This window comes from Anopheles arabiensis, chromosome X (genome assembly GCF_016920715.1).
Source record: "Anopheles arabiensis isolate DONGOLA chromosome X, AaraD3, whole genome shotgun sequence".
In the NCBI taxonomy this organism is placed as follows: Eukaryota; Metazoa; Arthropoda; class Insecta; order Diptera; family Culicidae; genus Anopheles; species Anopheles arabiensis.
Genome location: NC_053519.1, coordinates 25,454,974 through 25,527,062, shown reverse-complemented (window position 1 = coordinate 25,527,062; position 72,089 = coordinate 25,454,974). Strand labels below are relative to the sequence as shown.

Below are 72,089 nucleotides of genomic sequence, written 5' to 3'. Positions count from 1 at the left end.
GGTCTTAGATGTTTATGCAAGACAACGATTCTAAGCATACTTCTGGGACTGTCCAAACTTGGCTTGCTGACAACAATGTCAAAACAATGAAGTGGCCTGCCCTTAGCCCGGATCTCAATCCCATTGAGAACCTGTGGGCAATATTCAAGAAGAGGCTGGGTAAAACAAACCGGAAGATCTGGATCACCTCTTCGATCACATGCAAAGGTGTGGAGAAAAATTCCACCAAAACCGGTCCAGAAACTGGTGATGTCGATGCGTCAACGCATGATTAATGTCATTGTTGGCGACGGCAATAAGATCAAGAACTGAGATTATTGCATTTTTGAATAGGGATCACTGCTCGCAAGGGCGGTGGTCCTGCTAATACAACAAAAAACTAACCCAAAACACAAATAAACTAACAAATCTATCGAAACGACATACGACAAACACACACACGCAACACACACACACACACACACACACACACACACACACACACACACACACACACACACACACACACACACACACACACACACATTCCATTTAACACAGCAAAACGATTTGATAGAAATGATTGTAGCCATTCAAGAAAGAAAGGAGAGAAAGCCAAGTTTCTTGAATTTAGCAATGAGCAGAGAATGGGGATTTTATCTAACGCAGCTTTGAAATCGGTATACACAGCATCAACCTGCATGCCAGAGTCCAGATTTAAGAGTGCTGAGGAAACAAATTCCATAAGATTAGTAGTGGTGGAGTGGCCAGCCATAAAGCCATGTTGATTTGGAATGATCCACGATTTCACCATTTCCATTATAGGTAAACGAATAACAGATTCAAAGACTTTGCTGAACGCTGATAAAATAGATATGCCACGATAATTAGAGACGCAACCACGATCACCCTTTTTAAAAACTGGTCTTATCCATGCTTATTACCAAATATTCAGAAAAGTAGCCGTGGACAAAGAAAGATTAAAAAGGAAAGAAACAGGAAGGGCTAGTGCTTCACGACAATGAAAGAGTAAAGCAGCAGGAATACCATCGGGACCCGGCACTGAGGATGGTTTAAGGTTACCTAACGCACGTAAAACAGAAGCAGTGCTTACAGAAACAAATTCAGCATTCAGGACATTGAGAGGGTGAATGAAAGACTGGCCTCAAAGCTTACAGAGTTATCTAAACCATTTTCATAGACACTCGAGAAATGATCAGCAAAAAGCGAACGAATGTCATTCGGGCACGTAGCAAGCACATCACCAAGTGACATACTAGTAGGGAGGCCATTATTGTTTCTCATAGAGTTTATGTAATTCCAAAACGCTTGAGGGTTTGAACTGAAGCGAGATTGAAGACGCAAAACATATAATTTATGGCGATATCTGCTATATGATCTGTAAGCGGATGCTGCATATTTAAATAACCTACGCGTGTACGGTGAACGCCAAATCCGGTAGCACGTGTAGCCCGATTTCGATCCTAAGCAGAGAGCGCAGATGGCGGTCGGACCATGGAGGGAGGAGGTGGTCTGAAGAGAACAGGAGTTTAAGGAAGTGTTGAGTGTCGTGATTTAAGGTTCTTTTGACATCTTTTTATTTAAAATAAGTTCTTTCTAATAAAAGTGTTCTTTAAATTATATTTATCTTGTTCTTGCTTTACGTCTGTCTTCGACTTCTCTAAACACAAGACTGACTCGTTTCCTTCTTTTGACGTTTTCTCCTTTTCCTTGCCTGACGTTTCCTACGTTTTGGTTTTATTTCGCCCTGATATTGCTATCTCTCTCTGCTTCTCCATTTCCATCTCCTTCTGATTCGCCGGCTATATGAAATCTCTGTTACGTCGCAAAGCCGACTACGTTCTTTATGTGAAATTAATTACTTTCTTGAAGTGTTTAGTACAAGTTTTACGTTCTCTCTTCTTTTGCTCCTCCTATGCTATTTCCATTCTCTACAATAAGGATAGCATTGAACTGTGTTACAGCCTCATTGATGGACGTACATTCAAACAAAAATGACCAATCAATAGAGGACAAAATTACGCAGCCTAGCAAAGTCAGCCTTCTTATAATGATAAATAGGACTAAGATTAACACTTTGCACATAAACAGGTAAGTTGGCAGTGGATAGATATTCAATTTCAAAAACAAACGGAGGATGGTGGTCATCAATTTTAAAAGAGGAAGATCTGCCTCATAAACGGAACACGGCGTGAAGTTAAGAAAACAATAGTATAAGGTCAAGCACGACCATTATGGTTTGGAATATTGTTTAGTTAAGAAAATTCCATAACGTTGAATAAATCGACAAAGGTGCATGACATAGCAAAGCTTTATGAGGTGTATAGTGCTGGAAAGGTGTCGTTCAATTAACAGAATTTATCCACTGCAGAGAAGTTTGATTAAAATCACCAAGAAGAATAAATTGATCCTTGTTACGCAAGCGGGCTTTGACATCGTGAACGCATTCTAAAAGTTTTTCAAACGTACGCATATCAGCTGCTAAGTAGGGTGGGACATAGATAACACCTGTTGCGTACGACCTTATTATGAAGTAAAAGCATATATGCGGATGTAGCGAAGTAAAACAGTTCAGTTAAAACAAAGTTCAAGCAAAACACGCCTCAAGCAATAGCGTGCGCTTCAGAAACGCAACAAACATAAACAGGTAGTCAACCGTTCTCACGGTTCAAACGAGGAAGCAGCCAGGATTCAGTTGAAACAATTACATTAAAATCAGCAGCATCGGCCGCTAGCTTCAAATCAGTACATTTTGATCGTAACCCACGAGTGTTCTGATAGTAAATACTTAGCTATTCATTTGGTTCATTTGACAACGACGGTTGTCTGGCGTGATCACCACGGGTACGCTTAACAGGGGCAGGCAGGTTGTCTGAGGCGACCGATCCGAAGGTTTACGAGAGGATCCAGTCGTACTCGCAGGAATGAACACCGATGAAGACGATGACGGAATCGACGAGGTTGATTGAAGAGCAGGAAGCACGGAAGTAGGCTCGGAACAGGTGTCACTCAGTGGATGAGAGAGCCGAAGGCAGAGAAGCACTCTGAAAGCATGCTGGCCAAGCATGGTGCTCAGAGAGCCGAAGTTAGATGGATCGTTTACGGGAGCATCCAATCGGGCGACGATAGATTTAACGGTGTTAGTGTTGCTTGCACTATCGATATTTTGGCCGACTCATCTGTAAGCGTGTCGTTCACTGACACTACAGGAGATGACGATTTTGGTAATCGATGAACTCTCGGAACACGAGAGACGGAGGCCAGAGAGCTTCTTCGCGCTTGCTGGAAGGTACACCGACCTTAAACGATACAAATGACATCGTTTCGACGTTGGCGCCAAGTTTTACGAGACGACGCACAACGTCCGATGGAGCAAGCGCAAGTCGATTTGTAACCATGGTAATGACATGCTTATCTGCTACAGATGTGTCGAAGCGCGACATAAAATCCACGACAATGACTGTGGCCTTGGAGCCACAAATACTGGTTCATATGTACTCCCCCGATCCCGTTCCTTGTTGCATTGCAGGCGCAGGGCACTGCCGGCCATGGAGCCGGAGGAGGTGACGAGATGGTTGATCGAGGGGTAGTGATGTTCGGAGAGGGCATCGTGCGTCTCTCTTACCATATGCAGAATCAAACGAGGCACTCTCACTAAATAGATCCTGCTTAAGACGGTGAAGCAGATCCGCTCTTATCGAGTTAATGGCGTTTTCTAGAGACGAGAAAATGCCATCCATTGAATTGACCAAGGCGGCCTCAATCTCCGGAAATAATACAGGCTTTTACGATATACGCAAGGCATCACATTGTTTGCATAGCCAGCACAGACCACAATCTGCCAACAATTCACTTAACGTGGATTCAGAGACACCGGCACAGTGAGCATGGAACAAACGGCCACACTCCGAACACGACAAGTGTAATGGATCACCATTTGGATTAATTGCCGTAGAGCAAATTGCACAGATAGTCATTATGATAACACTGTTACACTGGAAAGCAAGCACACAACGAGATATCAGCAAATGTGCGTGTCACAAGCGATAAAATTTTGCCAGCCACAGGGCGATTAATCAAGCCGCGTTAAAACACTGGAATAAGCAGGAGCGATCAAAACCACGTCTGTGCGTCACCAAGCGGAGAGAGTGAGTGCCGGAGACATGATGAGTGTCAATCTGCGCAAAGTTGATAAAACCAACTCACCTCTTCGTTTCTGGGTTTCTCCACGCCGCCAAGTTGGTTGTTCCAACTTATTGACCAAGCGTTGAAGTCCCCCGATAACGTATTTTTGGATACCGGTTAGGGCCATTACCGTGTTATCCAACATGTTCTGACACTCTTCCATACTATATCTAGGTGGCGCGCGCTGATCACTGATAACCTTAAACTCGCGATTCGAGTTTCAAAGGGAGCAAAAATCAGCACGATACCAAATACACCTGAGCGCTGACAAGTGTCAAGTAAGAGCTACCCGCCAAGGACTCTGTACAAGATTTGCCAGCTGGGTGATTTGAAGATGTAGAACAATAGATTCTGACTCCGCAATCTGTGCTGCTAACTGAATTCTGCATATATTTCTTCGGGTACTTATTACAAAGTGCTGTGTTCCGTTAGCGATGTTTACTTTTGGGGTTTGTACGCTGGCTTAATTTCCCTCTTTCCGTTGACATACAAATGTTTTATAATTGTTAGTCAATACACCACCCTTTGACCCCTGGATTTACATAATTAACTATGTAGATGGCGCTACTGTGAAGTGTGGAATAGTTGTGTCATTGCCTCGAGATGGCGCTGCTATTGGTTTTACGGCTTACTTCGCGTATACAACAAATTGCCTACATTTTGGCGCATTTAAATCCTAAACATCACCTATGTCCACTATCATTAAACCCTTCAGAGCCTTACTGCCTACCTTAACTGGTAAGTCCGCGTTAACCACTACTGCTGCTGTGTTATCGTCATTGCGTAACACTTTGACGTTGGTTGTTGCCAGATACGGATCTGCAATCAACACTATATCAGCAGATTCCTCCTAATCGTTTGCCACATTAACTGAAATGCGGCATAACTATGATTCTGGTTATGTTGGCAACCTAACCATTATGATCTAATCGTTCGCCTTCTCAGACACATGTAACTGCCCGTTGCGTGAGGGTTCTGTGACCTCGTACCGCAATTCAAACACTTAACCGTGTTGGTACAGGCTTGTTTCTTGTGTCCACTCAAACGCATTTCCAGCACAGATTACTTCTGTCTGGTTCCCTACAATGATAGCTCGTATGGCCTATCTTCCAACACTTATAACATTTCTGTTCCTCCATAACTTCTCGGATATGGCATATCGACCTGCCATCTTTCAGCTTTCCCAAATTAAGGAAGCTTTGAAAGTCTGGCAGCGATACGTTGATCCGTGCCCACTGCGTACCGGCCGCGCGGCCTTTCTTCATTTTGATTCGATCTATTTCTATCTCAATGTTGAGCTGTGCTTCGACAGACTCCGCAACCTCCTCTGGGGTGGTAATCTCATCGAGATGCATGATCTCAATCATTTTAGAAGGAGCTAGCGTTCTCAATGACGCCTTGCCCTTCACCGCATCCTTAATCTTTGGAGCAATTGCACTAACAGAACTACCTTGCTTAAGTTCTAGTAACATGCCTCCATTTCGGGCCTGTCGTACCTTAGAGATTGTCTCTCAACCGATTTAAGAGCATCGGACTGCTTCATTTCCTTGAGCAGTTTCGCCAGCTCCTCGGAAGTGCAGTCCGATATCAGCAGAGCCTCAGGGCGCTTCCTGGGCTTATTCTGCTTCTTATTGCTCTTCTTCCTCTTCCCCTTATTCTTTCTCCTCTCATTAATATTCGGTACAACTCTCGGACTTAGAATATTTCCTATCAGTTCCCTCGAGGGGTAACTCTCAATGGTTGTTGTTGTTGTTGTTGCAACCTTTGCAACCCCCTTGGACCAGGCTGTTGCTCATCAGCCACTGGTCTTCTGCCGTTTCGCGTTTGCGGCCCAAATCCATCGTTATCGTCAGGCGACGTTTGCGTTTGACGATCGAGGACCTGCTGCATGCGATTAACGGCTCTAAATCTACGAAATTCGGACATTACCTCATCGAGGAAGTCCATCATAACCGTAACTAACGTAAAATGGGAAGACTCATCATCGAGTTTGCTTACCCCAAAACGCATCGCCTCCATTCGATCTTGTAGATCCATGAACGCTTGGTCCGGATCTTTTCTTATCCACCCCTTGGTCTTTTTGACCTTCTTAGTTTTAGTATTACTCATTCACTTAATTGGGCTCAAACTCAGGCCGGCTATCCGCGTCTGATTATGCAGTTTCTATTTGGTTCCGTGGGTGGCTATGAAACAAGGAGGCTCCACGCGAGGTTGGCCCGCGCCCTTATGGACGACGGGCTCAGTGCCAAACCGGAGCAAAGTGGGGCTGAACCCACCCACACCTGCATTTGCCATAGAGCGTATCGTATGGCGACAGTCTTGGAGCGCTACCTAAGACTTGCTAAGTTTTAATAGAGCGGTGACGGAATCCCTTTAGCCCTCCCCGTTTCAGGCATGTTTCACCCTGCTTTACTAAGGGTTCATCCGCCAGCCCATCATAGTTATTCCATATACCGTTACTTAGTCTAATCCGCGCAGAGGTAGTTTCCTCTCGAGTTCAGGATTATCACTTGACAGAATGTAGGGTGTGGCGACTTAACACCACACCCTCCTGCGACGTTGTCGGACATCAACGCCGTCTTCACCGCCACCGTAAGCTCGGGGCCTCGTCAACTTAATGATGGGCCCCTACCCGCCCGGCACCGCGTGGAGGTGGTGGTCGGACTTTGCCGGGCGCATTTGGCTAACAATTTTCTTTTTTTTTTTTTTTTGTTAACGATGAGTGAGCATATTCCATCCCCTCTCCGACTCACCCAACCCGGCCGGTACGCTGTGGTGCGTATTACTTTATGCGGAGTCGGTAGTCACCACTCAAGCACGTAAGGCAGTTCTCCTGAAACAAATTTTGATAGAGGAAACAAGAAAGAAGAAAAAAAGAGATAGAAGAAAGCTGAAATTAGAAGAGAAGAAAAAAGAAACTGGAAAGAAACGAAAGGAAAGAGATAATAGATTAGTAAGTTTCCAGCTTACGGTAGCCCTTGCGGTGCGGGTTGTTGCCGTGCCGCAGGGCCTGAGGACCACCATTTGCGTCCCTCGCTCGCCGTCTGGCCCGCCTGCGTCGCCTTGCCGTTGGTGGACGCTCAACATCCCATCTCGCTTGGAGTGGAAAGATTGTCCTGGCGGCGGCACGGACCTCCTCTACGACACGTAGGAGGAGGTCCGTACCGGACAATCTTCTCAACTGAATGATGTTCCACCTTATACGATGCGCACATTTCTGAAGACAATGTTTTCCATTGTTACTCGGGAATGGCACCGCTGCTGCATCTCATTCCGGATCCGATCGAACCGTGGACAGTGGAACAGGACGTGCGCAACGTCTTCCACGGCGTTCCACAATCAGGGCAGTTGGGCGAGTCTTCCAGGATGCCTTTCTCGACGAAATAGGAGCGCAAACTCGTCCCCGTGAGGAGCTGGGTGAGGAAAAAGTCGACTTCCCCATGCTTGCGGCTGACACAGAGATTAATGTCTGGAATCAGCCTCCTCGTCTTCAATCCTGGTGCTCCTGGTTGCCCTGCACCCGTTGTCCACTGGTCCTGCCAGCGCCTCATAGTCTCCTCCCGTTGCCGCTTCCGTATGTCCGATTGAACACCACCACTCGCTACCTTTTCATCGTGGCAGCGGATATCCTCCTGCATGAGGAGGACTAACGGGGTGGTATTGGCGACAACGCAAGCGGCATCATAAGACACGGTCTGGAAGGCGCTGGCGACTCGGAGAGCCCCTGGTCGATGCGCCCTTTGGACCGATTTGCGATGGGTCTCCTTATCGAGCACCAATCGTTGGTGGCAGGATATGATACTGTTGCCAACGTTCACGAGATGTCTCCTACTGCGGCTCTTAGGACCACGCTTGTTCGGCATCAGGCAGGTCAAGGCATTCGTAATCCGTGAAGCCTTATTGACCACTCTTTCCAGATGCCGGCTGTGGTGCTGTTTGCGATAGAGGTCCACTCCCAGGTTCTTCAGCGTTTCCGTGGATTGGATCGAGTGACCGCTCGCTTGTAGCTCTGCGAACTGCGGGACATGATGAAAGAAAATCATGAACCCGGTCTTTTGGTGAGCAAGTTCCAAACCGACTCCTTGCAGCCACCGATCCTCTCCAGGTTAGCCGTTGCTAATGCGCTGACCTGTTCCGTGGTCCTTCCCAAAAAATGTGAAGGCCACGTCGTCAGCAAACCCGATGATGTCCGCTCGTAGTCCTTCGAGCGGCAAGCGGAAATAGGTCGTCGTACATGACGTTCCATAGTGTTGGTCCTAGAACCAAACCCTGAGGAACGCCAGCAGATACAGTCCTCGACACTACTCCTTCATTCGTGTCAAAGTGGAGCGTTCGGCCAATGAAATAGTTCCGCAGCAACGCCTGCAAATAAGGCGGATGTTTTTACGCTGCAGAGCTTGTCGATCGCTGTCCAGTTTGCCGAGTTGAAGGCATTCCGGACGTCCACCGTTACCACCGCACAGAGACGATCTCCCTTTCGCTTCTTGTCTAGAGCCACTTTCCCGTTGTTCATCACCCGAGTGATGGTACAACGGTTGAACGCCCTTAAAGTCCCCGGTCGACTCCAGATGGGTTGTCAGCCTCCGCTGAATCAACCGCTCCAAAATTTTCCCCAGCACACTCAGCAGACAAATTGGCCAGTATGACGAGGGCTCCCCAGGTGGTTTCCCCGACTTGGTAAGCAGCACCAGTTGTTGCCGCTTCCATGCATCGGGAAAAGTGCCTGCCTCCAGTAACTGCTTGTAGCTTTTGGCAAACTTCCGGAAAAGCCAGAATTGCCGCAGCGGCATGTTCGGAATGTTGTCGTCCCCGGAGCTTTCTTGGGGTTGAGTGAGCGGGCAATCTCCTTCAACTCTTCCACCAACTCCTCTTCAGAGACCGGATCCTGTGGATCCCCACCTACTTCCGTCTTGGGCCACTCCATCGGGGACGCTCGGGAAGAGCTCATTCACGATGAACTGGAGCTTATTGGCATCCCGTTCCATCGGAACCCTCCTTCCCACTGCTGCTTGCGGATTTGGTACGCAGGGCCAAAGCCGTGCGGTTCAATTGTTCCGGTAGATCCTGATTGTGTTGGTCCTTGCTGAGCTTGATGGCCCGTTCCATGGCAGCGTGCGTCCGACTTCATTTGACGCCTTTCCTCGCGCTGCTCCTCGGTCCGGGTTGAACCGCCGTTTCATTCCGTGAAAAAGGCGCAACCGTTCAATCTCAGACGTCCACCAATAAACTGGACCACGCAAACAATGAGACCCCAAATTTTGAGTGATTCAGGGCGAGGGGTGAAAGCGAGAAGCAAGGAGAAACGCGCTGCGATGAGAGTTCGCATTCTGTTTTACACGCTTCACTAACACCAATACAAATACCGTGCTTTGACGAGCCGTCTGTGAATGTGTGTGTTTCTTTCAGCGAGCTCAACAACTTGGAACTGCTCGTCACATCGTGTTGTCGCGCTTAAACTACAGCATCGAACCATCGCTCCGTATGTCCCCTCCCCTCTACGCTGCAAAACCACCAGTACAGCGCGACGCTTTGCCGGAGATGGTTGTGCGTGTTTTAAGTCCCGCGCGCAGTGTTTGTGCGTTGGTGCGCATTTCGTCAAAGTCTCGTGCGCCGGTGTGTTTTGGTGAAGTGTGCAGTGAATACACAGTGTGCACAGACGCACATGCAGTGCGTGGATCGACAGGTAAAATTTGATGAACAGAGTCAACGTAGATTGTCAACAAGTTTCCCGCAGGCTGGCTCAACCCGGTATGACGTCATTCGTGAGTATGAAGGATTCTAAATGTGTTTTAGTGTGTACTTTATGTTTCAATAAAGTGTTTAATGTACTAAAAATGACCGTGTTTGTGTTTAGTTTTAGAATATAAGTGCATGAAAGAAAGCGAAAAACAACAAGCTTTTGATGTGTTGGTAGCATGGCTCGAAAGAACACAAACACACCGTGCTGCAGAGCGCACCGTGCGTTGCGGTGGGGTGGGGAGGCTCGGAACCCTGCCAACCACAAACTTAATAGTATTGTGGTCACTTGGGGTTCCGTCACAAACGTGCCAATTATTATCGCCTACCAAGAGGGGCTGCAAAGGATACGTCCACTATGGAGTTGCGGCCATTCGCCCCAATCCAAGTGCTCTGGTTGCCCTGGTTCAGGAGCAATCCCAGAGCAACCGCCGCATCCATCACAACTCCCCTAGGTACCCTTTCTCCATCGTTGGTCCTCCGCTCCATCCCCATGCACCTGAGCAGGCGTTTACATCACCCCCGATCACGGTGTCCCGATTCCGTGGGGTAGAGACACAATTTCGGTCCATTTGCGTTTGTACTCCTCGACAGTCAAATCGGAACCCACGGGTGGTAGGTAGACGGGCAAAACAATTCCCCGCATCTCGACCACAACGAAGTCCTCGCGTTGGTTGTCAATGATGCGCTGAAAGGATAATCCCCAACTGATACCACTGCTACTTGACCAGTGGTATCGGTAACAATTGCTGTTATTATTCGGCAAGGGGTGAGATAATCAGAATATCACAACCCTCGGCGAGCACTTTGCAAAAGCAAGTCTTGTGCCGTTTGGTCATGATTGAGGTTCTGTTGGAACACTCTAATCATGACTGGGCTGTGGGTTACCTTTCAAAAGTAGCGGCAATTGCGCTGGCCCAGCGAATGCCCGATTGCATCCGGGCATCCCAAGCACTTCCGCTCCCTAGTGCACGGTCCCTCGTGCTGGAGGATGAGTGACTGTTGACAAGTGCAGTTCGTGACTGTTTAGCTCTGTGTTGTGACGTGAAATAAGTTGTGTAAAATAGAGCAAAGTGCTCAAATTTTTAGATACGTGTGTAGATAAAGGTTCGTGGATTCTCTCGGTATCAGTGTGTTTTGCAAATGCAAAAGTGACATTTGTAAAAAACAAAACATTAGTGCGGTCAACAGCGTTTCGCCGTTGGTGGCAGTAACCGATCCTTGTTGTGTAGATAAGTGTTTATACCGTTTTTATCCATGTATGTGTGACACCGGCAGATACGTAGAGTAGCATATTAGTATAGTAGTGTTTGTGTCGCTTTTGGCCGGCGTTTGAAACTAGGTAAGCGAAAAAATAACTTTATAAGACTTCGCCCGTATTTGTTTTTACACGGCATGGAGTGTTTAAAATGCTCCGCCGTGGTGGGAACCAGCGATGACCCGATAATTTGTTCAGGGAGTTGTGGGATTATGTTTCACCGTCGGTGTATTACACCCACACTCAACAAGCCTGCGGTCAAACTAATTAATGAGAACCGCAATGTCGTATATATGTGTGACATTTGTTAAGATCAAAGCGCGGGCTTGGTTCATTTGGATACTGATGCAACTAAATCAAATGATTTGCTTGCACAAACACTGAAGGATTTGGAAGCCAATGTGAGCATGTGGATTTCTAGCGCTTTAGAGAGGAATCGAGACTCTCAAAACTGAGCTTTGCGCGCAAGTGGAGCGTTAGTTGGAATCAACTGTAAAAACAGTGCAGGATGTAAATTAAGAAACATGGGCTACAGTAACGAAAAAAAAAGAAAAAGGACAAAAAGTGGAGACAGCAATGTTCAAACTATTATGAATAGATTTGACGAGGAAACAACAAAGTTACTCCCAAAATTAAGAAAACTAACGATGTGAAGGAGCCCATGGGAAAAAAAACTCTGGTTACTGTTCCTAAGGTGGGGCAGTCTTGCGATAAGACAAGAGCTGACCTTCGCGGAATTGAATCCGAAGCAGCAATTGTCGGAATTCCGCAACGGCAGAGACGGTCAATTATATGCACAATGTCCTGCTCTGGCGAATTTAGATAGCAATAGAAAAGAAGTAGAAGATATTTTAGGAGACGATTATTCGACATCTTACCTATGGCACGTGTTAAAATAATTGGAATGAGTGAAAAATATTCTTCTTCTGACTTAGTAGATCTTTTGAAATCTCAAAATGAGGGAATTCCTGGAAACAGGTGAATGTAATTGGAATGTTTGAGAGAAAGATCTACAAGTACCAGAAACATAATGTGGTTTTGGAAATTGACCATGAAACTGATAAGTGTCTGACAAAACTTGATAAAATCAATATTGGATTTGATCGGTGTAAAATTTCTAGATCCATTCACGTTATGCGCTGCTTTAAATGTAGTCAATTTAGCCATAAAAGCACTGACTGCCAAAATAAGGAAGCGTGTTCAAAGTGCAGTGGCGAGCACCGAACGTCGGATTGTACTTCGTCCATCCTCTAATGTGTAATTTTGTTTTAACACATCCAGGTGTAGCGCCTGATAGTTAGGCAATTAGTATAATACTAGGAATAATCAATTATAGTAAGCAATTATGGTAGCGATCGTTTATGGTATGATAGGAAGGATAGGAAGGATAGGAATAATTTTAGCAAGTTAATTACATAAAATGCATTAGCTATATAAGGACCGAATATAGGGCATATGATAGAAAAGGATAGGGAGATAAGCTAATAGCCACATAAGATATGTTTAAGATAAATACTTTTAGCCAATAGAAAAACGTAGGGTAAATTTTTGGCGCGAAAAGTAGTGAAAATAAGAGTTAGGAATAGGAAAAAGGTGATTAAGGAAACTGTATACTAAGAGGAAAGCCGGTCTCGTAGTACAGTCGTCAACTCGTACGACTTAACAACATGCCCGTCATGGGTTCAATCCCCAAATAGACCGCGCCGCCACAAGTAGGACTGACTATCCTGCTATGGGGGAATCAATTAGTCACTGAAAGCCAAGCCCACAAGTGGGTACAGGCAGGCCTTGACCGACATCGGTTGTTGAGCCAAAGAAGAAGATACTAAGAGGAAACGCTGCCCGAAAAATATAGAAGTAAAAAGTATTCCTAAATCGGTTTAGTTATTTCAAGTCAGATGGAAAGACCTTCGAAACCTTTGTCCACCACATGGCGACCGTGTCAGTGCGTATAAAGTGATAATTTAGTAACGCACGATTTTAATAACGTGAAACGATTTTAATAACGCGAGGTTACTGAACCTACGTAAGTGTGTAGAATGTGTCGCGTAAGTGCGTAAGTGTGCGATATCGGGAACTGCATAGAATCTACGACATTTATAGTGACGTTACGCTAGACTATATATGTTGGAAACTGTCTTAAAGTGAATGGCATGTGAAGTACAGTTTCCGTAAAATCCGATAAGCTATACCGTAAATTAAAATAGTTAACGGTATCGTGCGTAGCCGGATTAATGCAGTGACCTATCGATAAACTATCGACGTGTGAACACGAAAAAAAGAGAAAGAAAGTACGAGTGAGAGAATGGAAGTAAAAGTGGATCGAGAGAGAGACATATCATCAAATAGTCTCAGTTCAACGTGTGAGAAGCGGAAGAGACTGTAAGGTGAGCGAAAGAGCGAATCGACCGATAACAGCTGTACAAGCGAGAAGGAAAGGCTGAACCGTGCTGTGCGATGTGATGAAATTGTAGCTCCGTGAGACTATTCAGTTCGTCCAAATTAGTGCGAGTGAAAGAACGCTAATTAAGAATGTGAGCGAGTGAAAACCAACACAGTCGTGACGACGGGAGATCATCAGATCGTTTTAACGTGACAAAGATAAACTATACACCGTTGTAATTCGGTAGAACGAGTACGAAGCTCAGCAAGAGAATCGGAGCTAACAGTGAATGTGTGTACGGCGAAGAGGCGACGTGACGAAGCGTCGAAGCGACGAAGCGACGAAGCGACGCGAAGCAACGAAGTGGTGAAGCGATGGATGGCAAGCGGAAAGCAGACGTATTAATATATCGAGCAGCGGCGTAAGGACTAAGCGTAAGTTAGGAAATAGAACAAGGTAGGCAATAGAATAGAAATTTATAAATTATATTATTGTAATTGCTCAATTAAATATACGTTTATTTAATTTCGTGCACTGGTTGCTCACAATATTAAAAAAACATCCTTCCTTTACGTTGCCCAACTTCCCATTTTCAATGCTATCAAAAATAAACGAAAATGTTCTAAGATTTAAAAAATTGAAAAAAAACAATATCTGGTGATAAAACATTTCACGGATGTCTGTTTGAACACTATACTGCCTCTGCAAATCGCCTATTTGAAAAAACTAAGGCCTATCAGAATAGTAATCAGAAGTAGAACCATTAACAAACAAAATTGAACTCAAACAAATTTTAAAAGAGATCATTGGAATTTTTGGTACATTCAAACCCATAAACTACCATCAATCAAACCGTATTCGGATTGAATTAAAACCTTAGCCAAACTCGTTGTCGTGTTCGGTCGTTGGAGTGAAAAGAACAAAATGGACAGTTTTGACATCAAAACAGCTACTGCACTGGTACACACATATGATGGCAACCCGGAATGAGTTAGACAATTTTAAACTTATTAAACGAGCTTTTCCAAAAACGCACTAATGTTGGTGACATTTTTAAAGACCAGATTAATAGGAAAGGCACGATTAGGTTTATCGCCTAACATTGATAATTTTGAGTCATTAATAAATTATGTTAGGTCAAACTCAACCCCCACAGAATTATATGTCAATTAAAAGCGATTTGTCATGGAGACACTAAAACTCTTTGTGATGAAGTTGAACTACTCAGCACTAAACTTAAAAACGTTTATCTACAACAGGAAATACCCGAGCAGGTAGCAAAAGAAATGGCGTTAAAACAAGGTGTTAACAAAAGTAAAAAATCAGGAAACAAGAATCCTTTTAAAAGCGGGTAAATTTTCTTGTAATTCTGATGCTTTTGAAAAGGTGTAAGAAAATGAAAAAAATAAATAATAATTATATGCAAGTATTATCCTTCGGCAGAAATTACTATTACACACCACATATAAATAGTAACTGAAGATTTTCCTTAGCAAATTTCCCCATAACACAAATAGTAGATATATTAAAATACAGGGGTTTGGCAACCGTTTAACGTACAATAACAATCAACCCGATAACAATCGATTTCAAAATAAAAAATATTTTCATAACAGTCAAAAGCGAATGCCAGCATCAAACACAAATTTTAATAGGCTATACACAGCGCAAGCTGAATTTCAGATACACTTGAAGACACTCTCAGAGTACGGAAAACTATCAACATTCGCAATAAATTTCCATGCTAGTAATTTCATAAAAGTTCAAATAGAAATGGCTACCAATAAAACAAGTATACTGATTTTAGATACTGGAGTAGATGTGTCATTATTCAAGGTGGATAAAATAAAGTTAAAACAAGTTTATACACAAAATAAAATAAATCTAACAGGTATTACCTATAAATACATTAGCAGCCACGTTTAATAATATATCATTTGGCAACGTGTCTGTTAATCATAAATTTCACATCATACCTAAAGATATAAATATAAAGGCAGACGGTATTTTGGGCAGAGATTTTCGCACAAAACATAAATGCGTAATTGATTATGATCACTGGCTTCTAAACTTCAACTATGAGGGCAAAACAATATGTCACCCAATCGAAGATAGTATCGATGATGGTTTTATACTGCCGTTACGTAGTGAAGTAGTACGAAGAGTAAAATTAAATAAGTTAACCGAAGATTCAATCGTTCTTGCAAACGAAATTAAACCAGGAATTTTTTGCGGCAACTTCTTGGAATCAATCGATAAACAGTATGTAAAGTTCATAAATACTACTGATAATAATGTGTTCATCGCCAATACTTCATTCAAACCTCTGGTTGATCCAGTTAATAACTAAACAACTAAAATAAAATATCCACAAATAGTTTAAAACGCCAGTCTAAAATAAACGAAATTCTCAAACAAGTAGAGTATAAAAATATTCCAAATTATATAATTTCAGATTTAGAAAAAAATCTCATTGAATATGGTGATGTATTTTGCACTGATGATGAGCAAATAACTACTAACAATTTTTACGAGCAATTTATAGAGTTAAAAGATAATGTACCATGTTATATTCCAAATAATAAACAAATTTATTCTCAAAGTAATGAAATAAAAAATCTGCTCAAAAATGACATTAAAGAACATTCGGTCGCACCAAATAATTCGCCTATCCTCTTGGTTCAAAAAACATCTGAAGATACCAGCAAAAAATGGAGGTTAGTTGTTGATTTCAGACAAAAAAATAAAAATTATGCCTGATAAATTCTCTTTGCCTAGAATCGATACTATTTTGGACCAAGTAGGTAGAGCAAAATATTTCAGCACCTTAGACCTGATGTCCGGGTTTCATCAGATCCTTTGAACGAAGAATCAAGAAAATATACAGCTTTTTCAACATCATCAGGACACTATCATTTTAAAAGATTACCTTTTGGGTTGAATATAAGCCCTAATAGCTTTCAGCGTATGATAACCATAGCAATGGCAGGATTGACCCCAGAGTGCTTTCGTCTATATTGATGATATCATAATAACAGGTTGTACGATAAAACATCACCTTGAAAATTTAAGAAAAGTTTTGATAGACTGAGTTGTTACAATTTGAAACTAAATCCATCAAAATGGAAATTCTTCCAGAGTAGTGTTACTTACTTAGGGCACAAGATCACGGATTAAAGTGTATATCCTGAAGAATTTAAGTTTGATACCATTAAAAATTATCCTTTACCCAAAAATGCCGATGATGTTAGAAGATTTGTTGCCTTTTGCAACTAATGTCGTAAGTTTATTCGTAGTTTTGCAGAAATAGCAAAACCATTAAATAATTTATTAAAGAAAGGGTCAATGTTCTGCTGGTCGAAAAAATGTCAGCACGCGTTCGATACTCTCAGAAGAAATTTAGCATCACCAAATATATTACAGTATCAGATTTTGAGAAAGAGTTTATTATCACAACAGATGCATCGGATGTTGCATGTGGCGCTATTCTATCCCAGATAAAAGAAAATAATGATTTACCAATTGCCTTTGCAAGTAAAAGTTTTACAAAAGGTGAAAAATCCAAACCAACGATAGAAAAGAACTGACAGCTATTCATTGGGCAGTAAACCATTTTAAATCATACATTTTTGGGAGTGTAGAATATACAAAATCCCATCTTTATAATATGGCCACCTTGGCAGAGATCATACCTTTAGTTTAAGTACCGTGTAAAGAATTACCGTCTCGCTCTAACAACCTTGACATAAAATGTCAAATGAACTGTCAAAAATAAAAAGAAAAGCCAATCTACGTTGAAGATTCAGAGAGACAAAACGTGTTTTAAGACTTATGTAATTTTACATCTCAGAAGTGGGATCCAACCGTGGAAAATTGATCAGAAATGGAAACAAAAGATACAATGATTTGCACCCTTGAAAATGCTGGAATTTCGATACGTCCCGCTGCCACCATTCGCGAAATTCGCCAGCTATACACCAGCGTTGTTGGTGGTGCTTCTGTCCCGGCAGAGATTGAGGTTAAGAGTACGATGGCCGATACACGTGGAAAACATGCTGAAAACATCAGTGCTCCTGCTCCTCAGGAGGTTGATGTTAAACGTGCTCTTGCCGAAATGGGTGGAGACAACGCAACAAATATTGAAATCGACCAAGGCTCACAGAACGAATCACATTGTGTAACTCCCGAAGATGAAGTGGCTTCCTACGAAAGCGACTTTAAATTCTCGAGCTCTGAGAAAAAATCAAGCAGTTAGAAACACGCAGTAATGAGCCTGTTACACAATCACCAATGATAATTAAATTCGAAGAATTTATCGATAAATTTAGTGGTGACAATTCAGACCAAATTGAGCAATGGCTACGTGAATTGGAAGAGCGTTTCTTCCTTATAAAATGAATGAAACCACCAAATTCTACAATGCTCGTCGGTTGCTGACGGGTACTGCAGCATTGTTCGTAAAACAATCGATGTGGAAACATACGCTGAGCTTAAAGAGGAGCTTCTTAAAACCTTCGCTAAAACTCCGTCAATTGAAAACGTGTACCGGCAATTGAGAACACGTCAGCTTTCCGCAATGAGTCAGTAGCAAGATATGTTTTAGAAATGAAACAGATAGCCGGAGATGAAATCGTCGAGGAAGAATTGATCAACATAATAATTGATGGCATTGGTGATCCCATAAACACCGCTGCTATACGTTATTCAGCCAAATCCGTCGAAGAACTTCAACAAATGCTGAAAAAATACGAGATGATACGCCCTCAACAGAACTCATTACAACGAGTGAACATCGCTTCATCGTCGACGTCCCCGTAATGTTTCTGTGGTCAAGAACAAGAACGCCATAGAAGAAATCCGTTGCTACAATTGTTCCAAAATCGGTCACTACCAAAGTTCCTGCCCTTCACCTCGTCGACCTGCAGGATCCTTTTTTTGTGCCATCAAATGGGTCACAGTTATCAGAACTGCCCTAATCGGGTGAAGAACACTTCTGCTGCTATCACTACACAGGACAGGGAAATTGTAAATTCAGAACAAGAGGTAAGTGTTGCATTTGATATTGATAATGAGCATCAGAGTAGTGTTTCACAAGTGTGTTCTCTTTTTGATACTGGCAGCCCGAGGAGCTTTATTAGCAAATCGATAGTACCAATGATGTTTCTTGATCGAGCATGTAATTCTGGATATAGAGGACTAGGAAATACACATTTAACATCGCTTGGCCAAGTAAAATGCCGTCTAAGGTTCCGAAACAAAACAGTAATACATATCCTCATTATTTTACCAGAAGAAGAAATTGCATGGCCAATAATTGCAGGTAGAGATTTATTGGAAAAATCAAATGTGTATTTGTGTGAATTACCATATCAATATTCCGCCAAGGCATTAATGAAAATAAACAGAAAAACACAAATCATACCAGAACCACTTGTGATTTCACGGCTGCGCTCATTTCATATTTTAAAGATTCCTCAACGAATTGGGTTGAACATAAAGATTGTCCCGTTCTAATGAATACTGTGTCCTCTGTTGACGTTCCCTCGAAAACTTCGGTGAATCTATTTCAAACGGACATTTGTGGCACGTATGGTACTCTCTCGAAAGAAATCGGTAATCGTCGGCAGTCTAGTAGTTACGAAGACTTGAACACAACATTTGAAGAAATGTGTGCTATTTGCATGGTAGAACCTAACGACAAGCTAAACATAAGTTCACATCTAAAGCCACATGAAATTGAAATAGTAAAAACAATAATATCGGAAAAGTACACTCTTTATCCTTGTAGTAAAATTGAACAAATAGGTCATGCGATGAAAATAAGTTTGATTCACGACACTCCCATTTATAGCAAACCGAAGACTATCCATCGCCGAACGAAACCAAGTTAGAAATATAGTTGATGATCTTTTACAAAAAGGTATAATCCGTCCCAGCAGCTCTCCTATGCCTCCGCACTTGTCTTAGTCCGGAAGAAGAACGGTGAAATCCGAAAATGTGTAGATTATCGGCCCTTAAACAAAATAACTGTTAGAGATAATTACCCTCTGCCTCTTATTGATACGTGTCTTGAACACTTAGGCAGTAAGCGTTTTTCACCTTGATGGATTTGAAGAGTGGATTTCACCAGATAGATATGCATGAGGATTCGATAAAGTTTACGTCTTTTGTAACCCCAGACGGACAGTTCGAATATGTTAAAATGCCTTTCGGACTGAAAAACGCTCCTGCCCAATTTCAGCGATTTATAAATCATGTGTTGCATAAGTTTATAGCCAGTGGACAGCTTGTGGTATATTTGGATGACATTATTATTGCATCTGTCGACCTAGAGGATCATTTGTGCATACTTGGTGACGTATTAAGAACATTAAGAAATAATGGTCTTGAACTTCGAATGGATAAATGTAAATTTGTATAAGAGGAGTTAGACTATCTAGAATATCGTGCCAATCCAAAGGTATTCGTCCAAGTGATCAACATATTCAGGCCATCCAAAATTATCCTGTACCTAGGAACATAAAGGAAGTTCAGCGTTGTTTGGGCCTTTTCTCTTATTTCCGTAGATTTGTGTCTTCGTTTTCAACCATAGCTAAACCACTTAGTAATTTGTTAAAGGATAAAGCAATATTCGTATTTAATGATTCTTGTCTACGTGCATTCAATACTTTGAGAGACAAGCTGATTAACTCCCCTGTTCTAGCAATTTATAATCCGTCTCGTGAAACAGAACTCCATTGCGATGCGAGTGCGGTAGGTTTTGGCTCAGTCCTACTTCAAAAACAAGAAGATGGTAAACTGCATCCGATAGCATATTTTTCGAAGACTGCTTCTTCAGATGAAGCTAAACTTCATAGTTATGAGTTGGAAACACTCTCAATAATTTATGCCTTAAAACGATTCCACACATATTTACATGGTATTCCTTTCAAAATTATAACTGATTGTAATTCTTTGGTAGAGACTTTAACGAACCGCAACTCTTCTGCTAAAATAGCCCGATGGTCTTTGTTCTTAGAAGATTACAATTATTCAATATCCCATCGCCCAGGCAGCTCAATGAGCCATGTAGATGCCTTGAGCCGAAAACAAGTAGGTGCTATCACAGACGATATCGATATTGACCGACAATTGAGGATTGCTCAATCCCGAGACCCTATTGTAGAGGAGCTGAAAATGAAACTGAAATTAGAACCAGTTGAAGGATTCGTATTGGAAAACGGCGTGATTTATAAAATTTCACCATCAGGTAAAAAACTATTTTTTGTACCCAATGAATTGATAAATAATATTATTCGAAATGCTCATGAAAAGCTAGGTCATTTAGGAGTGAAGAAATGCTGTTGTTCTATAAGCAGTCAATATTGGTTTCCTCCGATGAAAATGCGCGTACACAATTTTGTACGCAATTGTTTGCAATGCATTGTTTATTCTGCACCAGCACGAAACAATTTACGCAATTTGCATAGTATTCCAAAGGTTCCTGTTCCATTTGATACTTTACATATTGATCATTTAGGCCCATTACCATCGATAAAATCACAAAAAAAAATTATTCTTGTAGTAATAGATTCATTCACAAAATTCACTTAACTTTATGCAGCCACTTCAACCAGTAGTCGAAGTGTATGCATTGCATTGGTAATATTTTGCGTACTATAGTCGCCCTAAAAGGATCGTCAGTGATAGAGCTACATGCTTCACGTCTAATGAATTCCGTGAATTTCTATCCGATCGCGGAATCACTCATGTTCTTACGGCTACCTCCTCACCCCAGGCCAATGGACAAGTGGAAAGGGTAAACAGGGTGTTGCGACCAATGTTAAGCAAAACAACAAATGATGACCATTCGAATTGGAGTTCTAAATTGTATTACATTGAACATGCTTTAAACAATAGTGTACATTCTTCCACACAGTTCACCCCGTCAATGTTATTATTCGGTACCAATCAGCGTGGCCCTATTGTTGATGAATTAACTGAATTTCTGGAAGAAAAACAGGAACACATCCAAAGGGATTTTGAATTCATTAGGCTTCCGAAAATATAACCAGATCTCCAAAGAGTAAATGAAGAACAATTTGCTAAGAGCCATCATCCAGCTGATGTATTTCATGAAGGTGACATTGTTATGATTCGTAACGTTGATAATAGTCCAAACACAAATAAGAAACTAATAGCAAAATTTTAAGGTCCATACGTTGTCCACAAGTGTTTGCCGAACGATCGATATGTAATTCGCGATATCGAGGATGTCAGCAGACACAGATTCCTTACGATGGGGTTCTTGAGGCTGATAAACTCAGGAATTGGTCCGCTCCCGATTCAGACCCCGTTGAGGATTCACCTAATGCAACACTACAATGCGTACAATCGACATAACAAATTGAGGGCAATTTATGTTCAGGATAGCCGAGTTGTAGAATATACAAAATCCCATCTTTATAATATGGCCACCTTGGCAGAGATCATACCTTTAGTTTAAGTACCGTGTAAAGAATTACCGTCTCGCTCTAACAACCTTGACATAAAATGTCATCACTGTCAAAAAATAAAAAAGAAAAGCCAATCTACGTTGAAGATTCAGAGAGACAAAACGTGTTTTAAGACTTATGTAATTTTACAGGAGAAAGTTTAAAATCCGAACAGATCACAGACCTTTGGTTTATCTATTTAATATGAAAAATCTCACGTCAAAACTAACACGTATGAGGCTGGATCTTGAGGAATTTGACTTCGAAGAAGAATTTTCTCAAGGTAAATCAAACACAGGGGCGGACGCACTGTCAAGTCATTGATTCGCAACATCTAAAAGATATGCAAGAAAAAAAAACATGGAGGTGCTAAAAAATAAATCTCTGTTGATGATAACTTCCAGAGCAATGACTAAACAAACCACATTAAAGATCCCACAAAAAACTATTGAAGAAGAAGAAGAAGGAGAAGCATAAAAAAGGTCCGTAACAGTACCTCCTTTTTGGCAAACTGAAAATCCTTCAGAAGTAAATAAACTCTTAAAGATTCAGTCGGTAAAACAATTTAACACAATTAAATTAGTAGTACTCAATAATAATCTTAATAAGGAATTGGGAAGCACATCTATAAAATGCAACGTAAATGGAAGTCAGGCAGTCGAGTCTGCTCTTCTACAAGTATGCAAAATTTTGAAAGAATATAAACGAAACAGGATAGAGATTTCTTTACAAGATTTATAATTTAAGCAATACTCGATACAAACCGTAAAGGAAATCGCGGATAAAGCCATTTCCGGATTCGAAATCATTGCATACATTTCGCCGAAATGGGTTACAGAGCAGGAAGAAAAACATAATATTTTGAAAAATTATCACATATTACCTTCGGGAGGACATGTTGGTCCATATCGATTGTATTTAAAAATACGAGAAAAATTTAAATGGATAAATATGAAAGATAAAATAAAGGATTTTGTACAGGGCTGCGAAAAATGTAAGGAATATAACATAATGAGACACATCAAAGAAGAAAGCGTAGTTACGACTACGCCCATGAAACTCATTTGAAGTAGTATGCATGGACACAGTGGGCCCATTACAAAAACACAAAGAAAACTATATACATTGTATGTATAGTATAGTGTATGTATAACTATGTACATTGTAACGATGCAATGCGAGTTAACAAAGCACTTTTCTCGCTCCAACACAGAATAAAGCGAACTCAATTGCAAGTGCTATGTTAGACAATTTTATTCTCAAATACGGAAAATTTCTTCAGATGAAGTCCGACAGAGGCGTTCAATATAATATCGAAATTTTAAAGAAAAAAGCAAAGATACTCGAGGTCAAGCAGGCTTTTGCAACTCCATATTATATACAAACAATAGGTTTTTTGGAAAGAAATCAAAGAACATTAAATGAATATCTTAGAGCATTTAAAAAAGAGCATAGTGATGACTGGGATGATTGGGTAAAGTTTTATGAATTCAATTTCAACACAACACCTCACATAGATACAAATTATACTCCGTATGAATTGGAATTTGGAAAAAGGCTAACCTTCCACAGGATTTATAGAGTAGTAATATTGAACCAGTGTACAATTATGATGCATATTATAACGAAATGAAATACAAATTAAAAAAGTCAAATGAAAAAGCACGTAAAAATTTAATTGAGCAAAAATTAAAAAAGTAGGATAGTGCAAATGTCAATGTGAAACCGTTAGATGTAAAGCAAGGAGACGCGGTTTATTTAAAAAAAAACGAGTAAAGGAAAAAGTTAGACCCAGTATACATAGGCACGTATATAGTAGTAAGCTTTGATAAATCTAACTGTACAATTATGAAATTATGAATAAATTTAGCACAGTACATCAAAATAGATTGATGAAAGGATGAAAAGCATGCGCTTTTCATTTTTTGAAGGGTGAGGTGTAGCGCCTGATAGTTAGGCAATTAGTATAATACTAGGAATCTTCAATTATAGTAAGCAATTATGGTAGCGATTGTTTATGGTATGATAGGAAGGATAGGAAGGAAAGGAATAATTAAAGCAAGTTAATTACATAAAACTGCATTAGCTAGATAAGGACCGAATATAGGGCATATGATAGAATATGATAGGGAGATAAGCTAATAGCCACATAAGATATGTTTAAGATAAATACTTTTAGCCAATAGAAAAACGTAGGGTAGATTTTTGGCGCGAAAGAGTAGTATAAATAAGGGTTAGGAATAGGAATTAGGTCATTAAGGAAACTGTGTACTAAGAGGAAACGCTGCCCGAAAAATATAGAAGTAAAAAGTATTCCTAAATCGGTGTAGTTATTTCAAATTAGATGGAAAGACCTTTGAAACCTTTGTCCACCACACAGGAACCTGAAACTACAGGTACAACATGCGGCCAATAGCTATGAATGCCCGCTGTTTAAAAAAACATGTAGAGTGACGAATGCAACTTTCTCAATAGCAGGGAGGGGGTGGAATTAGGGCGGTTCAGAGAGATTTTATATTTCAATGTTGCCGGTCTTTCATTTAACTATGCTTTGTTTCGTGAGACAGTCGAAAAAGTTCAACCTTTGTTGGTCTTGATCTCTGAAACCCACGTAACCGAAGAGGAGGCATTCGAGCAATTTTATTTAAAAGGATATAGGGTAGTGTCGTGTTTATCTCATTCACGTCACACAGGAGGTGTTGCAGCTTATGCCAGAAGTGACGTTGTCCTTAAAGTGATTTTTAACGAGTCATTGGAAGGCAATTGGTTTCTCGGTGTAGCGGTTTCTCGGGCTTTGACGGTAGGCAATTATAGCATATTGTATCACTCACCTAGTGCGAGTGATTCGACGTTCGTAGATATTTTGGAAGAATGGTTAGACAGGTTTTTGGATCTTAGTAAGTTGAAAATTATCGTCTGAGACTTGAAATATTGACTGGTTAAATGTTGAAAAATCTGCGAAACTGAAAAGTTGAATGGATTCAGTAAACATGAACCAAAAAGTTAATGAATTCACACGAATTGCTAGGCAGAGCAGTACATTGATTGATCAGGTTTACAGTAGTATTGATCCAATCAAAGTCAATCTTCTTCTTCTTCTTTGGCTCAACAACCGATGTCGGTCAAGGCCTGGCTGTACTCACTTGTGGGCTTGGCTTTCAGTGACTAATTGATTCCCCCCATAGCAGGATAGTCAGTCCTACGTATGGCGCGGCGCGATCTATTTGGGGATTGAACCCATGACGGGCATGTTGTTAAGTCGTACGAGTTGACGACTGTACTACGAGACCGGCACAAAGTCAATCAAAGTCAATCAAAGTCAATACTGATCCGTTATTGAAAAAAACGGATCACGAAACACTTGTTTTGAACATAAACGATGAGCGTTGAAAAACGATTCAACGGAAAGTTAAATGCTGGAATAGGTATTCGAAACATGCTCTTTGCAATAATGTGTTACAAGGCTTGCAGTGTGGTGCATCTGATTTTGATGAGGTTGCTGACTTATTATGGAACACATTGAAACATGCAATGAGCACCTTGGTGGAAGAAAAGACAATTGTTTCTAGAGAAACTAGTAGGTGGTATACTTTGGATCTCGCACGTGCTAAACGGAAAAGAGACAAAGTGTACAAACAATTTTTAGCACGAATAGAGATAATGATTGGTCTGAGTATACTAAACTTAGAAACAGGTATAGTAGAGATCTCAAATAGACGAAGCGATTTCTTTAGCAATGAAATAAACAAGCACAAGAAAAATAGCAAAGAGTGATGGAAAGTCCTCAAAAGCATATTACAACCTGATGAATCATGCGTTTCAGTTGTAAAATTTAATGGTGTGATTGAGGCTGACGACTCCATCATTTGCAACAAGTTGAACTCGTTCTTTGTGAACAGTGTTTTAGATATTAATCAAAACTTTGCTTCTGTCAGTGAACCTAGCTAATACGTAGATAGTGCTACTCGACGATGCCATTTCAGATTTCAGAAAATTACTCTTGAACAACTAAAACCCATTTGTTTCAACCTGACAAAAACGGCAGGTATAGGGAATGTAAGTTTAACAACCATGCAGGATTGCTATCATGTGATCGGAGAGGACCTTCTTATGGTGATTAATCAATGACTAGAGAGAGGATGTTTCCCGAAATTATGGAAAGAATCATTGATTATACCTAATCCTAAAGTGAACGGAGCTGCCAATGCGGAAGATATTTGCCCCATAAACATGTTACATGTGCTCGAAAAGGTGCTGGAGACAGTAGTTAAGGAGCAACTGGTTCAGTTTCTGAACAGAAACGAGCTGTTGATCCGAGAGCAATTAGGATATCGGCAAGGACACTCTTGTGAGTCAGTTCGTCTGCAAACGTCAACGAGTGCAGTTGTGTTTTGATCTAGTGTTGCAAGCCCCCGCGATGGCGAATGAGCGATCGCAATATGCGGACGGAACGTTCCGCATCGATTTCTCGCTGGTGCTAAAGCGACCGTCTCCTTCGGAGACCGTCGATTTCATGTGCGAGCGGCTGGGAATCGGTGGAAAAAAAAGTGCAAGTTGCCCAGCTGAATAGTGCGAAGAGCTGTGTGTTTGTGACGATGGAAAGGGTGGAGGATGCGGAGGCCATCGTCAGGGAACACAGAGAAAGCACCCATCACGCACGAGGAAAGCACTTTCCCATCAACATTGAGATGGTAGATGGGGCGGTAGACGTGTCCGTGCGCGATCTGCCTCATCTAATCCCGGACGATGAAATTGTTGCCGAGATGGCACAATACGGTGAAGTCTTATCGATCACTAAGGGCGCATGGGCTCCCTATTCACCGTTGGTGCGCTCAACGGTGTGCGTGTGTTGAGGATGAAGCTGTTAAAGCCCATCCTCTCCTACGTAACACTCTGTGGGGAAGTCACAGGTGTGTCATATCGTGGACAGGCACAAACTTGCCGCAACTGTGCTGCACCGGTGCACCACGGTCTGAATTGTGTGCAGAACCGGCAAAATCGGTTTGCGAACGTTGCACAAGTAAAGGCCACGTACGCCAGTACCGTTAGTGCAAAAACAGTTGCACCCACACCACAAGCAGCGTCACACACTGCAGCAGGCAATAGTGGCCAGAAGAAAAAGAATAAGAGCCACTCAAGGTTCCTATCGGCAGCGACACCTACACCTACACACACAAACGTGGAAGATAAGCACCCACGCGACGCATCGAAGATCGCCGCACGACTTATCATCCCGCTCGTGCCGGTGACCGTTCGGCCTTCCAGCCCGAAGCCGAACTCTCGCAAGGGGGAGATAAGCAATGCGAACAACAAGCACGTCGCTCCAGCTCTCCCTCTCGCTCCCGACGGATGCTGTCGTCTCCGCGCATGATCGGCGCATCGATGATGCGTTATCACCTGCCGTTACTGCCGTTCCTGTGGCCACCGCCGCTCTTGCGGCTACCGCCGTTCCTGCGACTACTGCTGCTCCTGTGGCTACCGCCGCTCCTGCGGCTATCGCTGCTCCTGTGGCTAACGCCGATCCTGCAGCTATCACCGCTCCTGCGGCTACCTCCTGTGGCTGCCGACGCTCATACAGCTAACGCCGCACCCGCTGCCGGGGCTTCTGCGGCTGTCTCCACTCCTAGGGACACGGATGATCCTGCTGCTGCCGCCGCTCCTGCTACTGCCGAAGTCCCTGGTGCTGTCGTCGCTAACTCAGCTTCAAAAAGTGCTCTACTGGCCTTTAAAGTACCGCTCGATGTCCTTCCTGCCCCCTTTCCTGGCCCTTCCACGGATGAACCGCGAACGGTAACACGTAAGCGAACCACTGAGTCAGATGTCGAGAGTGACGCCTCAAGTTCATCCATGAACAGCTTTACGATGGTCGCCAAGCGTAAGCCTGGTCGACCATCCAAAAAGGCCACTACCACTAACAAACTCTGAATTTCGTTGCGATGGATACGGTGACCAATAATATAAGATCATTTGTTAGTAGTGGCTGTAATATAGCTACTATTAACATCAACACCATATCCAGCGCAACGAAATTAGAAGCTCTTAAGACATTTATAAGGAAGATGGATCTGGATGTTATATTTCTGCAGGAAGTATATCATACAGACCTAGCGCTTCCAGGACACAATGTTTTGTCTAATGTTGACGCGTCGAGGAGGGGTACGGCGATCGCTTTACGGGACCATTTAAAATTTTCTCACGTCGAGCGCAGCTTAGACTCACGTCTGATCTGCGTTCGATTGGAGAATATAGCCACTCTGTGTAATGTTTATGCTCCTTCAGGAAGCCAGCGTAGGGCGGAGCGGGAGGAATTTTTCAACCGTACCGTGGCGTTCTACCTGCGGAATGCATGTCCTCATGTCATTTTTGCGGGCGATTTCAACTGTGTGTTGAAGTCGAAGGATGCCACGGGTGGGGGGAGTTTCAGCCTTGCTCTGCAAAACGCTGTAAACAGCATGGGTATGAGTGATAGCTGGGAGGCTCTCAGAGGCAACTCTGTGGAGTTTTCCTACATCACTAGTAGTTCGGGGACACGCATCAATCGTTGTTATGTCTCCTCTTCGCTGGTAACACGGTTAAGGACTACCGATATGCATGTGCTCTTCTTTTCGGATCACAAGGCACTCACAGTGCGCCTCTGCCTCCCAACCCCGCCTAATCGTTTGACCTACAACGGTTATTGGCAGCTGAGGCCACACGTTTTAACTGAAGGAAACCTGGAGGAGTTCAGATGCAAGTGGAATAACTGGACTAAACAGCGTCGAAACTACGGCACGTGGATCTCGTGGTGGATGGAGTTCGCGAAGCCTAAAATAAAATCATTTTTCCGCTGGAAAACCAATGAGAGATTCCAAAGTTTCCACTTGCACCACGAACTCCTCTACAGAGGGTTGAAGTCCTCATACGAGCGATATCTGTCTGACCCTAACGAGTTGACGAATATCAATCGTATAAAAGGTAAATTCTTCTCCTTCAGAGACGTTTTTCCGAGGACTTCAAACGTATCAACGAAACCCGTGTATGTGGCGAAAATATTTCGACCTTCCAGCTTGAGGAAAGGAGGAGGAGGCGAACTGTGATCGAAAAACTAAACATTGAAGACGGGACATCCTTAACTGATAAAGACGCGATAAATGTTCACATTAGGAGCTTCTTTTCAGAGCTATTCACCACAGACAACACAGACAACACACAAACAGACGACACATTTACATGCACACGCGTCATTCCTGAGGATTGTGAGATCAATACTGGTTGCATGGAGGAAATCACTTCTGGTGAGATCCTCTATGCGATCAAAAACTCCCAGTCTCGAAAGTCCCTGGCCTGGATGGAATACCTAAAGAGTTTTATCTCGCTTGGGCTCGTGCTCGAGCTTGAGCTCGTGCTCAATGAGGCACTTCGCGGAGAAATTCCTCGAGGCTTCGTCGACGGGGTCATAGTGCTGGTGAGAAAAAAGGGGGATGGGGATGCCATGTCTTCATTTCGACCTATATCGCTCCTTAACACAGACTACAAGCTTTTGTCGAAGGTTATTAAACCCCGTCTGGATTGTATAATCGAGAAATGGGGAATAATCTCAACAGCGCAGAAGTGTTGCAACAAACCTTGTAACATTTTTCAAGCTGTACTCTCTGTTAAGGAGAGGGTGGTTGATTTGAAGATGAAACGCAAGTGTGGTAAACTCATCTCCTTTGATCTTTCGCAGGCATTCGATCGCGTCGATAGAGGCTTCCTCTTTAATAACATGATCTCTATGGGTTTTAATCCTGGGCTGGTGGGGCTTTTGAGAAGGTTTGGTGATCAGTCCTCCTCCCGTATCCTAATCAACGGATCCCTATCTCCCCCTATTTCCATCCGACGATCCGTTCGTCGGGGGGATCCACTTTCCATGCACCTTTTCATCCTATACCTTCATCCCCTCATCACCAGACTAGAAGGCATATGCTGCGACCAGGATGACCTGGTCAATGCGTACGCTGACGACATCTCGGTGGTGACTACCTCATCCCAAAAAATCGAGTTGGTGCGTGAAGCTTTTGAAGCGTTTGGCAGAGTCTCCGGAGCCCGCCTCAACGTCGACAAAACCATCGCGCTCGACGTGGGATACACCACATCAAATGCCATTCAGGTCCCTTGGCTTCGTACCGTGGAGAGGCTTAGGCTCCTCGGTATATTGTTTACCAACAATGTAAGAGAAGCTATGTGCCTCAACTGGGACCTGTTGATCCACCATTTCCGGCAGCTGGTGTGGCTTCATCGCGTGAGGGATTTGAACGTGGTGCAGAAGGTTGTTCTGCTGAACACCTTCCTACTCTCCAAGCTATGGTTTGTTGCATCGGTTTGTGGCGCCCGTGCAATGGACATAGCGAAGGTGACCTGCACCGTGAACTCGTTCCTCTGGGATGGATCCGGAGGATTCCGAGTCCCACTGCAGCAACTGGCGCTGCCTCGCAACCGTGGTGGGCTTAACCTTCACCTTCCTGCCATCATGGCCATCATGGGTTTCTTGACGAACCGGTATGTTGCGGAACAGGGGTGTCTACGAGTCGGAGGTCAGCACATTTCTTGTGCTGGGAATCTTCCGAACATCGCCGCTGTTTCGTCAACGTACCCATGTCTGCGTATCGTCATACAGCAACTTGGTTATCAACCAACATCAGACCCCATCACGACACGCTGGATTCGCCAAACGCTGACGGAAGTGCTACTTGAGCCGAAGATAGTATTGCAAAATCCGTCAGTGAATTGGCGGCTACTCTGGCGCAATATTCATCGCTCCTGTCTATCGTCCCTTCAACGCAGCACGCTCTTCTTGCTGGTAAACGGCAAGATCAGCACTGGCTGCAAAAGAGTTGCTGATGCTTGGCAGATTCTGCACCAGCGAATTAGCGTTGTAATTTCAGGGTGTCCGTCTTCGTCAACGTTATTGTTCGGTTTGTTGCGTTTGCCTGTACTAAATGGCATTAGTGCAGGTAAACGTAACCATATCCTAAGTTTGTTTGCGAACTACGTCATCCACATCATTGGAAACAATGATGCTGTGATTGACATAGAAGTTCTGCGTTGTTCTTTGTAAATATTAATGTTAATTAGAACCTAAGCACGTTTTCAATAAAACATTTTATTAAAAAATCAGGATATCGGCAAGGACACTCTTGTGAGACTGCTTTGAATGTTGTATTAGCGAGGTGGAAGATGTTGATGGATAAGAAGGAATCGATAGTTGCTGTTTTCTTAGATCTAAAACGGGCATTTGAAACAATATCTAGGCCATTGTTGCTTTCTACCTTAAGGCGTTTTGGTATTGTGGGGAGGGAGCTCAGTTGGTTCGAATGTTATTTAAAAGAAAGAACTCAGAGAACTTTATTTGAAAGCTCTGTATCAGAGCCTATAGAAAACACCCTTGGTGTTCCGCGAGGTAGTGTTCTTGGACCAATTTTGTTTATCATATACATCAATGACATGAAACAGGTTTTGAAGGCTTGTGAGATCAATGTTTTTGCCGACGATACTGTTTTGTTTATCTCGCACAAAGAAATCAAGCAAGCAGAGTCTGTGATGAATATCGATTTAAACGCTCTGGATGGATGGCTGAAGTATAAAAAGCTGGCATTAAACATTAACAAGACTTGTTACATGGTGATGTAGGCGGGTGTATTGGAAGAACCTCCATCTATCGTAATAAATTCGGAACTAATCGAAAGAGTTAGACAGGCTAAATACCTGGGAGAAGTCATCGTAGACGACAGGTTGAAGTTCCACGCTCACATTGACTGGGCCATCGCTAAAGTGGCAAAGAAGTGTGCAGTGATAAGTAGATTGGCGAAGGATCTCGATTTTTTTGGGAAAGTTCATCCCTACAAATCATTGATCTCGCCACACTTTAACTTCTGCCCATCCATTTTGTTTCTTGGCAACAAAGGTCAAATTAAAAGACTTGAAAGGTTGCAATACCGGATTATGAGGTTAATTCTGGGGTGCGGTCGACGTACGCCGTCCGCGGTTATGCTGAATATTCTTCAATGGATGTCAGTAGAGCAGCGGATTGTGTACCAGACTATGACTTTTATATTTAAAATGTTAAAGGGCCTGTTGCCTGGGTACCTCGGGGAGAGCATAGTTCGGGGGTCCGATATCCTTCGGCACCAGACACGCAGGGCAAATGAGCCAAGGGTACCTAACTTGCATTCCCTAAGTGCCAGAAACTCTTTGTTTTTCAAATGGATTCAAAGGTACAACAGTCTACCAGATGAAATTAAGAATGCGAGAAGCTTGCCGGATTTCAAACGTAAGTGCGTCATATATGTTGAACAAACTGTGTAATGTGAAATATGTGTAGATGTCCCATGTCATTATTAAATGTGTAACTGCAGTTCATGATCGTGATCAACATCTTTATGATGATGATAAGATTTTTCTTTATCTTATATATATATAAAAATCTCGTGTCACGGTGTTTGTTGCGAGCAAACTCCGAAACGGCTGGATCATTTTCAACGAAACTTTGCACACACCTTATGGTGGTATGAAAATAGGTTTTAAGTCTTAAAAATCGTTCAGATGTCACACTAAACTTAATTTAATAATGATTTTCTAACTCCCATACAAAGAGCAGGATTGTTGTTGTGTTGTATACAGCACTTTGACACTTGGTGTAAAGTGCCTGGCGGTTTACACTCGATGATCGGATCCTGAGGGGATACGGGCACGATATAACTATCCCAAGTAAAAAAGCAATAATGAAATATTTTATTTTTTTTCTCGGAATAACTCAGTTTGTCGGGCCAGCTAGTATACTATAATTAAAATTAGAAAAATATAAGAAAGTGTCAACATAGGTTTGAGACACGCGCGCGTACAAGTGGATATTCGGGATCTATTTGGGGGAATTTACGGTTTGCACACGGTCTGGGAGGTCACAACAGGATTCACTCATTGATGATTGTAAGTGGCCAATTCCAGATACATTAGGTTCACCTGCTTTGGAAGATAGTGCCCTAGAGCCAATCATTGACACTAGTGGAACTGGCCATATGCATGTTGCAGTTGTGTTCTGATAAGTAATGCGCCGGATCCATTAGTTGGTTCTTGGCGAGCTACGTAAGGGTTACATTAGATTCTCCTGCTTTAGAAGGTAATGCCCTGGAGCCTGCCATTGGTGCCAGAGACCCTAGGGCCAGCGGTTGGCACTAGTGGAACTGGCCATATGCATGTCCCAGTTGTGTTCTGATAAGTGGTGCGCCAGATCCATTTATTGGTTCTTGGCGGGCTACGTAAAGGATGCTAGGGAATACCATTGTTAACGATGGAGTATGACCCGTTTTTTCTTGATGAAACTATGTTGGTCATCTTGGGTGTGTGTATGACTCGAACAGTTCCTCTGAGAGTTTTCCGATGCCACCACTTGTTCGTACAAAATATTTTAATGTACCTATCAGACTAATATTATCGTAAAGATACTTCCGTCCTTCTCAAACCTATGTTGGGGAAAGAGGTGGGACTTATCATCATCTTCTGCGCAACGGCGGCATTTGCTACTGCGGTCCTGGCCGCGGCAACGGGCAGCAGTATGCCCGTATTCGTAGCACCGGTAGCATTGCCGCCGGTGCTCCAAGAGCCGAAGCGTGCAGCATTTGCTAAAACCAACCGTGTATTGCCTCGCCAGGGCCTGGTCTATCACCGCTATTGCTGGGCAGTCGAAAAATGCGACCAACGTACCGTAATGCGTTTTTACGGTCGTGATCTGTTCGCTGAAAATTTCAACGCCCAGCGCGGCACTCATTTCGAAGAAATTTCTTCGGACGAAGTGCCCGGCGGAATGTTGGTGCAGTTCACCCGCACTGAGGGTGTCCGCGGACGGCATTTTGCTTTGCCATCAAGGGCCGCGGACACCTCTCTCCAAAGCGTCATCGTTTCCTGGTGCGATATTGGCGCTAATTCCAGGAGTAGATGACCCTTAAAGTTTGTGCGAATTCTATGCACATCCTCTTTTTCACCGTTTCCCTAAGGATAGGCATCATGTCCGCGTGCTTGAATCCCCCAATTGATTCAAGCTCAATGGCATTGGCATTCGGCCGGCCCTGGGATTAGAAGCAGGTGCCGACTTTTGCTTGGGTTGGGAAGCAGAAAGTTGCGTGTTTGCGGCGAGGCTGGCTTCTTGCTCAGCTTCACGCTGCTTCTTCCTCTTTCGTCTTTCCCGGCGCACGGCGGTCTTTCCCTTACCGTCCGCCATTCTTGCGCCCCTTCTTGCCCCTATGATGGTCCAGATCCCTGGTCCGCCGAACAACTTTCCCCTTCGCAATTTTCCTCTGCCACAACTACCTTAGCATTTTCCCCCTTCCCTTCTTCTTGTCCTTTTTCCCTTCTTGACCCACCAACTGTTGTCTCTGTTCCCCATTTCCTCCTGTATTGGCCTCGTTCTCCCTGACTATTATGTTATACATCTCCCGCATGATTCCCCCAAAAACAGTGAAAATTTTGGTGACATCAGTCTCGTTCAAAGGCAAAGATCCCGGTTGCAGCTCCTGATTAGGGCCTGCCAAAGGCCCTAAGTCTTGCTCCAACACCGGGTCCTACACCACGAGATCCTCGGTTCCCGTTCCCACATCAATTCCTGACCCCACCTCTCCAAGCCAAATTGCTGGAAGGTTGTGCAGCAGGGCTAAGACTGAGCCAATACGCTCTTCCCAATTAGCGAATTGGGGCGTTTTTTATAATAGCCCTGTGCTTCACGGTGTCCCTGATAAACAGCATGAGCTCATGTTTTGCTTTTGCAATGGGCCCATGGGATTTGACTCTGCTGGATATGCAGTTTACGAAAAATTTCCTGTCGTAAATTTGCCCTGCCTTAAAACCCTCCCCCTTGGCTGCCTTCCACAATCTGCGGGAGAACAGATACCCTTTTTGCTTTTCCCTCCACCTCTACCGAAGAAGCTCTTCGTAGGGCAGGTGCCTTGGAAGCCATCAGCTGGGTTGTTGATGCCCGTCTACCAAAGCTGGTGGCCGAAGCCTTAGACGGGGACATCGTTCCCAGCGAGCTACGGCGGACGGAATATCTACTCGTCACTGCCTTCGAGGGACAAGCGGAGCGTGTGTTCATCACCATTTTTCTACTGGTTAATTTCTACGGTTAAATTCTATGAAGGTTATTATGATTTCTACTGATTTTCTAAGGAATTTCGCTAGTATGTTAATTGATTGATTAATTAAGTAATTATTGTCAAAATAGGGACGAATTTTATTTTCAAACTTTTTAATTAAAACGGGAATTGGATTTATTGTGAAGTTTAAAACGTAAGATGTCAATGGATTTCACGCTGTAATTAAATTGTCAATTTATTTTGCTGTCAATGTGATGAGACGTTTGATGTCACTGTCAGTCAAGTTATTGATAAAGCTGTCAAATCTATTTGGATGTCAATGGTACCGTGATGTTTTACTTCAATGTCTAATGATTGCGATTTAATGTCATGGGAATAAACAAAATAAGATTATTAAAGTTATATTGTCAAATTGTTTGCAACGGAGCAAATATTAACTGGGTTAGATGGTATTGATAATAAAAGAAAAAGCTTAGGAAACGATTTAAATTATTGAAAGCGGATTTAAGTAATCTTAAATTAACGTTTTGAAAAGGGGGAATTTAATAAATTGAAAAAGTTTAACGAGATTTAAATTTAAACTTATTAACTGTCAGTCTATTTGATGTCAATAACGGTAAATGTCAGGTTTAAACAAGCTGTCCAAAAAATTTAAATGTCAACTTTATACGACGTTGTGTATTAAAAGTTTTAATGTCAATCGAGTCTAACGGTTTTATTATGTATGGAAAACAAGGTAATAGTTTAAATAAATTTAAATGAATATTAGTTCTTTATGGATCTGAAAGGGTTGCTTTAACTGGCCGTGAGGCTTTTCAAATTTTAAAAGTTGTTGTTATTAATCGTATGATATTGAGAATTAATTATGAAAATTAAATTATTAATTGTGGGTGTAGGCAATCAAATTTAAATGGATAAATTATAACGAAGGTTTTTAATAGCCCTTGAGCAAAAACGAGTCTTATTTAATGAGAATATTTAAATAGAATTTTAATTTAATCGGTTGCAGCTGCCAAGAATTTAAATTATAACTGTCAACCAATTAAAGATGTCAAAGTGACGTGAGGTGTCTGATAATATTGTGCTGTCAATTTGATTCTGTGTCAACGTTCCCGGCAGGCAAATGACATTTCATACTACGGCGAGGGGTGTTGAAACGCATGGAAGAGCAGGAAGAAACACGGACGAGCGCTGATGAACTGCAACTGTGTGCGTGCAACAGCACCAAACGGCCTGTGACGACGGACAGTGTGTGGATGTGTGTGTGTGTGTAATTTTAGGCAGCGAAGATGGATCGAGGTTATGTTTACAAAGTGAAAGAGTTAGATGCAGAAGCATCTTTGTGATAAACATGAATTTTAGTTGCATAATTTTAGTGTTAAAGTTTGTAATGAGAACTTAAAAGTAATGACTAATGGTGCTATTCACTTGTTGGCGAATATTGAAGCGTTGAAATATTGAAGCTTCCTATGTTAGTTTGTTGTGCTTAGTGTGAAGCTCCTGCTGCAGCCTGGTGTTCATCGTCGGTGATCATCATTATTGGTGACGAAGGCAGCACAGGTTCGTACACCGGAAACGTTCTGATCACTTTTCCTGGTTATATTTTTAGGCAAATTTATCACAACAGGACCAGTTGCTCGTTCAGTCGTTATGTACGATGTACCGGCGCTTGTCGATGGCACTTGGTTACCACCATCAACTATCTTGCCTGGCGGACGGATCTGGCTAGGAACACAGGTGAAAAATTGCTCAGATATAGCAGTACTCGTTGATGGTTTTTGAACATTAACGCTGATCATTTTGGCTGGTGTACGGCTCACAATACAAACAGATTCTCTAGCAGCCGCTATCACCGATGCAGAAGCACTGGTGTGTAATTGTTGTCTTACAACAGCGGACATCATACCACGCTGATTCTTCGGAGCATGAACTTCGACAAGCGATGCAATCGATGGTACTGCAGATCCCGCCAATGTCTGTTGTCTACCGATCTTCATGCCTGATTCCTGCGGTAGAGCATCAGCAACCGGTACCACTGATGGCGCAGCAGTACTAGTTGACGGTTGCTGTCCATGTTGCTGGCCTAACGGACGGAATGGTGCAGGAACACCAGGTAATGTTGACCGATGATGATTACCATCACCGGCATTCGAGACCAGCGCTGATACTTCATCCGTTACCTTCAGATGTTCAACAACACGGACTGGCATTCTTTGTTGACTCGCGCTGACCGGCCACTGAAACCACCGAAGGCACTGCACTTGTTGTCGGAAGTTGTCCAACAACACGGACCGGCAATCTGGGAGGACGGATAGCACGAGGAATGGCAACCGGAACCACCGATGGCACTGCACTTGTCGTCGGAAGTTGTTCAACAACACGGCCTGGTACATCTGACTGACGAAGCTACTTATCACATACCAGCGTTTTATGTCCCCATTCTTGGTGTTTCCGGGTTACTCGCCATCGCGCTGTAGTCGGATCATACTGCACCTGTCCTGCTTCGATTAATGCCTCCCCAAAGACAAAATTAGAGCACGCGTTCCTATTCCTCATCCTCCGGCGCCGTTTGGAGAATGTGGGAGTCACTGCTTTATAAAAACCACCGGTCTACCACAAACTGGAAACAGCGGAAAACCCCGAGGGTCACCGGCCACCATGCTTAATTGAAGCAAAGTTGAAGTAAGTCTGACAGTATCTATAGTAATAGAAAGACAGTTTGATAAATTAACATTGTTTTATTTTTCATTTCAGCTAATCTGCCGTACGAAATAGCAATATAAATATTTCATTTTAATGTTTTATTAAGCTAAACCGACATTATATTTTTCATCTAAAACGTTTTTGATGTGTTTTTTTTTCTCATCGCGTTTAGGCGACGAATATCAGATCGCAACTGCTAATAATTTCGTCGTCTGAGGCGGACTGTTATGGAGGTACAAAATCTTCAGTGATGATGAATGCGTTCACGCTTCTACGAGCCGGTAATTGGCGGTATCCAGATCATCGTCGTACTGTTAGCTTACCTAAGCTACCGAAATTAGCGACAGTGTAAAATGTAAGAGAAAAGACAAATCGACGATATAATTAAAATTAATGGTTTACATGGATTGCGCTCCACTAACAATATTTTTCTCTTATATTGTCTATTTCAGCTGTGCTGTGAGAATTACAGCTGGCTCTCACAACCGTCCGGAAGTCGCAGTGATTTGGTAACATCAAGATCATCACCATCGCACGAAGCGCAGCATATTGACGCAAGCCCAAGCGGACAGCAACCACCTGCAGCAAACGTACGCTGAACGAATGGTCGTGGTAGATGCGTTAGGATTGCAAGGTGATACTTGCGCTCTGAAAATGCTAGCACAGATGTTTGGGCCACAGAGGTGACGTTCCGAGATTGTAAAAACATGCCGGGCCCACAGGTACGCAACAACTGCGCCCAAATCTATGGCATAGTATTGGGTGTTAGCTCGTCCGCTAGCACCGGTTACGCTGGTGCGGGTAGGAAGCGTGCAAATGAAAAAATTCTGTAAAAATATCCCCTTATTCCTTTGCACATACAAGAAACGATCACGAACGATCAGCGTGAAATGCACTTGACTGATATTATTCTTTTTCTTTAGTTTCAGATAAACCGTTCTCATCAATACCATACCATGTACGGTCGGCTAGTTACACTTCATCACGAAGGACAATCACATCTGGATGACGGAATGCTGCCAAAACGATGAAGCTGGCTGAGTCCTCGATGACGACGCAACTCCTGCACGTTCGTCGTCATACTATCTTTTCAACTGGAGGCATGTTTGTTTAGGCGGCTACAACAAATTGTTTGAACATGTTCAATGAAACAAAAATGTTGTTTTGGCTTCTCACAATTACTGGTAATGTATTGCATTCTCTACGCTTTATTTATATGAAACGCAAATAACTTTCTTTACTTATTTTATATTTCATTTTTTAATTTAATTCTAGGTGAATGCTGGAAATCTCCGTGATAGCCGTTTTCGTGTGCTGAATTAGGTTTGTATGAAAAATAGTGTATTTTTAGAATATTTAATTATCAATAAAATAACGGTCGATTTGAAAATTAGCTGTGTTGATATACAACCCGAATGAAAGAATACACGGATAAACGAATGTAAACAATACACGAAAGAACGGGAGGTCCGTTTCATCCGTACCCCCCAACGCCCAATCATGTCTTCCGTTGGGCGCCTGAGCCATGCACGGTTGGGCGCCCGTTTCTCCTCCTCCGGCGCCGTCAGTTTAGCTGTCAATTGCCTGCCGGGTTATGTCAATTATATAAATGTCAATTCAATTTATATTGTCATCATTCATTTAATTAAATATAATTCAAAATTTAAACTATTTAACTAAGAAAAATAATTTATCATTTTTGAACATGCAAGGAACCAGGAGAAAAAATAACTACGTGATTATTAGAATTTCTACTTGTTAAAGGGTTATGGTTGGAGAGGACGTATTACCATTTATAAAAAGTTACTGGAATATGTGGATAAATATTGGAATTTGTTTAATCAATTTATATTTAAACTAAAACAAAGTGTATAGGGGGCGTCCATAAATTACGTAACGCTCAAAGGGGGGAGGAGGGGGTTCCCTATAGCGTTACGGTTTGTTACATAGGCGAGAGGGAGGGTTCACATTCTGTTACGTAACGTAATACAATCCTATCACTGGTCACTGACAAATGATCGCCCACCTGGGTAAGTTTTGCACTTTTATTTCTTTACATCTTTTGATAGGGAATACGAAATTGTCATTTATAAAATACCAAAACAGAGGTTTGACAGAAAATTGCCATAAAAAAATCCACCGTGTAATACAGGTTTAAGAGCCGTGTGTCTCAGGTAAAGACTGTAGTTTTCAATCTTACCGTCAACAAAATTCAAACAGTTACATGTCATTCTACGCTAAACGCATCGACCTGTATATTATTGTTGGTAAGCAACAGTCGTGCGATGCTGTCAATTAGGATTAGTTGGATAATTCGTACGTTTCTTTAATTATAAATTTTGTATCTAACTTTCCATTCATTAATTAAACATTAATTTTAATTAAACATTTTTTAAAACCACTCTGCATACTTTATAAAAGCAATCAAATAAAAAAATATAAACCCATATTTTTTTGTATTTGTTGATGCAAAACCAAATTAAGGGGGGAGTGTTCGATCATGCGTTACGTAATTTTGGAAGGGGGGTCTCCTCCAACGTTACGTTTTGTTACGATAGGGGGGGAGGGGGTCGAAAAATCCCAATTTCAGCGTTACATAATTTATGGACGGCCCCATAGATGTATTAATAATTTGAGATTAGATTTTGTAAGGGAATATAATTAAATAGATTGTAATGGAAAATATGCTACTCAAAATGTGGAGCGTTGAATTGAAAATTGTAAATATATAATTTTGCTCTATTGTGCTTAAGGCGTTATAAGTTAATTATTTAAAATAAGGGATTTTTTTTTAACAACTTTCGTTTTAAAATTTAATTAAAATAAAATATTTTTAAGTTGATAATAAAATTGCTGAACTAATGATTAAATTAAAATATTCGCAGAAGGCTTTCTATGTGTAACTTAAGTTTTCTCAGAATTTTCAAGATTTGAATGAAATGAATGAAATTTAAGAGTGCTTAAAAGTGACAAACTACGTGAGGAGACGTGTGTGCTTCAACGTTGCAGGTAAAATGGACCAAGTGTTCCGTTATATTTTTGGCTATGCTACGGGATACAGGTAAAATGGGTTTCCGGTCACCTTGCTTTATGCTCCCTTACTGGAGATTATTTTGTTAGTTTTACGAGAGTTTTGAAATTTGGTTAGGATACTTACTTACTCACTTATTAGTTCTACAACCGTCTGCGGTCTTGGCCTGTCTCAGGAGTGTCCGAAACCGCTCACTGTCTCGCGCCTTCGCCTGCCAGTCCGTTATCCCGGCCTTAATGGCGGACGCCTCCACGCCATCTTGCCACCTCAATTTGGGCCTACCACGCCTCCTCTGTCCTTGTGGACGACCTAAAAAGACTTTACGGGCTGGGTCGTCCGTTTCCATGCGTACAACATGGCCAGCCTGGCGAGCTTAATACGCTGTACGACAGTGAGGTCACCGTACATCTCGTATAGCTCGTCATTATAGCGGCTCCTCCATTGTCCTTCCACACATACGGGGCCAAGTATCCTTCTGAGCATCTTCCTCTCGAACGCGGCTAAGAGGGCTTCGTCAGATTTGGACAGTGTCCATGTCTAAGAGGGGTATGTGAGTACTGGTACTATATAGGTACTATATAGTCCCAGCTTCGTCCGTCGCGACAGGTTCTTTGAGGTGAACTGCTTTTTCAGGCTGTAGAATGACCGGTTGGCAGCCAGCATCCTTGCGCGCAACTCAACTTCCATACTGTTGTCGTTGCTGACCTTTGACCCAAGATAGGTGAATTCTGGGACGACTTCAAAAGTGCGTTCACCTATCGGTACATCACGCCTACATAGATTCGGATTATTTATTGGTAGGTCCGCTGATGTTGCCACCATCAGTTTGGTCTTTGCCTCGTTTATCTGCAATCCGAGGTTCTCTGCCGCCTGCTCAATCCCTTGGTAGGCTTCTGCTACATAGGAGAGCCGCAGACCAATGATGTCTATATCATCAGCGTATGCCAGGATCTGGGTTGACTTATAGAAGATGGTTCCCGTAGTCTCCACCCCCGAGTCGCGGATGGCCCTCTCTAGCGCCAAGTTGAATAGGAGACAGGCAAGCCCGTCCCCCTGGCGCAGACCCTTGGTGGTAGCAAAAGGTCCTGAGAGTTTTCCATCCACCCTCACCTGGCATGTGACGTTGGTCATAGTCATTCTAACTAGCCTTATCAGTTTGGCCGGGATTCCAAATGAGCTCATAGCGTCGTACAGTTTTACCCTGGCTATGCTATCGTATGCGGCTTTGAAGTCTATGAAGAGATGGTATGTGTCGTGTCTGTATTTAGCCATCTTCTCCAAGATCTGCCGCATTTTTATCTATCTCTTATGGATTCTCTGCAATTCGCGAAAAACTACTGTCCATATAGTTGTGGTAGGCGCTGTATTAATAATTATAAAAAATCTAAAATAAGATAAATAAGCATTGCCTTCAGCAGTAAAAATACAATTATTTTTATTAAATTAATGAGCCTTCTGCATTGGTAACCTATGTAAAAAAAGTATTTATTTAAACTTGTCTATAGAATCGCCCTCAGTGTTCAGATAGAATTTCAAAATTCAACTTATCCTCGTTTTTATTTTATATTTAACTCAAAATTTCCAATATAAATTATTTAATACTTAAAGCATAAGGCGATGCATTTCAATAATTCAATTAAGCCTTCTGCAACAAGCTTTCGTTGAGACTTCGGCCGGAAACACTAGTGTGTGTGTGAAAAGTGGAGTGTTCTTGTGTTGACCGTTCCGATTGCCATAAGCCTTCTGCATTGATTTTAATTTAAATCATTTAATTAAATTGCCTTTTATATATCCCAGTTTGCCGTCGGAAATAAGCATCGCCTTCCGCGTTGAAATAAAATTCCTTTATAATAGTTGCCTCCTGCAAAATATTTTATGATTTACCACAAATATATTATTTACATTAGTTATTTTATGTAACGGTTTGCCCTTAGAAATTCAATATATTATATCAAACCTTCAGCAAACAAAATTATTAAATTAAATTGCCCTCTGCAAGAACAAACATTAAATTTAAAAATCTTTTTAGACAATTAATTTATTAGCATCGCCATCTGCGTATTTATTAAAATCAATCCTTCAGCAAATAAGCTTTCGTTGAGCAGTCCACGAGAACATTTGTGCTTAGTGTGTGTTGTGTGCGAGATTCCCGATTCCATCTGTTCCAGCGACGAGATTTTCTCCAAGCGGCGTAGAAACATCGAAAGTTTTCAAACCGGCAAATAGTTAAAAGTTTTATAGAGTAGAATTGGAAATCCCATTCACAACCTAACCAAAATCTCAATGAGCCCCCGAACTAAACCTTTATTATATAAAACTGCATTTATTTTCTTATTTCGATTCTTTCTCCCCTCAGCATTAAATTTCATAATAAATATAAAACTAACAGAAGAAATAGTTTTCTTAAAACACTTCACGTACATACTCTAACCACCATTCGTAAGGGAGAAAAATTTCCCAGACCAGTAGAACTAACAATTTGAGTTTTCAAAATCTATCCCAACCAAATTTCAAAACTCTCGTAAAACTAACAAAATAATCTCCAGTAAGGGAGCATAAAGCAAGGTGACCGGAAACCCATTTTACCTGTATCCCGTAGCATAGCCAAAAATAAAACGGGACACTTGTCCATTTTACCTGCAACGTTGAAGCACACACGTCTCCTCACGTAGTTTGTCACTTTTAAGCACTCTTAAATTTCATTCATTTCATTCAAATCTTGAAAATTCTGAGAAAACTTAAGTTACACATAGAAAGCCTTCTGCGAATTTTTTAATTTAATCATTAGTTCAGCAATTTTATTATCAACTTAAAAAATATTTTATTTTAATTAAATTTTTAAACGAAAGTTGTTAAAAAAAAATCCCTTATTTTAAATAATTAACTTATAACGCCTTAAGCACAATAGAGCAAAATTATATATTTACAATTTTCAATTCAACGCTCCACATTTTGAGTAGCATATTTTCCATTACAATCTATTTAATTATATTCCCTTACAAAATCTAATCTCAAATTATTAATACATCTATGGGGCCGTCCATAAATTATGTAACGCTGAAATTGGGATTTTTCGACCCCTCCCCCTATCGTAACAAAACGTAACGTTGGAGGAGACCCCCTTCCAAAATTACGTAACGCATGATCGAACACCCCCCTCCCCCCTTAATTTGGTTTTGCATCAACAAATACAAAAAAATATGGGTTTATATTTTTTTATTTGATTGCTTTTATAAAGTATGCAGAGTGGTTTTAAAAAATGTTTAATTAAAATTAATGTTTAATTAATGAATGGAAAGTTAGATACAAAATTTATAATTAAAGAAACGTACGAATTATCCAACTAATCCTAATTGACAGCATCGCACGACTGTTGTTTACCAACAATAATATACAGGTCGATGCGTTTAGCGTAGAATGACATGTAACTGTTTGAATTTTGTTGACGGTAAGATTGAAAACTACAGTCTTTACCTGAGTTACACGGCTCTTAAACCTGTATTACACGGTGGATTTTTTCATGGCAATTTTCTGTCAAACCTCTGTTTTGGTATTTTATAAATGACAATTTCGTATTCCCTATCAAAAGATGTAAAGAAATAAAAGTGCAAAACTTACCCAGGTGGGCGATCATTTGTCAGTGACCAGTGATAGGATTGTATTACGTTACGTAACAGAATATGAACCCTCCCTCTCGCCTATGTAACAAACCGTAACGCTATAGGGAACCCCCTCCTCCCCCCTTTGAGCGTTACGTAATTTATGGACGCCCCCTATACACTTTGTTTTAGTTTAAATATAAATTGATTAAACAAATTCCAATATTTATCCACATATTCCAGTAACTTTTTATAAATGGTAATACGTCCTCTCCAACCATAACCCTTTAACAAGTAGAAATTCTAATAATCACGTAGTTATTTTTTCTCCTGGTTCCTTGCATGTTCAAAAATGATAAATTATTTTTCTTAGTTAAATAGTTTAAATTTTGAATTATATTTAATTAAATGAATGATGACAATATAAATTGAATTGACATTTATATAATTGACATAACCCGGCAGGCAATTGACAGCTAAACTGACGGCGCCGGAGGAGGAGAAACGGGCGCCCAACCGTGCATGGCTCAGGCGCCCAACGGAAGACATGATTGGGCGTTGGGGGGTACGGATGAAACGGACCTCCCGTTCTTTCGTGTATTGTTTACATTCGTTTATCCGTGTATTCTTTCATTCGGGTTGTATATCAACACAGCTAATTTTCAAATCGACCGTTATTTTATTGATAATTAAATATTCTAAAAATACACTATTTTTCATACAAACCTAATTCAGCACACGAAAACGGCTATCACGGAGATTTCCAGCATTCACCTAGAATTAAATTAAAAAATGAAATATAAAATAAGTAAAGAAAGTTATTTGCGTTTCATATAAATAAAGCGTAGAGAATGCAATACATTACCAGTAATTGTGAGAAGCCAAAACAACATGTTTGTTTCATTGAACATGTTCAAACAATTTGTTGTAGCCGCCTAAACAAACATGCCTCCAGTTGAAAAGATAGTATGACGACGAACGTGCAGGAGTTGCGTCGTCATCGAGGACTCAGCCAGCTTCATCGTTTTGGCAGCATTCCGTCACCCAGATGTGATTGTCCTTCGTGATGAAGTGTAACTAGCCGACCGTACATGGTATGGTATTGATGAGAACGGTTTATCTGAAACTAAAGAAAAAGAATAATATCAGTCAAGTGCATTTCACGCTGATCGTTCGTGATCGTTTCTTGTATGTGCAAAGGAATAAGGGGGATATTTTTACAGAATTTTTTCATTTGCACGCTTCCTACCCGCACCAGCGTAACCGGTGCTAGCGGACGAGCTAACACCCAATACTATGCCATAGATTTGGGCGCAGTTGTTGCGTACCTGTGGGCCCGGCATGTTTTTACAATCTCGGAACGTCACCTCTGTGGCCCAAACATCTGTGCTAGCATTTTCAGAGCGCAAGTATCACCTTGCAATCCTAACGCATCTACCACGACCATTCGTTCAGCGTACGTTTGCTGCAGGTGGTTGCTGTCCGCTTGGGCTTGCGTCAATATGCTGCGCTTCGTGCGATGGTGATGATCTTGATGTTACCAAATCACTGCGACTTCCGGACGGTTGTGAGAGCCAGCTGTAATTCTCACAGCACAGCTGAAATAGACAATATAAGAGAAAAATATTGTTAGTGGAGCGCAATCCATGTAAACCATTAATTTTAATTATATCGTCGATTTGTCTTTCTCTTACATTTTACACTGTCGCTAATTTCGGTAGCTTAGGTAAGCTAACAGTACGACGATGATCTGGATACCGCCAATTACCGGCTCGTAGAAGCGTGAACGCATTCATCATCACTGAAGATTTTGTACCTCCATAACAGTCCGCCTCAGACGACGAAATTATTAGCAGTTGCGATCTGATATTCGTCGCCTAAACGCGATGAGAAAAAAAACACATCAAAAACGTTTTAGATGAAAAATATAATGTCGGTTTAGCTTAATAAAACATTAAAATGAAATATTTATATTGCTGTTTCGTACGGCAGATTAGCTGAAATGAAAAATAAAACAATGTTAATTTATCAAACTGTCTTTCTATTACTTTAGATACTGTCAGACTTACTTCAACTTTGCTTCAATTAAGCATGGTGGCCGGTGACCCTCGGGGTTTTCCGCTGTTTCCAGTTTGTGGTAGACCGGTGGTTTTATAAAGCAGTGACTCCCACATTCTCCAAACGGCGCCGGAGGATGAGGAATAGGAACGCGTGCTCTAATTTTGTCTTTGGGGAGGCATTAATCGAAGCAGGACAGGTGCAGTATGATCCGACTACAGCGCGATGGCGAGTAACCCGGAAACACCAAGAATGGGGACATAAAACGCTGGTATGTGATAAGTAGCTTCGTCAGTCAGATGTACCAGGCCGTGTTGTTGAACAACTTCCGACGACAAGTGCAGTGCCATCGGTGGTTCCGGTTGCCATTCCTCGTGCTATCCGTCCTCCCAGATTGCCGGTCCGTGTTGTTGGACAACTTCCGACAACAAGTGCAGTGCCTTCGGTGGTTTCAGTGGCCGGTCAGCGCGAGTCAACAAAGAATGCCAGTCCGTGTTGTTGAACATCTGAAGGTAACGGATGAAGTATCAGCGCTGGTCTCGAATGCCGGTGATGGTAATCATCATCGGTCAACATTACCTGGTGTTCCTGCACCATTCCGTCCGTTAGGCCAGCAACATGGACAGCAACCGTCAACTAGTACTGCTGCGCCATCAGTGGTACCGGTTGCTGATGCTCTACCGCAGGAATCAGGCATGAAGATCGGTAGACAACAGACATTGGCGGGATCTGCAGTACCATCGATTGCATCGCTTGTCGAAGTTCATGCTCCGAAGAATCAGCGTGGTATGATGTCCGCTGTTGTAAGACAACAATTACACACCAGTGCTTCTGCATCGGTGATAGCGGCTGCTAGAGAATCTGTTTGTATTGTGAGCCGTACACCAGCCAAAATGATCAGCGTTAATGTTCAAAAACCATCAACGAGTACTGCTATATCTGAGCAATTTTTCACCTGTGTTCCTAGCCAGATCCGTCCGCCAGGCAAGATAGTTGATGGTGGTAACCAAGTGCCATCGACAAGCGCCGGTACATCGTACATAACGACTGAACGAGCAACTGGTCCTGTTGTGATAAATTTGCCTAAAAATATAACCAGGAAAAGTGATCAGAACGTTTCCGGTGTACGAACCTGTGCTGCCTTCGTCACCAATAATGATGATCACCGACGATGAACACCAGGCTGCAGCAGGAGCTTCACACTAAGCACAACAAACTAACATAGGAAGCTTCAATATTTCAACGCTTCAATATTCGCCAACAAGTGAATAGCACCATTAGTCATTACTTTTAAGTTCTCATTACAAACTTTAACACTAAAATTATGCAACTAAAATTCATGTTTATCACAAAGACGCTTCTGCATCTAACTCTTTCACTTTGTAAACATAACCTCGATCCATCTTCGCTGCCTAAAATTACACACACACACATCCACACACTGTCCGTCGTCACATGCCGTTTGGTGCTGTTGCACGCACACAGTTGCAGTTCATCAGCGCTCGTCCGTGTTTCTTCCTGCTCTTCCATGCGTTTCAACACCCCTCGCCGTAGTATGAAATGTCATTTGCCTGCCGGGAACGTTGACACAGAATCAAATTGACAGCACAATATTATCAGACACCTCACGTCACTTTGACATCTTTAATTGGTTGACAGTTATAATTTAAATTCTTGGCAGCTGCAACCGATTAAATTAAAATTCTATTTAAATATTCTCATTAAATAAGACTCGTTTTTGCTCAAGGGCTATTAAAACCTTCGTTATAATTTATCCATTTAAATTTGATTGCCTACACCCACAATTAATAATTTAATTTTCATAATTAATTCTCAATATCATACGATTAATAACAACAACTTTTAAAATTTGAAAAGCCTCACGGCCAGTTAAAGCAACCCTTTCAGATCCATAAAGAACTAATATTCATTTAAATTTATTTAAACTATTACCTTGTTTTCCATACATAATAAAACCGTTAGACTCGATTGACATTAAAACTTTTAATACACAACGTCGTATAAAGTTGACATTTAAATTTTTTGGACAGCTTGTTTAAACCTGACATTTACCGTTATTGACATCAAATAGACTGACAGTTAATAAGTTTAAATTTAAATCTCGTTAAACTTTTTCAATTTATTAAATTCCCCTTTTCAAAACGTTAATTTAAGATTACTTAAATCCGCTTTCAATAATTTAAATCGTTTCCTAAGCTTTTTCTTTTATTATCAATACCATCTAACCCAGTTAATATTTGCTCCGTTGCAAACAATTTGACAATATAACTTTAATAATCTTATTTTGTTTATTCCCATGACATTAAATCGCAATCATTAGACATTGAAGTAAAACATCACGGTACCATTGACATCCAAATAGATTTGACAGCTTTATCAATAACTTGACTGACAGTGACATCAAACGTCTCATCACATTGACAGCAAAATAAATTGACAATTTAATTACAGCGTGAAATCCATTGACATCTTACGTTTTAAACTTCACAATAAATTCAATTCCCGTTTTAATTAAAAAGTTTGAAAATAAAATTCGTCCCTATTTTGACAATAATTACTTAATTAATCAATCAATTAACATACTAGCGAAATTCCTTAGAAAATCAGTAGAAATCATAATAACCTTCATAGAATTTAACCGTAGAAATTAACCAGTAGAAAAATGGTGATGAACACACGCTCCGCTTGTCCCTCGAAGGCAGTGACGAGTAGATATTCCGTCCGCCGTAGCTCGCTGGGAACGATGTCCCCGTCTAAGGCTTCGGCCACCAGCTTTGGTAGACGGGCATCAACAACCCAGCTGATGGCTTCCAAGGCACCTGCCCTACGAAGAGCTTCTTCGGTAGAGGTGGAGGGAAAAGCAAAAAGGGTATCTGTTCTCCCGCAGATTGTGGAAGGCAGCCAAGGGGAGGGTTTTAAGGCAGGGCAAATTTACGACAGGAAATTTTTCGTAAACTGCATATCCAGCAGAGTCAAATCCCATGGGCCCATTGCAAAAAGCAAAACATGAGCTCATGCTGTTTATCAGGGACACCGTGAAGCACAGGGCTATTATAAAAAACGCCCCAATTCGCTAATTGGGAAGAGCGTATTGGCTCAGTCTTAGCCCTGCTGCACAACCTTCCAGCAATTTGGCTTGGAGAGGTGGGGTCAGGAATTGATGTGGGAACGGGAACCGAGGATCTCGTGGTGTAGGACCCGGTGTTGGAGCAAGACTTAGGGCCTTTGGCAGGCCCTAATCAGGAGCTGCAACCGGGATCTTTGCCTTTGAACGAGACTGATGTCACCAAAATTTTCACTGTTTTTGGGGAATCATGCGGAGATGTATAACATAATAGTCAGGAGAACGAGGCCAATACAGGAGGAAATGGGGAACAGAGACAACAGTTGGTGGGTCAAGAAGGGAAAAAGGACAAGAAGAAGGGAAGGGGGAAAATGCTAAGGTAGTTGTGGCAGAGGAAAATTGCGAAGGGGAAAGTTGTTCGGCGGACCAGGGATCTGGACCATCATAGGGGCAAGAAGGGGCGCAAGAATGGCGGACGGTAAAGGGAAAGACCGCCGTGCGCCGGGAAAGACGAAAGAGGAAGAAGCAGCGTGAAGCTGAGCAAGAAGCCAGCCTCGCCGCAAACACGCAACTTTCTGCTTCCCAACCCAAGCAAAAGTCGGCACCTGCTTCTAATCCCAGGGCCGGCCGAATGCCAAATGCCATTGAGCTTGAATCAATTGGGGGATTCAAGCACGCGGACATGATGCCTATCCTTAGGGAAACGGTGAAAAAAGAGGATGTGCATAGAATTCGCACAAACTTTAAGGGTCATCTACTCCTGGAATTAGCGCCAATATCGCACCAGGAAACGATGACGCTTTGGAGAGAGGTGTCCGCGGCCCTTGATGGCAAAGCAAAATGCCGTCCGCGGACACCCTCAGTGCGGGTGAACTGCACCAACATTCCGCCGGGCACTTCGTCCGAAGAAATTTCTTCGGAAATGAGTGCCGCGCTGGGCGTTGAAATTTTCAGCGAACAGATCACGACCGTAAAAACGCATTACGGTACGTTGGTCGCATTTTTCGACTGCCCAGCAATAGCGGTGATAGACCAGGCCCTGGCGAGGCAATACACGGTTGGTTTTAGCAAATGCTGCACGCTTCGGCTCTTGGAGCACCGGCGGCAATGCTACCGGTGCTACGAATACGGGCATACTGCTGCCCGTTGCCGCGGCCAGGACCGCAGTAGCAAATGCCGCCGTTGCGCAGAAGATGATGATAAGTCCCACCTCTTTCCCCAACATAGGTTTGAGAAGGACGGAAGTATCTTTACGATAATATTAGTCTGATAGGTACATTAAAATATTTTGTACGAACAAGTGGTGGCATCGGAAAACTCTCAGAGGAACTGTTCGAGTCATACACACACCCAAGATGACCAACATAGTTTCATCAAGAAAAAACGGGTCATACTCCATCGTTAACAATGGTATTCCCTAGCATCCTTTACGTAGCCCGCCAAGAACCAATAAATGGATCTGGCGCACCACTTATCAGAACACAACTGGGACATGCATATGGCCAGTTCCACTAGTGCCAACCGCTGGCCCTAGGGTCTCTGGCACCAATGGCAGGCTCCAGGGCATTACCTTCTAAAGCAGGAGAATCTAATGTAACCCTTACGTAGCTCGCCAAGAACCAACTAATGGATCCGGCGCATTACTTATCAGAACACAACTGCAACATGCATATGGCCAGTTCCACTAGTGTCAATGATTGGCTCTAGGGCACTATCTTCCAAAGCAGGTGAACCTAATGTATCTGGAATTGGCCACTTACAATCATCAATGAGTGAATCCTGTTGTGACCTCCCAGACCGTGTGCAAACCGTAAATTCCCCCCAAATAGATCCCGAATATCCACTTGTACGCGCGCGTGTCTCAAACCTATGTTGACACTTTCTTATATTTTTCTAATTTTAATTATAGTATACTAGCTGGCCCGACAAACTGAGTTATTCCGAGAAAAAAAATAAAATATTTCATTATTGCTTTTTTTACTTGGGATAGTTATATCGTGCCCGTATCCCCTCAGGATCCGATCATCGAGTGTAAACCGCCAGGCACTTTACACCAAGTGTCAAAGTGCTGTATACAACACAACAACAATCCTGCTCTTTGTATGGGAGTTAGAAAATCATTATTAAATTAAGTTTAGTGTGACATCTGAACGATTTTTAAGACTTAAAACCTATTTTCATACCACCATAAGGTGTGTGCAAAGTTTCGTTGAAAATGATCCAGCCGTTTCGGAGTTTGCTCGCAACAAACACCGTGACACGAGATTTTTATATATATATAAGATAAAGAAAAATCTTATCATCATCATAAAGATCGTGATGTCAACTGCAGTTACACATTTAATAATGACATGGGACATCTACACATATTTCACATTACACAGTTTGTTCAACATATATGACGCACTTACGTTTGAAATCCGGCAAGCTTCTCGCATTCTTAATTTCATCTGGTAGACTGTTGTACCTTTGAATCCATTTGAAAAACAAAGAGTTTCTGGCACTTAGGGAATGCAAGTTAGGTACCCTTGGCTCATTTGCCCTGCGTGTCTGGTGCCGAAGGATATCGGACCCCCGAACTATGCTCTCCCCGAGGTACCCAGGCAACAGGCCCTTTAACATTTTAAATATAAAAGTCATAGTCTGGTACACAATCCGCTGCTCTACTGACATCCATTGAAGAATATTCAGCATAACCGCGGACGGCGTACGTCGACCGCACCCCAGAATTAACCTCATAATCCGGTATTGCAACCTTTCAAGTCTTTTAATTTGACCTTTGTTGCCAAGAAACAAAATGGATGGGCAGAAGTTAAAGTGTGGCGAGATCAATGATTTGTAGGGATGAACTTTCCCAAAAAAATCGAGATCCTTCGCCAATCTACTTATCACTGCACACTTCTTTGCCACTTTAGCGATGGCCCAGTCAATGTGAGCGTGGAACTTCAACCTGTCGTCTACGATGACTTCTCCCAGGTATTTAGCCTGTCTAACTCTTTCGATTAGTTCCGAATTTATTACGATAGATGGAGGTTCTTCCAATACACCCGCCTACATCACCATGTAACAAGTCTTGTTAATGTTTAATGCCAGCTTTTTATACTTCAGCCATCCATCCAGAGCGTTTAAATCGATATTCATCACAGACTCTGCTTGCTTGATTTCTTTGTGCGAGATAAACAAAACAGTATCGTCGGCAAAAACATTGATCTCACAAGCCTTCAAAACCTGTTTCATGTCATTGATGTATATGATAAACAAAATTGGTCCAAGAACACTACCTCGCGGAACACCAAGGGTGTTTTCTATAGGCTCTGATACAGAGCTTTCAAATAAAGTTCTCTGAGTTCTTTCTTTTAAATAACATTCAAACCAACTGAGCTCCCTCCCCACAATACCAAAACGCCTTAAGGTAGAAAGCAACAATGGCCTAGATATTGTTTCAAATGCCCGTTTTAGATCTAAGAAAACAGCAACTATCGATTCCTTCTTATCCATCAACATCTTCCACCTCGCTAATACAACATTCAAAGCAGTCTCACAAGAGTGTCCTTGCCGATATCCTGATTTTTTTTAATAAAATGTTTTATTGAAAACGTGCTTAGGTTCTAATTAACATTAATATTTACAAAGAACAACGCAGAACTTCTATGTCAATCACAGCATCATTGTTTCCAATGATGTGGATGACGTAGTTCGCAAACAAACTTAGGATATGGTTACGTTTACCTGCACTAATGCCATTTAGTACAGGCAAACGCAACAAACCGAACAATAACGTTGACGAAGACGGACACCCTGAAATTACAACGCTAATTCGCTGGTGCAGAATCTGCCAAGCATCAGCAACTCTTTTGCAGCCAGTGCTGATCTTGCCGTTTACCAGCAAGAAGAGCGTGCTGCGTTGAAGGGACGATAGACAGGAGCGATGAATATTGCGCCAGAGTAGCCGCCAATTCACTGACGGATTTTGCAATACTATCTTCGGCTCAAGTAGCACTTCCGTCAGCGTTTGGCGAATCCAGCGTGTCGTGATGGGGTCTGATGTTGGTTGATAACCAAGTTGCTGTATGACGATACGCAGACATGGGTACGTTGACGAAACAGCGGCGATGTTCGGAAGATTCCCAGCACAAGAAATGTGCTGACCTCCGACTCGTAGACACCCCTGTTCCGCAACATACCGGTTCGTCAAGAAACCCATGATGGCCATGATGGCAGGAAGGTGAAGGTTAAGCCCACCACGGTTGCGAGGCAGCGCCAGTTGCTGCAGTGGGACTCGGAATCCTCCGGATCCATCCCAGAGGAACGAGTTCACGGTGCAGGTCACCTTCGCTATGTCCATTGCACGGGCGCCACAAACCGATGCAACAAACCAAGCCTGGAGAGTAGGAAGGTGTTCAGCAGAACAACCTTCTGCACCACGTTCAAATCCCTCACGCGATGAAGCCACACCAGCTGCCGGAAATGGTGGATCAACAGGTCCCAGTTGAGGCACATAGCTTCTCTTACATTGTTGGTAAACAATATACCGAGGAGCCTAAGCCTCTCCACGGTACGAAGCCAAGGGACCTGAATGGCATTTGATGTGGTGTATCCCACGTCGAGCGCGATGGTTTTGTCGACGTTGAGGCGGGCTCCGGAGACTCTGCCAAACGCTTCAAAAGCTTCACGCACCAACTCGATTTTTTGGGATGAGGTAGTCACCACCGAGATGTCGTCAGCGTACGCATTGACCAGGTCATCCTGGTCGCAGCATATGCCTTCTAGTCTGGTGATGAGGGGATGAAGGTATAGGATGAAAAGGTGCATGGAAAGTGGATCCCCGACGAACGGATCGTCGGATGGAAATAGGGGGAGATAGGGATCCGTTGATTAGGATACGGGAGGAGGACTGATCACCAAACCTTCTCAAAAGCCCCACCAGCCCAGGATTAAAACCCATAGAGATCATGTTATTAAAGAGGAAGCCTCTATCGACGCGATCGAATGCCTGCGAAAGATCAAAGGAGATGAGTTTACCACACTTGCGTTTCATCTTCAAATCAACCACCCTCTCCTTAACAGAGAGTACAGCTTGAAAAATGTTACAAGGTTTGTTGCAACACTTCTGCGCTGTTGAGATTATTCCCCATTTCTCGATTATACAATCCAGACAGGGTTTAATAACCTTCGACAAAAGCTTGTAGTCTGTGTTAAGGAGCGATATAGGTCAAAATGAAGACATGGCATCCCCATCCCCCTTTTTTCTCACCAGCACTATGACCCCGTCGACGAAGCCTCGAGGAATTTCTCCGCGAAGTGCCTCATTGAGCACGAGCTCAAGCTCGAGCACGAGCCCAAGCGAGATAAAACTCTTTAGGTATTCCATCCAGGCCAGGGGACTTTCGAGACTGGGAGTTTTTGATCGCATAGAGGATCTCACCAGAAGTGATTTCCTCCATGCAACCAGTATTGATCTCACAATCCTCAGGAATGACGCGTGTGCATGTAAATGTGTCGTCTGTTTGTGTGTTGTCTGTGTTGTCTGTGGTGAATAGCTCTGAAAAGAAGCTCCTAATGTGAACATTTATCGCGTCTTTATCAGTTAAGGATGTCCCGTCTTCAATGTTTAGTTTTTCGATCACAGTTCGCCTCCTCCTCCTTTCCTCAAGCTGGAAGGTCGAAATATTTTCGCCACATACACGGGTTTCGTTGATACGTTTGAAGTCCTCGGAAAAACGTCTCTGAAGGAGAAGAATTTTACCTTTTATACGATTGATATTCGTCAACTCGTTAGGGTCAGACAGATATCGCTCGTATGAGGACTTCAACCCTCTGTAGAGGAGTTCGTGGTGCAAGTGGAAACTTTGGAATCTCTCATTGGTTTTCCAGCGGAAAAATGATTTTATTTTAGGCTTCGCGAACTCCATCCACCACGAGATCCACGTGCCGTAGTTTCGACGCTGTTTAGTCCAGTTATTCCACTTGCATCTGAACTCCTCCAGGTTTCCTTCAGTTAAAACGTGTGGCCTCAGCTGCCAATAACCGTTGTAGGTCAAACGATTAGGCGGGGTTGGGAGGCAGAGGCGCACTGTGAGTGCCTTGTGATCCGAAAAGAAGAGCACATGCATATCGGTAGTCCTTAACTGTGTTACCAGCGAAGAGGAGACATAACAACGATTGATGCGTGTCCCCGAACTACTAGTGATGTAGGAAAACTCCACAGAGTTGCCTCTGAGAGCCTCCCAGCTATCACTCATACCCATGCTGTTTACAGCGTTTTGCAGAGCAAGGCTGAAACTCCCCCACCCGTGGCATCCTTCGACTTCAACACACAGTTGAAATCGCCCGCAAAAATGACATGAGGACATGCATTCCGCAGGTAGAACGCCACGGTACGGTTGAAAAATTCCTCCCGCTCCGCCCTACGCTGGCTTCCTGAAGGAGCATAAACATTACACAGAGTGGCTATATTCTCCAATCGAACGCAGATCAGACGTGAGTCTAAGCTGCGCTCGACGTGAGAAAATTTTAAATGGTCCCGTAAAGCGATCGCCGTACCCCTCCTCGACGCGTCAACATTAGACAAAACATTGTGTCCTGGAAGCGCTAGGTCTGTATGATATACTTCCTGCAGAAATATAACATCCAGATCCATCTTCCTTATAAATGTCTTAAGAGCTTCTAATTTCGTTGCGCTGGATATGGTGTTGATGTTAATAGTAGCTATATTACAGCCACTACTAACAAATGATCTTATATTATTGGTCACCGTATCCATCGCAACGAAATTCAGAGTTTGTTAGTGGTAGTGGCCTTTTTGGATGGTCGACCAGGCTTACGCTTGGCGACCATCGTAAAGCTGTTCATGGATGAACTTGAGGCGTCACTCTCGACATCTGACTCAGTGGTTCGCTTACGTGTTACCGTTCGCGGTTCATCCGTGGAAGGGCCAGGAAAGGGGGCAGGAAGGACATCGAGCGGTACTTTAAAGGCCAGTAGAGCACTTTTGCCGCTGAGTTAGCGACGACAGCACCAGGGACTTCGGCAGTAGCAGGAGCGGCGGCAGCAGCAGGATCATCCGTGTCCCTAGGAGTGGAGACAGCCGCAGAAGCCCCGGCAGCGGGTGCGGCGTTAGCTGTATGAGCGTCGGCAGCCACAGGAGGTAGCCGCAGGAGCGGTGATAGCTGCAGGATCGGCGTTAGCCACAGGAGCAGCGATAGCCGCAGGAGCGGCGGTAGCCACAGGAGCAGCAGTAGTCGCAGGAACGGCGGTAGCCGCAAGAGCGGCGGTGGCCACAGGAACGGCAGTAACGGCAGGTGATAACGCATCATCGATGCGCCGATCATGCGCGGAGACGACAGCATCCGTCGTGGGAGCGAGAGGGAGAGCTGGAGCGACGTGCTTGTTGTTCGCATTGCTTATCTCCCCCTTGCGAGAGTTCGGCTTCGGGCTGGAAGGCCGAACGGTCACCGGCACGAGCGGGATGATAAGTCGTGCGGCGATCTTCGATGCGTCGCGTGGGTGCTTATCTTCCACGTTTGTGTGTGTAGGTGTAGGTGTCGCTGCCGATAGGAACCTTGAGTGGCTCTTATTCTTTTTCTTCTGGCCACTATTGCCTGCTGCAGTGTGTGACGCTGCTTGTGGTGTGGGTGCAACTGTTTTTGCACTAACGGTACTGGCGTACGTGGCCTTTACTTGTGCAACGTTCGCAAACCGATTTTGCCGGTTCTGCACACAATTCAGACCGTGGTGCACCGGTGCAGCACAGTTGCGGCAAGTTTGTGCCTGTCCACGATATGACACACCTGTGACTTCCCCACAGAGTGTTACGTAGGAGAGGATGGGCTTTAACAGCTTCATCCTCAACACACGCACACCGTTGAGCGCACCAACGGTGAATAGGGAGCCCATGCGCCCTTAGTGATCGATAAGACTTCACCGTATTGTGCCATCTCGGCAACAATTTCATCGTCCGGGATTAGATGAGGCAGATCGCGCACGGACACGTCTACCGCCCCATCTACCATCTCAATGTTGATGGGAAAGTGCTTTCCCTCGTGCGTGATGGAGTGCTTTCCTCTGTGTTCCCTGACGATGGCCTCCGCATCCTCCACCCTTTCCATCGTCACAAACACACAGCTCTTCGCACTATTCAGCTGGGCAACTTGCACTTTTTTTTTCCACCGATTCCCAGCCGCTCGCACATGAAATCGACGGTCTCCGAAGGAGACGGTCGCTTTAGCACCAGTGAGAAATCGATGCGGAACGTTCCGTCCGCATATTGCGATCGCTCATTCGCCATCGCGGGGGGCTTGCAAAACTAGATCAAAACACAACTGCACTCGTTGACGTTTGCAGGCGAACTGACTCACAAGAGTGTCCTTGCCGATATCCTAATTGCTCTCGGATCAACAGCTCGTTTCTGTTCAGAAACTGAACCAGTTGCTCCTTAACTACTGTCTCCAGCACCTTTTCGAGCACATGTAACATGTTTATGGGGCAAATATCTTCCGCATTGGCAGCTCCGTTCACTTTAGGATTAGGTATAATCAATGATTCTTTCCATAATTTCGGGAAACATCCTCTCTCTAGTCATTGATTAATCACCATAAGAAGGTCCTCTCCGATCACATGATAGCAATCCTGCATGGTTGTTAAACTTACATTCCCTATACCTGCCGTTTTTGTCAGGTTGAAACAAATGGGTTTTAGTTGTTCAAGAGTAATTTTCTGAAATCTGAAATGGCATCGTCGAGTAGCACTATCTACGTATTAGCTAGGTTCACTGACAGAAGCAATGTTTTGATTAATATCTAAAACACTGTTCACAAAGAACGAGTTCAACTTGTTGCAAATGATGGAGTCGTCAGCCTCAATCACACCATTAAATTTTACAACTGAAACGCATGATTCATCAGGTTGTAATATGCTTTTGAGGACTTTCCATCACTCTTTGCTATTTTTCTTGTGCTTGTTTATTTCATTGCTAAAGAAATCGCTTCGTCTATTTGAGATCTCTACTATACCTGTTTCTAAGTTTAGTATACTCAGACCAATCATTATCTCTATTCGTGCTAAAAATTGTTTGTACACTTTGTCTCTTTTCCGTTTAGCACGTGCGAGATCCAAAGTATACCACCTACTAGTTTCTCTAGAAACAATTGTCTTTTCTTCCACCAAGGTGCTCATTGCATGTTTCAATGTGTTCCATAATAAGTCAGCAACCTCATCAAAATCAGATGCACCACACTGCAAGCCTTGTAACACATTATTGCAAAGAGCATGTTTCGAATACCTATTCCAGCATTTAACTTTCCGTTGAATCGTTTTTCAACGCTCATCGTTTATGTTCAAAACAGTGTTTCGTGATCCGTTTTTTCAATAACGGATCAGTATTGACTTTGATTGACTTTGATTGACTTTGTGCCGGTCTCGTAGTACAGTCGTCAACTCGTACGACTTAACAACATGCCCGTCATGGGTTCAATCCCCAAATAGATCGCGCCGCGCCATACGTAGGACTGACTATCCTGCTATGGGGGGAATCAATTAGTCACTGAAAGCCAAGCCCACAAGTGGGTACAGGCAGGCCTTGACCGACATCGGTTGTTGAGCCAAAGAAGAAGAAGAAGATTGACTTTGATTGGATCAATACTACTGTAAACCTGATCAATCAATGTACTGCTCTGCCTAGCAATTCGTGTGAATTCATTAACTTTTTGGTTCATGTTTACTGAATCCATTCAACTTTTCAGTTTCGCAGATTTTTCAACATTTAACCAGTCAATATTTCAAGTCTCAGACGATAATTTTCAACTTACTAAGATCCAAAAACCTGTCTAACCATTCTTCCAAAATATCTACGAACGTCGAATCACTCGCACTAGGTGAGTGATACAATATGCTATAATTGCCTACCGTCAAAGCCCGAGAAACCGCTACACCGAGAAACCAATTGCCTTCCAATGACTCGTTAAAAATCACTTTAAGGACAACGTCACTTCTGGCATAAGCTGCAACACCTCCTGTGTGACGTGAATGAGATAAACACGACACTACCCTATATCCTTTTAAATAAAATTGCTCGAATGCCTCCTCTTCGGTTACGTGGGTTTCAGAGATCAAGACCAACAAAGGTTGAACTTTTTCGACTGTCTCACGAAACAAAGCATAGTTAAATGAAAGACCGGCAACATTGAAATATAAAATCTCTCTGAACCGCCCTAATTCCACCCCTCCCTGCTATTGAGAAAGTTGCATTCGTCACTCTACATGTTTTTTTAAACAGCGGGCATTCATAGCTATTGGCCGCATGTTGTACCTGTAGTTTCAGGTTCCTGTGTGGTGGACAAAGGTTTCAAAGGTCTTTCCATCTAATTTGAAATAACTACACCGATTTAGGAATACTTTTTACTTCTATATTTTTCGGGCAGCGTTTCCTCTTAGTACACAGTTTCCTTAATGACCTAATTCCTATTCCTAACCCTTATTTATACTACTCCTTTTCGCGCCAAAATCTACCCTACGTTTTTCTATTGGCTAAAAGTATTTATCTTAAACATATCTTATGTGGCTATTAGCTTATCTCCCTATCATATTCTATCATATGCCCTATATTCGGTCCTTATCTAGCTAATGCAGTTTTATGTAATTAACTTGCTTTAATTATTCCTTTCCTTCCTATCCTTCCTATCATACCATAAACAATCGCTACCATAATTGCTTACTATAATTGAAGATTCCTAGTATAATACTAATTGCCTAACTATCAGGCGCTACACCTCACCCCTTCAAAAATGAAAAGCGCATGCTTTTCATCCTTTCATCAATCTATTTTTATGTACTGTGCTAAATTTATTCATAATTTCATAATTGTACAGTTAGATTTATCAAAGCTTACTACTATATACGTGCCTATGTATACTGGGTCTAACTTTTTCCTTTACTCGTTTTTTTTTAAATAAACCGCGTCTCCTTGCGTTACATATAACGGTTTGAAATTGACATTTGCGCTACCCTGCATTTTAAAATTTTGGTTAATTAAATTGTTACGTGCTATTTCATGTGATTTTTGCAATTTGTATTTCATTTCGTTAAAATATACGCATAATTGTACACTGTGTTCAATATTACCACTTCGCAAATCCTGTGGAAAGTTAGCCTTTTTCCAAATTCCAATTCATACGGAGTATAATTTGTATCTATGTGAGGTGTTGCGTTGTAACTGAATTCATAAAACTTTACCCAATCATCCCAGTCATCACCATGCTCATTCGTAAATGATCTTAGATATTCATTTAATGTTCTATGATTTCTTTCCAAAGAACCTATTGTTTGTGGATGATATGCGGTTGCAAAAGTCTGCTTGACCTCGAGTATCTCTGCTATTTTCTTTAAAATTTCGTTATTATATTCAAGGCCTTGGTCGGACTTCATCTCTAGAAATTTTCCGTATTTCAGAATAAAATTGTCTACCATAGCACTTGCAATTGAGTTCGCTTCTTTATTCTGTGTTGGAGCGAGAAAAAAGTGCTTTGTTAACTCGCATTGCATCGTTACAATGTACATAGTTATACATACACTATACTATACATACAATGTATATAGTTTTCTTTGTGTTTTTTGTAATGGGCCCACTGTGTCCATGCATACTACTTCAAATGGTTTCATGGGCGTAGTCGTAACTACGCTCTCCTCTTTGTGTGTCTCATTATTTTATTTTATTTTCATTTTTCGCATCCCTGTACAAAATCCTTTATTTTATCTTTCATATTTATCCATTTAAATTTTTCTCGTATTTTTAAATACAATCGATATGGACCAACATGTCCTCCCGAAGGTAATATGTGATAATTTTTCAAAATATTATGTTTTTCTTCCTGCTCTGTAACCCATTTCGGCGAAATGTATGCAATGATTTCGAATCCGGAAATGGCTTTATCCGCGATTTCCTTTACGGTTTGTATCGAGTATTGCTTAAATAATGAATCTTGTACAGAAATCGCTACCCTGTTTCGTTTATATTCTTTTACAATTTTGCATACTTGTAGAAGAGCAGACTCGAGTGCCTGACTTCCATTTACGTTGCATTTTATTGATGTGTTTCCCAATTCCTTATAGAGATTATTATTGAGTACTACTAATTTAATTGTGTTAAATTGTTTTACCGACTGAATCTTTAAGAGTTTATTTACTTCTGAAGGATTTTCAGTTTGCCAAAAAGTAGATTCTGTTACGGACCTATTTTCTTCTTCTTCTTCTTCAATAGTTTTCTTTGGGATCTTTAATGTGTTTTGTTTAGTCATTGCTCTAGTGTTTACCATCAACAGAGATTTTTTTTTAGCATATCCATGTTTTTTTCTTGCATGTTTTTAAGTTGTTGTGAATCAATGACGATTCTTGATAGTGCGTCCGCCCCTGTGTTTGATTTACCTTGAACAAATTCTACTTCGAAGTCAAATTCCTCAAGATCCAGCCTCATACGTGTTAGTTTTGACGTGAGATTTTTCATATTAAATAGATAAACCAAAGGTCTGTGATCTGTTCGGATTTTAAACTTTCTCCTGTAAAATTACATAAGTCTTAAAACACGTTTTGTCTCTCTGAATCTTCAACGTAGATTGGCTTTTCTTTTTTATTTTTTGACAGTTCATTTGACATTTTATGTCAAGGTTGTTAGAGCGAGACGGTAATTCTTTACACGGTACTTAAACTAAAGGTATGATCTCTGCCAAGGTGGCCATATTATAAAGATGGGATTTTGTATATTCTACAACTCGGCTATCCTGAACATAAATTGCCCTCAATTTGTTATGTCGATTGTACGCATTGTAGTGTTGCATTAGGTGAATCCTCAACGGGGTCTGAATCGGGAGCGGACCAATTCCTGAGTTTATCAGCCTCAAGAACCCCATCGTAAGGAATCTGTGTCTGCTGACATCCCTCGATATCGCGAATTACATATCGATCGTTCGGCAAACACTTGTGGACAACGTATGGACCTTAAAATTTTGCTATTAGTTTCTTATTTGTGTTTGGACTATTATCAACGTTACGAATCATAACAATGTCACCTTCATGAAATACATCAGCTGGATGATGGCTCTTAGCAAATTGTTCTTCATTTACTCTTTGAGATCTGGTTATATTTTCGGAAGCCTAATGAATTCAAAATCCCTTTGGATGTGTTCCTGTTTTTCTTCCAGAAATTCAGTTAATTCATCAACAATAGGGCCACGCTGATTGGTACCGAATAATAACATTGACGGGGTGAACTGTGTGGAAGAATGTACACTATTGTTTAAAGCATGTTCAATGTAATACAATTTAGAACTCCAATTCGAATGGTCATCATTTGTTGTTTTGCTTAACATTGGTCGCAACACCCTGTTTACCCTTTCCACTTGTCCATTGGCCTGGGGTGAGGAGGTAGCCGTAAGAACATGAGTGATTCCGCGATCGGATAGAAATTCACGGAATTCATTAGACGTGAAGCATGTAGCTCTATCACTGACGATCCTTTTAGGGCGACTATAGTACGCAAAATATTGCTCCAATGCAATGCATACACTTCGACTACTGGTTGAAGTGGCTGCATAAAGTTAAGTGAATTTTGTGAATGAATCTATTACTACAAGAATAATTTTTTTTTGTGATTTTATCGATGGTAATGGGCCTAAATGATCAATATGTAAAGTATCAAATGGAACAGGAACCTTTGGAATACTATGCAAATTGCGTAAATTGTTTCGTGCTGGTGCAGAATAAACAATGCATTGCAAACAATTGCGTACAAAATTGTGTACGCGCATTTTCATCGGAGGAAACCAATATTGACTGCTTATAGAACAACAGCATTTCTTCACTCCTAAATGACCTAGCTTTTCATGAGCATTTCGAATAATATTATTTATCAATTCATTGGGTACAAAAATAGTTTTTACCTGATGGTGAAATTTTATAAATCACGCCGTTTTCCAATACGAATCCTTCAACTGGTTCTAATTTCAGTTTCATTTTCAGCTCCTCTACAATAGGGTCTCGGGATTGAGCAATCCTCAATTGTCGGTCAATATCGATATCGTCTGTGATAGCACCTACTTGTTTTCGGCTCAAGGCATCTACATGGCTCATTGAGCTGCCTGGGCGATGGGATATTGAATAATTGTAATCTTCTAAGAACAAAGACCATCGGGCTATTTTAGCAGAAGAGTTGCGGTTCGTTAAAGTCTCTACCAAAGAATTACAATCAGTTATAATTTTGAAAGGAATACCATGTAAATATGTGTGGAATCGTTTTAAGGCATAAATTATTGAGAGTGTTTCCAACTCATAACTATGAAGTTTAGCTTCATCTGAAGAAGCAGTCTTCGAAAAATATGCTATCGGATGCAGTTTACCATCTTCTTGTTTTTGAAGTAGGACTGAGCCAAAACCTACCGCACTCGCATCGCAATGGAGTTCTGTTTCACGAGACGGATTATAAATTGCTAGAACAGGGGAGTTAATCAGCTTGTCTCTCAAAGTATTGAATGCACGTAGACAAGAATCATTAAATACGAATATTGCTTTATCCTTTAACAAATTACTAAGTGGTTTAGCTATGGTTGAAAACGAAGACACAAATCTACGGAAATAAGAGAAAAGGCCCAAACAACGCTGAACTTCCTTTATGTTCCTAGGTACAGGATAATTTTGGATGGCCTGAATATGTTGATCACTTGGACGAATACCTTTTGGATTGGCACGATATTCTAGATAGTCTAACTCCTCTTATACAAATTTACATTTATCCATTCGAAGTTCAAGACCATTATTTCTTAATGTTCTTAATACGTCACCAAGTATGCACAAATGATCCTCTAGGTCGACAGATGCAATAATAATGTCATCCAAATATACCACAAGCTGTCCACTGGCTATAAACTTATGCAACACATGATTTATAAATCGCTGAAATTGGGCAGGAGCGTTTTTCAGTCCGAAAGGCATTTTAACATATTCGAACTGTCCGTCTGGGGTTACAAAAGACGTAAACTTTATCGAATCCTCATGCATATCTATCTGGTGAAATCCACTCTTCAAATCCATCAAGGTGAAAAAACGCTTACTGCCTAAGTGTTCAAGACACGTATCAATAAGAGGCAGAGGGTAATTATCTCTAACAGTTATTTTGTTTAAGGGCCGATAATCTACACATTTTCGGATTTCACCGTTCTTCTTCCGGACTAAGACAAGTGCGGAGGCATAGGGAGAGCTGCTGGGACGGATTATACCTTTTTGTAAAAGATCATCAACTATATTTCTAACTTGGTTTCGTTCGGCGATGGATAGTCTTCTCGGTTTGCTATAAATGGGAGTGTCGTGAATCAAACTTATTTTCATCGCATGACCTATTTGTTCAATTTTACTACAAGGATAAAGAGTGTAATTTTCCGATATTATTGTTTTTACTATTTCAATTTCATGTGGCTTTAGATGTGAACTTATGTTTAGCTTGTCGTTAGGTTCTACCATGCAAATAGCACACATTTCTTCAAATGTTGTGTTCAAGTCTTCGTAACTACTAGACTGCCGACGATTACCGATTTCTTTCGAGAGAGTACCATACGTGCCACAAATGTCCGTTTGAAATAGATTCACCGAAGTTTTCGAGGGAACGTCAACAGAGGACACAGTATTCATTAGAACGGGACAATCTTTATGTTCAACCCAATTCGTTGAGGAATCTTTAAAAATATGAAATGAGCGCAGCCGTGAAATCACAAGTGGTTCTGGTATGATTTGTGTTTTTCTGTTTATTTTCATTAATGCCTTGGCGGAATATTGATATGGTAATTCACACAAATACACATTTGATTTTTCCAATAAATCTCTACCTGCAATTATTGGCCATGCAATTTCTTCTTCTGGTAAAATAATGAGGATATGTATTACTGTTTTGTTTCGGAACCTTAGACGGCATTTTACTTGGCCAAGCGATGTTAAATGTGTATTTCCTAGTCCTCTATATCCAGAATTACATGCTCGATCAAGAAACATCATTGGTACTATCGATTTGCTAATAAAGCTCCTCGGGCTGCCAGTATCAAAAAGAGAACACACTTGTGAAACACTACTCTGATGCTCATTATCAATATCAAATGCAACACTTACCTCTTGTTCTGAATTTACAATTTCCCTGTCCTGTGTAGTGATAGCAGCAGAAGTGTTCTTCACCCGATTAGGGCAGTTCTGATAACTGTGACCCATTTGATGGCACAAAAAAAAAGGATCCTGCAGGTCGACGAGGTGAAGGGCAGGAACTTTGGTAGTGACCGATTTTGGAACAATTGTAGCAACGGATTTCTTCTATGGCGTTCTTGTTCTTGACCACAGAAACATTACGGGGGGACGTCGACGATGAAGCGATGTTCACTCGTTGTAATGAGTTCTGTTGAGGGCGTATCATCTCGTATTTTTTCAGCATTTGTTGAAGTTCTTCGACGGATTTGGCTGAATAACGTATAGCAGCGGTGTTTATGGGATCACCAATGCCATCAATTATTATGTTGATCAATTCTTCCTCGACGATTTCATCTCCGGCTATCTGTTTCATTTCTAAAACATATCTTGCTACTGACTCATTGCGGGAAAGCTGACGTGTTCTCAATTGCCGGTACACGTTTTCAATTGACGGAGTTTTAGCGAAGGTTTTAAGAAGCTCCTCTTTAAGCTCAGCGTATGTTTCCACATCGATTGTTTTTACGAACAATGCTGCAGTACCCGTCAGCAACCGACGAGCATTGTAGAATTTGGTGGTTTCATTCATTTTATAAGGAAGAAACGCTCTTTCCAATTCACGTAGCCATTGCTCAATTTGGTCTGAATTGTCACCACTAAATTTATCGATAAATTCTTCGAATTTAATTATCATTGGTGATTGTGTAACAGGCTCATTACTGCGTGTTTCTAACTGCTTGATTTTTTCTCAGAGCTCGAGAATTTAAAGTCGCTTTCGTAGGGAAGCCACTTCATCTTCGGGAGTTACACAATGTGATTCGTTCTGTGAGCCTTGGTCGATTTCAATATTTGTTGCGTTGTCTCCACCCATTTCGGCAAGAGCACGTTTAACATCAACCTCCTGAGGAGCAGGAGCACTGATGTTTTCAGCATGTTTTCCACGTGTATCGGCCATCGTACTCTTAACCTCAATCTCTGCCGGGACAGAAGCACCACCAACAACGCTGGTGTATAGCTGGCGAATTTCGCGAATGGTGGCAGCGGGACGTATCGAAATTCCAGCATTTTCAAGGGTGCAAATCATTGTATCTTTTGTTTCCATTTCTGATCAATTTTCCACGGTTGGATCCCACTTCTGAGATGTAAAATTACATAAGTCTTAAAACACGTTTTGTCTCTCTGAATCTTCAACGTAGATTGGCTTTTCTTTTTTATTTTTTGACAGTTCATTTGACATTTTATGTCAAGGTTGTTAGAGCGAGACGGTAATTCTTTACACGGTACTTAAACTAAAGGTATGATCTCTGCCAAGGTGGCCATATTATAAAGATGGGATTTTGTATATTCTACACTCCCAAAAATGTATGATTTAAAATGGTTTACTGCCCAATGAATAGCTGTCAGTTCTTTTTCTATCGTTGGTTTGGATTTTTCACCTTTTGTAAAACTTTTACTTGCAAAGGCAATTGGTAAATCATTATTTTCTTTTATCTGGGATAGAATAGCGCCACATGCAACATCCGATGCATCTGTTGTGATAATAAACTCTTTCTCAAAATCTGGATACTGTAATATATTTGGTGATGCTAAATTTCTTCTGAGAGTATCGAACGCGTGCTGACATTTTTTCGACCAGCAGAACATTGACCCTTTCTTTAATAAATTATTTAATGGTTTTGCTATTTCTGCAAAACTACGAATAAACTTACGACATTAGTTGCAAAAGGCAACAAATCTTCTAACATCATCGGCATTTTTGGGTAAAGGATAATTTTAATGGTATCAAACTTAAATTCTTCAGGATATACACTTTAATCCGTGATCTTGTGCCCTAAGTAAGTAACACTACTCTGGAAGAATTTGCATTTTGATGGATTCAGCTTCAAATTGTAACAACGTAGTCTATCAAAACTTTTCTTAAATTTTCAAGGTGATGTTTTATCGTACAACCTGTTATTATGATATCATCAATATAGACGAAAGCACTCTCTGGGGTCAATCCTGCCATTGCTATGGTTATCATACGCTGAAAGCTATTAGGGCTTATATTCAACCCAAAAGGTAATCTTTTAAAATGATAGTGTCCTGATGATGTTGAAAAAGCTGTATATTTTCTTGATTCTTCGTTCAAAGGGATCTGATGAAACCCGGACATCAGGTCTAAGGTGCTGAAATATTTTGCTCTACCTACTTGGTCCAAAATAGTATCGATTCTAGGCAAAGAGAATTTATCAGGCATAATTTTTTTATTTTTTTGTCTGAAATCAACAACTAACCTCCATTTTTTGCTGGTATCTTCAGATGTTTTTTGAACCAAGAGGATAGGCGAATTATTTGGTGCGACCGAATGTTCTTTAATGTCATTTTTGAGCAGATTTTTTATTTCATTACTTTGAGAATAAATTTGTTTATTATTTGGAATATAACATGGTACATTATCTTTTAACTCTATAAATTGCTCGTAAAAATTGTTAGTAGTTATTTGCTCATCATCAGTGCAAAATACATCACCATATTCAATGAGATTTTTTTTCTAAATCTGAAATTATATAATTTGGAATATTTTTATACTCTACTTGTTTGAGAATTTCGTTTATTTTAGACTGGCGTTTTAAACTATTTGTGGATATTTTATTTTTAGTTGTTTAGTTATTAACTGGATCAACCAGAGGTTTGAATGAAGTATTGGCGATGAACACATTATTATCAGTAGTATTTATGAACTTTACATACTGTTTATCGATTGATTCCAAGAAGTTGCCGCAAAAAATTCCTGGTTTAATTTCGTTTGCAAGAACGATTGAATCTTCGGTTAACTTATTTAATTTTACTCTTCGTACTACTTCACTACGTAACGGCAGTATAAAACCATCATCGATACTATCTTCGATTGGGTGACATATTGTTTTGCCCTCATAGTTGAAGTTTAGAAGCCAGTGATCATAATCAATTACGCATTTATGTTTTGTGCGAAAATCTCTGCCCAAAATACCGTCTGCCTTTATATTTATATCTTTAGGTATGATGTGACATTGATGATTAACAGACACGTTGCCAAATGATATATTATTAAACGTGGCTGCTAATGTATTTATAGAATTATTAGTAATACCTGTTAGATTTATTTTATTTTGTGTATAAACTTGTTTTTTAACTTTATTTTATCCACCTTGAATAATGACACATCTACTCCAGTATCTAAAATCAGTATACTTGTTTTATTGGTAGCCATTTCTATTTGAACTTTTATGAAATTACTAGCATGGAAATTTATTGCGAATGTTGATAGTTTTCCGTACTCTGGAGAGTGTCTTCAAGTGTATCTGGATCCCCTAAAAAATGCTCCTGTTCTTCAGCTTGCGCTGTGTATAGCCTATTAAAATTTGTGTTTGATGCTGGCATTCGCTTTTGACTGTTATGAAAATATTTTTTATTTTGAAATCGATTGTTATCGGGTTGATTGTTATTGTACGTTAAACGGTTGCCAAACCCTCTATTATGTGTATTTTGCATATATCTACTATTTGTGTTATGGGGAAATTTGCTAAGGAAAAATCTTCAGTTACTATTTATATGTGGTGTGTAATAGTAATTTCTGCCGAAGGATAATACTTGCATATAATTATTATTTATTTTTTTCATTTTCTTACACCTTTTCAAAAGCATCAGAATTACAAGAAAATTTACCCGCTTTTAAAAGGATTCTTGTTTCCTGATTTTTTACTTTTGTTAACACCTTGTTTTAACGCCATTTCTTTTGCTACCTGCTCGGGTATTTCCTGTTGTAGATAAACGTTTTTAAGTTTAGTGCTGAGTAGTTCAACTTCATCACAAAGAGTTTTAGTGTCTCCATGACAAATCGCTTTTAATTGACATATAATTCTGTGGGGGTTGAGTTTTGCTTGACACCTGGACCTAACATAATTTATTAATGACTCAAAATTATCAATGTTAGGCGATAAACCTAATCGTGCCTTTCCTATTAATCTGGTCTTTAAAAATGTCACCAACATTAGTGCGTTTTTTGGAAAAAGCTCGTTTAATAAGTTGGCGGATGCCACAAAATTGTCTAACTCATTCGGGTTGCCATCATATGTGTGTACCAGTGCAGTAGCTGTTTTGATGTCAAAACTGTCCATTTTGTTCTTTCACTCCAACGACCGAACACGACAACGAGTTTGGCTAAGGTTTTTAATTCAATCCGAATACGGTTTGATTGATGGTAGTTTATGTGGGTTTGAATGTTACCAAAAATTCCAATGATCTCTTTTAAAATTTGTTTGAGTTCAATTTTGTTTGTTAATGGTTCTACTTCTGATTACTATTCTGATAGGCCTTAGTTTTTTCAAATAGGCGATTTGCAGAGGCAGTATAGTGTTCAAACAGACATCCGTGAAATGTTTTATCACCAGATATTGTTTTTTTTCAATTTTTTTTAAATCTTAGAACATTTTCGTTTATTTTTGATAGCATTGAAAAATGGGAAGTTGGGTAACGTAAAGGAAGGATGTTTTTTTAATATTGTGAGCAACCAGTGCACGAAATTAAATAAACGTATATTTAATTGAGCAATTACAATAATATAATTTATAAATTTCTCTATTCTATTGCCTACCTTGTTCTATTTCCTAACTTACGCTTAGTCCTTACGCCGCTGCTCGATATATTAATACGTCTGCTTTCCGCTTGCCATCCGTCGCTTCACCACTTCGTTGCTTCGTCGCTTAGTCGCTTCGTCGCTTCGTCGCTTCGACGCTTCGTCACGTCGCCTCTTCGCCGTATACACACATTCACTGTTAGCTCCGATTCTCTTGCTGAGCTTCGTACTCGTTCTACCGAATTACAACGGTGTATAGTTTATCTTTGTCACGTTAAAACGATCTGGATGATCTCCCGTCGTCACGACTGTGTTGGTTTTCTCACTCTCGCTCACATTCTTAATTAGCGTTCTCTTTCACTCGCACTAATTTGGACGAACTGAATAGTCTCACGGAGCTACAATTTCATCACATCGCACAGCACGGTTCAGCCTTTCCTTCTCGCTTGTACAGCTGTTATCGGTCGATTCGCTCTTTCGCTCACCTTACAGTCTCTTCCGCTTCTCACACGTTGAACTGAGACTATTTGATGATATGTCTCTCTCTCTCGATCCACTTTTACTTCCAATTCTCTCACTCGTACTTCTTTCTCTCTTTTTTTTTCGTGTTCACACGTCGATAGTTTATCGATAGGTCACTGCATTAATCCGGCTACGCACGATACCGTTAACTATTTTTAATTTACGGTATAGCTTATCGGATTTTACGGAAACTGTACTTCACATGCCATTCACTTTAAGACAGTTTCCAACATATATAGTCTAGCGTAACGTCACTATAAATGTCGTAGATTCTATGCAGTTCCCGATATCGCACACTTACGCACTTACGCGACACATTCTTACACACTTACGTAGGTTCAGTAACCTCGCGTTATTAAAATCGTTTCACGTTATTAAAATCGTGCGTTACTAAATTATCACTTTATACGCACTGACACGGTCGCCATGTGGTGGACAAAGGTTTCGAAGGTCTTTCCATCTGACTTGAAATAACTAAACCGATTTAGGAATACTTTTTACTTCTATATTTTTCGGGCAGCGTTTCCTCTTAGTATCTTCTTCTTTGGCTCAACAACCGATGTCGGTCAAGGCCTGCCTGTACCCACTTGTGGGCTTGGCTTTCAGTGACTAATTGATTCCCCCCCATAGCAGGATAGTCAGTCCTACTTGTGGCGGCGCGGTCTATTTGGGGATTGAACCCATGACGGGCATGTTGTTAAGTCGTACGAGTTGACGACTGTACTACGAGACCGGCTTTCCTCTTAGTATACAGTTTCCTTAATCACCTTTTTCCTATTCCTAACTCTTATTTTCACTACTCCTTTTCGCGCCAAAATTTACCCTACGTTTTTCTATTGGCTAAAAGTATTTATCTTAAACATATCTTATGTGGCTATTAGCTTATCTCCCTATCCTTTTCTATCATATGCCCTATATTCGGTCCTTATATAGCTAATGCATTTTTATGTAATTAACTTGCTAAAATTATTCCTATCCTTCCTATCCTTCCTATCATACCATAAACGATCGCTACCATAATTGCTTACTATAATTGATTATTCCTAGTATTATACTAATTGCCTAACTATCAGGCGCTACACCTGGATGTGTTAGCCAAAACAAAATTTACACATTAGAGGATGGACGAAGTACAATCCGACGTTCGGTGCT

General features: G+C 41.6%; 2 long non-coding RNA genes across 4 annotated transcripts; one reads left to right on the top strand and one right to left on the bottom strand.

Annotated features, from left to right (window-relative positions):
* Positions 1-34,902: 34,902 nt before the first annotated feature.
* On the top strand, positions 34,903-39,229 carry LOC120905726. Of its 2 annotated transcripts, XR_005739933.1 has the most exons (9): positions 34,903-36,696; positions 36,746-36,873; positions 36,968-37,249; positions 37,323-37,818; positions 37,891-37,900; positions 38,012-38,194; positions 38,292-38,561; positions 38,763-39,023; positions 39,115-39,229. It is a non-coding gene; the product is annotated as an uncharacterized LOC120905726 (long non-coding RNA). The 2 variants fall into 2 exon arrangements; XR_005739932.1 differs by having other exon boundaries at positions 34,903-36,873.
* A 5,899-nt stretch (positions 39,230-45,128) lies between these two features.
* LOC120905728 lies at positions 45,129-48,268 on the bottom strand. 2 transcript variants are annotated; one of them, XR_005739935.1, is made up of 8 exons: positions 47,660-48,268; positions 47,483-47,610; positions 47,107-47,388; positions 46,833-47,033; positions 46,164-46,346; positions 45,798-46,067; positions 45,335-45,595; positions 45,129-45,243 (listed from the first exon to the last, which is right to left on the bottom strand). It is a non-coding gene; the product is annotated as an uncharacterized LOC120905728 (long non-coding RNA). The 2 variants fall into 2 exon arrangements; XR_005739934.1 differs by having other exon boundaries at positions 47,483-48,268.
* Positions 48,269-72,089: the final 23,821 nt, after the last annotated feature.